This window comes from Lepidochelys kempii, chromosome 27 (assembly GCF_965140285.1).
Source record: "Lepidochelys kempii isolate rLepKem1 chromosome 27, rLepKem1.hap1, whole genome shotgun sequence".
Taxonomy (NCBI): Eukaryota; Metazoa; Chordata; order Testudines; family Cheloniidae; genus Lepidochelys; species Lepidochelys kempii.
Window position 1 is genome coordinate 11,721,706 of NC_136406.1, and position 71,898 is coordinate 11,793,603.

Consider the following 71,898-nt stretch of genomic DNA (forward strand, 5'->3'; position numbering starts at 1 on the left):
ACATCATACTGAGGTTGTGACAGCTGGATGTCAGAGATGAGATATTAAAGGTTATAAATATTTTAAAGAAAAGTGAAATCAATCTATATTAAACCTCTCATAATTAAGAAAAGGAGTAGTCTGTATTCGCAAAAAGAAAAGGAGGACTTGTGGCACCTTAGAGACTAACCAATTTATTTGAGCATAAGCTTTCATGAGCTACAGCTCACTTCATCGGATGCATACTGTGGAAACTGCAGAAGACATTACTCTGAAACCTATATACACACAGACCATGAAACAATACCTCCTCCCACCCCACTCTCCTGCTGGTAATAGCTTATCTAAAGTGATCACTCTCCTTACAATGTGTATGATAATCAAGTTGGACCCACATATCTATTCAGGGGACACCATCACAGGGCCTAATAACATCAGCCACACTATCAGAGGCTCGTTCACCTGCACATCCACCAATGTGATATATGCCATCATGTGCCAGCAATGCCCTTCTGCCATGTACATTGGTCAAACTGGACAGTCTCTATGTAAAAGAATAAATGGACACAAATCAGATGTCAAGAATTATAACATTCATAAACCAGTCGGAGAACACTTCAATCTCTCTGGTCACGCAATTACAGACATGAAGGTCGCTATCTTAAAACAAAAAAACTTCAAATCCAGACTCCAGCGAGAAACTGCTGAATTGGAATTCATTTGCAAATTGGATACTATTAATTTAGGCTTAAATAGCGACTGGGAGTGGCTAAGTCATTATGCAAGGTAGCCTATTTCCCTTTGTTTTTTCCTACCCCCTCCCCCCTGCCCGCCCAGATGTTCTGGTTAAACTTGGATTTATGCTGGAAATGGCCCAGCTTGATTATCATACACATTGTAAGGAGAGCAGTCAGTTTGGATGAGCTATTACCAGCAGGAGAGTGAGTTTGTGTGTGTGGTTTTTGGAAAAAAAAGGGGGGGGGGTGAGAAAACCTGGATTTGTGCTGGAAATGGCCCACCTTGATTATCATACACATTGTAAAGAGAGTGGTCACTTTGGATGGGCTATTACCAGCAGGAGAGTGAGTTTGTGTGTGTGTGGGGGGGGGGGGGGGGGGGAGAAAACCTGGATTTGTGCTGGAAATGGCCCAAGTTGATTATCATACACATTGTAAGGAGAGTGATCACTTTAGATAAGCTATTACCAGCAGGAGAGTGGGGTGGGAGAAGTTATTGTTTCATGGTCTCTCTGTGTATATAATGTCTTCTGCAGTTTCCACAGTATGCATCCGATGAAGTGAGCTGTAGCTCACGAAAGCTTATGCTCAAATAAATTGGTTAGTCTCTAAGGTGCCACAAGTCCTCCTTTTCTTTTTGCGAATACAGACTAACACGGCTGTTACTCTGAAACCTGTCATAATTAAGAAACATCCTTTTCCTGTTTTCTCCACAATGTCCTGTGGTGTTTGTGTCTTCACTTTAAGAGTACACCTGCATGTATGCAACCCTTTAGTCTTTTTATTTTTCTCATTCTATTTTAGGTATTTATACATTAATAATGTGTTTCCATAGAAATTTGCCAGGCATCGTACTTGGTTCAGAGTGGTCATTTAAAAAACAAACTCAGAGTGTGTTTTCCACATACAGTGTAAATAAATATACATAATTTAATATCAACTCACCTTTACCAGCAAAAAGGTAGAAGATATTCTGCTGGGGAAAACATATATATTATTATTTCTTACTTGTTTTCCCTTAGTGCCTAGGAGTCTTAGTCATAGACCAGAACCCAATTGTGCTAAGCACTGTACAAAACAGTGTCTCACATTAGATACATCACAGGGACAGTTCTGCCAGTATGATAATAATGAGCTCTATCCCACCACATCTTAGTGGGAGGAATTCCATCACTGCAGAGTGGTGACTAGAGAAATGTGTTGGTTAGCCAAAGGGGCAAGGTCTGTGAAGATAAGGTGAGAGAAGATTTCGATATGTGTACTGATGAGTTTATATAAACAGTCACAGTAAAAAGTTTTGGGGACGACAAAGGTTTTTGTCTGGAGACAAGGTGTCCTCATAGAATGTGAAGTCTTCCTAGAAACCCCAACTGCAACCATCATTTTGTGTTTTCTCCTTTAAACCATCCCCATGGAGGAGCAGGACTCTCGGATGGAGGCTTGCTTCAGCCTTGGAGTAGGGGCCAAACTGTGGCAGCATCAGTTGACAGCAGAAAGCAATCCTATGAAGGACTAACTTCCATCAAAGTTAGCCATTTGGCAGCAATGCACTTCTGCTTTCTCCTCTCATCTGCACTCCCAATAGCTGAGTTCATTACCTCCACCTACTATTCCAGAAATGGGAAAGACAGAATGGGAATTGAACTTGTATGATTTTACAGGCTTATCACCTAATCCTAATCTGCTAAGAATTTTTAAAGCTTTTCTTAAATCTCTACTGAAGACAATGTATTGCTTCCCAGGTAATGCCCTGTCTTCCTTGCTTCTTATTAGCTGTGAGGATTTCTGCAACTTGTTGCCATTTTAAAAAGAATCTGCTGGTTCCTGCTCAGGTTGATAGTGACTGGTGCTGTTTAATTGCTCTTTGACAGCCTATGTGAATCGAGTTGTCAAGTTTCTCTTCAGTTGCTAGTGGACAAATAGCCACATATACAAGGATCCTAATAGGCTGTAAGCTCTCATTTACTGAATGTATTATAAGCTGTCATTTACTGTATATTTGTACAGTGCCTGCTACAATAGGGCTCAACCCTGGTTGAGGCCTCTAGGTTCTACCACAAAATAAATGTAAAATAATAATTGGCACTAATTAACCCTTCCTGTCCATCTCAGAAGAATTATTATCCCGAGAGGCTGTCTCCTTAGGACAGGAATGAAACATATAGGCAGGGCATTATGGGCATCCTTGCACTATTGCCTTCTCAGCTGAACCTGCTTAGAGGGTTTTATTCTCAAAGACTATCACGAGGTAAATCTTACATGCCAACCAGAGACTGCATGGGCCATCCCTGTAGAGCAACTGAACATGCTTCATCCTGGGCCTGCAGGGTCTGAGCGAGACTTTCCTTGCAATTGCATCTTCCAATGGCTGAGGGCCCACTGCAGTGCCAAACACTGGAATTGACAGCCATGCTCCTGTTCTCTGTGTTCTCCTGTGCTGGTAACCAGGACGTGTGGAGGAGGTGGTGACAACTACCCTGGAATGCAGAGAAGCAAGGAAGGAGGGAAGAGGTGGAATGCCACAGTATGGGTAGAAGGACAGGGGGAGGAAGGAGAAGCCAGTGGGGGCTGGAGTTTGGCTAGGAGCAGAGAGAGACACGTTGCACAAGAGCTTTTAATCACTAAAGCATGCTTCCCCTACAGAACCTGGAATTGAGCATGGGGGTCCTTAGTCTCTACATTCCTCTGCTGTCAGCAAATACTGCAAAGCCCACTGGCAAAGTATCTGTCTCATCTTCTTCTAATGACTATTCCATCTGATCTGGGAGATAAAAAAGAAGCTTACAAGAAGTGGAAGGTTGGACATATGACCAGGGAGGAGTATAAAAATATTGCTCGGGCATGTAGGAATGAAATTAGGAGGGCCAAATCGCACCTGGAGCTGCAGCTAGCAAGAGATGTTAAGAGTAACAAGAAGGGTTTCTTCAGGTATGTTGGCAACAAGAAGAAACCCAAGGAAAGTGTGGGCCCCTTAATGAATGAGGGAGGCAACCTAGTGACAGAGGATGTGGAAAAAGCTAATGTACTCAATGCTTTTTTTGCCTCTGTCTTCACGAACAAGGTCAGCTCCCAGACTGCTGCGCTGGGCATCACAACATGGGGAATAGATGGCCAGCCCTCTGTGGAGAAAGAGGTGGTTAGGGACTATTTAGAAAAGCTGGACGTGCACAAGTCCATGGGGCCGGACGAGTTGCATCCGAGAGTGCTAAAGGAACTGGTGGCTGTGATTGCAGAGCCATTGGCCATTATCTTTGAAAACTCGTGGCGAACGGGGGAAGTCCCGGATGACTGGAAAAAGGCTAATGTAGTGCCAATCTTTAAAAAAGGGAAGGAGGAGGATCCTCGGAACTACAGGCCAGTCAGTCTCACCTCAGTCCCCGGAAAAATCATGGAGCAGGTCCTCAAAGAATCAATCCTGAAGCACTTACATGAGAGGAAAGTGATCAGGAACAGTCAGCATGGATTCACCAAGGGAAGGTCATGCCTGACTAATCTAATTGCCTTCTATGATGAGATTACTGGTTCTGTGGATGAAGGGAAAGCAGTGGATGTATTGTATCTTGACTTTAGCAAAGCTTTTGACACTGTCTCCCACAGTATTCTTGTCAGCAAATTAAAGAAGTACGGGCTGGGTGAATGCACTATAAGGTGGGTAGAAAGTTGGCTAGATTGTCGGGCTCAACGGGTAGTGATCAATGGCTCCATGTCTAGTTGGCAGCCGGTGTCAAGTGGAGAGCCCCAGATGTCGGTCCTGGGGCTGGTTTTGTTCAATATCTTCATAAATGATCTGGAGGATGGTGTGGATTGCACTCTCAGCAAATTTGCGGATGATACTAAACTGGGAGGAGTGGTAGATACGCTGGAGGGGAGGGATAGGATACAGAGGGACCTAGACAAATTGGAGGATTGGGCCAAAAGAAATCTGATGAGGTTCAATAAGGATAAGTGCAGGGTCCTGCACTTAGGACGGAAGAACCCAATGCACAGCTACAGACTAGGGACCGAATGGCTCGGCAGCAGTTCTGCGGAAAAGGACCTAGGGGTGACAGTGGACGAGAAGCTGGATATGAGTCAGCAGTGTGCCCTTGTTGCCAAGAAGGCCAATGGCATTTTGGGATGTATAAGTAGGGGCATAGCGAGCAAATCGAGGGACGTGATCGTTCCCCTCTATTCGACATTGGTGAGGCCTCATCTGGAGTACTGTGTCCAGTTTTGGGCCCCACACTACAAGAAGGATGTGGATAAATTGGAAAGAGTCCAGCGAAGGGCAACAAAAATGATTAGGGGTCTGGAACACATGACTTATGAGGAGAGGCTGAGGGAACTGGGGATGTTTAGTCTGCGGAAGAGAAGAATGAGGGGGGATTTGATAGCTGCTTTCAACTACCTGAGAGGTGGTTCCAGAGAGGATGGTTCTAGACTATTCTCAGTGGTAGAAGAGGACAGGACAAGGAGTAATGGTCTCAAGTTGCAGTGGGGGAGGTTTAGGTTGGATATTAGGAAAAACTTTTTCACTAGGAGGGTGGTGAAACACTGGAATGCGTTGCCTAGGGAGGTGGTGGAATCTCCTTCCTTAGAAGTTTTTAAGGTCAGGCTTGACAAAGCCCTGGCTGGGATGATTTAATTGGGGATGGGTCCTGCTTTTGAGCAGGGGGTTGGACTAGATGACCTCCTGAGGTCCCTTCCAACCCTGATATTCTATGATTACAGCCTAATACAGCTACCATTTAGTCCATGAGCACAAACAGCAGAAGTCCGAGCTGTGAATCTAAAGGTCCAAACCCTACTGATGACCCAAGCTGGTGAATATAGTTTCACGTGATGGAATTTCTGTTATTGGGTTTTTTCAGTTTGTTTGGTTTTTTAAATTAGGAAACTACATTAGAAACAGAACATTAAAAGAACATTAAGGTTGTGAAGTCATCTGCTCAAATGTTATGAAATTTCAGAAATAAGGTTCCCTGTGAAAACTTAATTCAGCCTCCTGATATATAATATATATATGTGCATGATGATAATCTTTAATTACATGACTCCCTACTACTTTTTCCATAAGACCCCTTCCTCATTTAGTTCACAGGATGGAAGTTCATCTCAGCATGAATCAGGATTGTGTAGTCAGTGAGGCTGTTGTATGCATAAGGCAGGGAAGAGAGAGAGGACAGTCTCATAGTTAAGGAACTCAAATGTCACCCTAGAGTACTGTATTCTATCCCTGCCTGTGCCAGTGTTCCTATGAGATGCTGGGCAAATCACTTAAACCAAAATTTTCACAGGTGACCACTAACTGTATGTCCTTCATTTTACGGGTGCTCAATGTGAGACCCCTGGTCTAGAGTTGCAAAAAATTCTGAATGCTCACAACTGCAACTGGAATCAACTGGAGCCATGTTTTGAACAAAAAGTACTATGGAAATATTATGTACTCTGGAAAATAAGGCCCTAGGTGTTTCAGGCTGGCTACCCAAAATTCATGTACACGTTTAACGGTTTTTGACTTTAATCTCTCTCTGTGCTTCAGTTTCCCAGCAGTCAATTGGGAATAGTACTATTACCTAATCTCACACAGGTACTGTGAAGATAAACTCATTAATGTTTGTGAAGCACTCAGCTGATATGGCCTGAGCACCAAACAAAGGCCCATGAAGAAATTATTAATTTTTTATTCCGTTAAAAAAGCATGCATGATGTGTGTTAAATAAATTCTGAGGATACACACTCAATGTGGAGGATAAAAAGAAATATTAAATAGCTGCCCATTCACTGAAAGAAACAGGAGAAAAAAATATATGTGATCATGTAATTAAAGATCATCATTCAAAGTGTATATGTGCACAGAGGCCAAATTGAAGTTGCCTGGAGAAATTTAATTCTGGCATTTCCAATCTTTAGAGTGCTTGACTTTGCAACCTTAACATTCTTTTAACATAATTATTTCGGATGTCATAGCATGTCATTTAACCTCTCAAGTTCTCTATTAATGAACTGCATTCTGTCGTGCACAGAGGTATTCTTTCCTTAAGCTACGTTTGATAAAGGTGATGAACCGTAACTAAACATCTGAATGTTATATTGCCGCCTTTTGATTGCAACAACCCAATGCCATTCCAGATCTATTGTAAAACATTGTTCTTGAGGAAGCAGAAATAAGCAAAAGCAACTGACCAGTTGAACACGGGGAAAAAAAATCATATAGAGTCCTCTTAAAATGCTTTAAGATGGATGCTGCAATTCATAATGCTCATTATAATTTGTACAAGAACAAATAAGTGGAAATTGATTGTTAATATGAAGTTTCATTGTTTTATTCTCAGTTTAAAGGGTGTACATTTGCATACATGAAGCTTTTTCCATTAGTGAAAAAAAGTGGAACCAAGTGTGCTCCTTGCATAGCTTCACACTATCACTTTAGGAGTTTAAAATGAAACTGAGTAGGTTGCGGAAACCCTGCCTTCTTTCCATCCTGTTGTCCTTTATCCCTTTTTTGGTCCTGTTCCCTTTCCCTGCAAGGTGACTAGTCAGATTTCATCTTTCTCTTCCTTTAGTTCTCTCCACTGTCTCCTCCTTCTCAACCTAGATGAAATTTTAAATAATTATTACTCCTCTCCTAGATCCTCTCTCTTCATTGTCCCCTACTCCCTTCTCATCTCATTCTTCATTGTTTCTTCTCTTTAAGCCATTAAGGATTAAAAAAGGACAAGCTACAGAAGAGGGTTTCTGTTTAAGCCCCCTTTCTCATTTTGTTCATTCAGGTCTTCCTGTCTCTTGTTATACTGGCTAAATCATTCTCTATTTCCAAGTCCTTTGTCCAATTATCCTTCTGTACCTGCAGAGGGGGAAAGAGCAGTGATAAAAACCCTTTAGATTCTTCTCCACCCAGTTCCACTTTTCCCCTAAAATCGACTCCTTTTCTTTTTGCAAATACAGACTAACATGGCTGTTACTCTGAAACCTGTGATAACATTGAAGATTAATTTTTGTTTGTGGAGAGAAGCAGGTTTGAATAAATTGGAGGACTTTTGACAATATTTTGAGCTCCTCTGCTCTGTAGGTGCTGGCAGAGTTAACAGCATCTTAGAGAAAGAGAAATAGTTTTACAGACCATTAGGGCTGGTGGGAAGCAGCAGGATCAGGTTTTAATGAATACAGGATCAAAAGCATCTTAAAGAAAACCAGCCGTTGAAAACAAGAGCGAGGCTCATCAGGGAAGACAGGAGACACTTCTAACAAGAAACAAAGCATGACTCAAAGACATTAGGGAATCATTTCCTCATAATGGCACATTTTAAAGTATGATTTCCTCCACTAAGAAATTAACTTTGATATTTTTCCAATAGGTGTAAAAATAGAACCATAAACTGACTGCCTGCAATTAAAATCTCAAAATCAGATTTTTCTCTAAAGGAGACTAGCGCTAACAAGATTAGCCCTCTCACAAATAAGGCTGCCAGTTCAAAACATAACACTTGTGCACTGGTTTGGGTATCCTGTGGTGTTCTGCAGCTAGGAAGGTGAATCCTTACAAGCAGTAGTGCACTCACATCTGGGTGTGTGATTTGGTACAGGGATCCTACTATTATATTCTGACCTAAGAGAATAGTGTGTGTCTCATATCAGACTCAGACTACAAATCCTTTTGGTTTGTATTTTAAATGTATCTTTTGCACCAAGACATAAGCAGTTCTGTTTATTGCAAAGTAAGCTGCTGCAGCCCACCACATACTGTAATATTTTGTCATTATACAATGCCTTTAATCAGATAATTTCAAAGCACTTTAGAATCTGTTAATAAATCACAATCTTGTGAGATAGCTAATAATCCCATATTAGAGATAGGTAAATTGAAACGAGAGGTTACATGACTTGCTCAAAATAACAGAGCAAGTTGGTAGAAGACCTGAGAATAAATAAACCCTAGGAATTGTGGCTCCTGGTCTCATGCTCAAACATTAAAATAATGCAAAAAGAAAAGGAGAACTTGTGGCACCTTAGAGACTAACCAATTTATTTGAGCATAAACTTTCGTGAGCCACAAGTACTCCTTTTCTTTTTGCGAATACAGACTAACACGGCTGCTACTCTGAAACCTGTCATTAAAATAATAGAGTACTTGTGGCACCTTAGAGACTAACCAATTTATTTGAGCATAAGCTTTCGTGAGCTACAGCATCCGATGAAGTGAGCTGTAGCTCACAAAAGCTTATGCTCAAATAAATTGGTTAGTCTCTAAGGTGCCACAAGTACTCCTTTTCTTTTTGCGAATACAGACTAACATGGCTGCTACTCTGAAACCAACCATTAACATAATGCTGACCATCTCTTCACACATATAAAACCTCAGAACCTCTTCTTTCTACATCTAGAGTCCCAGATGAATGTCACCCATAAAATGCAATCTAGTGGTCTGTGCACAGGACTAAGTGCCAGAAAATCCTAAATGCTAAAGAAATCCTGAATCTGCTAATGACTTGCTGAGAGACCTGAGTAAGTTTCTGAATCGCTCAGTGGTTCAACTTTAAAAGGATAATAATATTTAACTTCCTGCCTCATGGGATACTGAGGATTAGTTAATATTTATACAGCATTCTGAAAATACAAGTGCTAATTACTATTCAGCTTCCCATGAAGGAAATGTTGGAATACAGGAGCCCTTCTATCTCACTATCAACTATTCTCTTATGAATTTAATTTAGGGGAAGGAGGGCTGCGGAAGAAAGAGTCCACCAGTTTCCTTTCCTTTGAAAATCTAGTCTATAAAAGCTACAGGCTTGCTTGGGACAACCAGAATCTCAGCAGCTCTTTGTTATATCACAGATTGTGCAGACACTTGCCACATCTTGGTGCATTCAACCAGTTCATTAAAGCTAATTACTTATCTTGCCCAAAATTGTATGATGTGAGCTTTGTCTAGGGGTAAGGAAGGATCCTACATTTCCAGAAGGATGGAGTGGACACCCTAATGGATGTTAGATTAAAAAAAGATCTATGAGTCTATGTTACTATTACCAAAATTTCATTGTGAAACCACACAACACCAGTAATATCAAGATTCATTTTTAAAATCTTTACTTTAAAAAACAATAACTGTATGCTCAGAGCAAGGAATAAGCCCATCACTGCTCATGAATACACTGAAGCATTCCTTTGGGATTACATTTGGAAAATGAGTTGTGCAGATTTCCCCCGGCATAAGGAGAAGTGAATGAAATAACTTCCATTGTGTGTTTGACTGCTGCATAGATAAAAGCCTCATTAAGTCTCTCCAGTGATTGGAGATAGGTTTTGTTTGGAATGGTTTTGTTTGGTTTTGTAACAAAGATAGCAAATAGAGGAAATAATTAAATAACTGTTTTCATACCCTCCTGATCATCAGGAGCCTATATGAGTTTTTAATTAGTACTGCATTTTCAATCAGTTTGTATCTGTATGTGTTACCGATTATTTCCTGGATAACATGGAGATAATGATAAGAATCCAGTTTTTCAGTCTCACAAAAGATATATTTAATCATGATGTAGAAACACTGGCAGCTTTCCCTGAGCCCAGCCTCCCTCTAATTACATTTCTACATTTTAGTAAATTGAAAGGGAAAAATATAGGAACACAATAATTAAAACCAAAGAGGAAGTGAATATTAAAAAGCAGAGCTGTTTAAGATTCTTACACACAACTGTTTCAAGGACATCAGTTTTATCAGCTTCATATCAAACCAAACATCTATGTACACAAAGGCTATAGAAACAGCACCTCCAAAGCCATTTCTACATTAGCATTTGCTGCATCTTTTCATGCAGAAAAAACAATCTGTTTCATATCATTCAGATGATCACTGGGAATTTATACTCCACACTTGTGCACTGGAGGGTTCAGTACTCCCACATGCACACTAGTGTCAAAACTCACATCAGTGCACCACTTTTCAAATTCTCAAGCTCTGAGCAGTTACAACATCTCGGAAATGTCCAGCACTCTCACTACAGTGTCCTCTTTTGAATATGTGCATATTTACTTCCACATGCACAGCCACAGCAGAGGGCAGGACTTACCTAAGATAACATTTCATATGAAGGATAGAGGGAATTCCATCTTTTTCATTATTCAATTGGATTTAAATTCCCAATTATAAAAAACTGATATTTCAGACTTGTTTGACCACATGAAGAATCCATGTTTCCCAACATTTCCTAAGCTATATAAAAAGGAATACCTATCTAAATGACATGGATAATCCTGAAAGTGTGAGAAATCCATGTCTGCTTGATCTAACCAGAAACCCTTGGATCCAAATATAGTTGCTCAATCAGGTGATTGAGAGGAACATCTCCATTAGCTTCCACTATAAAGTGAAAGAGGCAAGCTTTTGAGCTTACACGGAGCTCTTCTTTAGCTCTGTGTAAGCTTGTCTCTTTCACCGTCAGAAGTTGGTCTAATAAAAGATGTTACCTCATCCATCTTGTGTCTCTAATATCTTGAGACCAGCATGGCTATAACAACACTGCAAGCAATTCACTAGTAGTATTTTAGTCTTTCAGCACTCCCACTACAAGAAATTGAGATCATCACTGGAGACTCAGCATTTCTAGACATATTTGGAACAAAAGTCAGGTATCGGTCCATTGCAAGATGGAGATGATAAAACTGTATTCACTGCTAGTGTTATTCAAGCTACCTAGCTAAAAGTTAGCTCTGTTCTACACATGCTGCAGTCACACTTTTGATGGAAGTGTAGACATACCCTATAATTAAATCTCATGCATCAGCCAGTCAGCAGGAATCAGAAAGGAACTCTTCTGCCCCCTCTCATCCCCCACCCCCGGCCTACTCTCTTGGCCAAATGTATTCTGGGTTTCCCCCCACCCTCCTTCTTCTGAAGGATCTGATATTGACCACAGCTGGGGACAAGACACCAGATGAGGTGGACCAGTGCTCTTTAGTGATACAGAAAATCCTTTTTCTTAGATGCTTGACAGAGGTGTCTTGGTCATATACTCAGGGTTATAATGATTGCCAGATGTAGGGCTTATAAGGAATCTTCCCCCAGAGAAAACTGACAGGGACTCTGAGGGAGGGGGTTCGCCTTCCTCAGCAACCTGGGCTATTGTTTACCTGCTAGGATCATCTGAACACATCTCACTTAATTCCGCACCTCTGCAGAGGCCTCGGGCACTGGTGGTAGTTTGGTCTCTCCTGTTCTTTGCATGGGGCACAGAACAATTTAGTCTCTTGAGAACTGAAAAGCTTTGGTCTAATTAAAGTAATCAGGCTCAATATAGGGGAACTTGGATGATATTTAATGACCTATGATATGCAAGAAGTCAAATTAGATGATCTAATGGTTCCTTCTGGTCTTAAACTCTAAGAAACCCATCAGTCTTTACTGGGCATGTAGAAGGTGGGGCAAAGGGAAGGATTATAGTTATAAGAAAATAGTTCTTGGGGAAAAAGTAAGTGTGTCCTTTCCACAAGTTCTGAATGCTAATTGCAATCCCATGCCATTCAGAATGCAGTTTTATGGCCATTTCTTCATAACAAGCAGCATGACCTGCTGCTTTGTCACCTTGTTATGAAAACAAAAAACAAACAGGGTCCAAGAACTGATAATTACTTGGATGAGACCCCTGCAAAGAAAGGAAAGCCCAGCAGGAAATGATAACTCAGAGTGTCGTCTATTGTAATACTGGACAAGTGTCCTAGTATGGGGCACTGTGTTGTTGATAGAAAGAAAAAGGAGGACTTGTGGCACCTTAGAGACTAACCAATTTATTTGAGCATAAGCTTTCGGGAGATACAGCTCACATCATCGGATGCATTCAGTGGAAAATAGTGAAATCCACTGAATGCATCCGATAAAGTGAGCTGTAGCTCACGAAAGCTTATGCTCAAATAAATTGGTTAGTCTCTAAGGTGCCACAAGTCCTCCTTTTCTTTTTGCGAATACAGACTAACACGGGCGCTACTCTGAAACCTGTGTTGTTGATGATACCATCCTTCAACTAAGATAAAATGCCAGTGCTCTGATAATTTCCGTTTAATACAGAGCTGAAGTACTTTTAACAATGACAGGCACATTAGCTATGCAACCTGTTTTGCGGAATTACCTAATTATGCTTACAATTTTAATTAGAAACAGAATTCCTTATTTATTGTTGCTTACAATCCATTTAATCTCTGATAAGCACCTGCTGTGTTCCAATGCAGAAGTACCTGCATTTCAGTGATAGAATAAACAATCCCTATTTAGAATAATCAAAAATGATAACTTACAACATTGTAGACTCTGTCTTAGCTGGCCTTCAGCTTTCATCTAGCCATTCTCTCCATTCACTGAGAAGTGGAATTTTTAAAATAGTCAGATAAGGAACTACATATTTCAGAGAATTAGAAACAGGATACAAAAGTGTATCCATCTGTAGGATTCCAGTTCAAATCGAGCCTGGGTTGGTAACTGGAAGCCTTCCTTCTCCTTGCACAAGGTCTTCCATCAAAAGCTTCCCTGCTTCCTTCCCTCAGGTGACGCCACAACAGATTTCGAGCTGCATTGTAACAACTTATGAATACTCTACATTGGGGTTGTTTTCCATATGACTGTATTAGTTTACAATAACAGGAGATTGTCTTAAAAAAAAATCACACACGCAGGAAGGAAAAGAATGGCTCAAGATAAGCTACTTCTCTGCAAACGCTTGAGTTGCTAAGGGACAATGACAGGACTATCAGCTTTGTTGGTTCTGCTGCCTCTCTAACTAAACTACAACACTAGTGTGGACCAACTCAGGAAAAGGCAAAAGACCTAAAGTCCTGGGGCAGGTTTATAAAGGATCATCGTCTGAAGAGGAGGGTGGTAGTCGTCCGGAGGGAGACACACGGACCCGCTGGGGGTGGCTAAAGAAGTCGGGCCTGCCTGCGTTACCGGCAGCAGACAGGGACGCCTTTAGGGAAGGGCGATACGCAGGTAAGAGGGTGGTTTTTAGAACCCCTCTCTCTCGAGGTCTTGTTCCTGCCGCTCCAGCGAACCCGGCGTGGCCGTCGGGCAGCCCGCAGCCCGCTGGGCAGACTCCTGCAGGGAAGAACCGCGGGCGCCCGAAGTTGCTAGGTAAGGCAGGTCGATACGTGGGGGACTGTAGCCCAGGGCCCGGTCGAAGGCTGCGAAAATCGGGGAACTCCCCCTAGCTTAGCTGGACGCCCAGGAGGGGACGCCGGTGCCCCCTGCCCTGTAAGCATGCCAGGCACCTCCCCAAAATGGAGCCCAGCAGCCTCCCTTCTCCTCAAGGGCCGCACCCCCAAACAGCAGCTTCCCCACACGATGCCCCCTCACCCCAGCCACCCTGCTCCCCCGACGCGCCCCCCCACAGCGGCCTCCCCCGCGCGCGCACGCGCGCCGCGTTCTCCCCGCTCGCCCTCACCTCCGCGCGCGGGCCTCGGCCGCCACGCTCCCGCTTTGCTCGACGCTTTTCCCGCCGCCCGGCAGGGTGCGCATGCTCAGTGCGTCCCTCTCCACACACACCCCCACCCCTCCCCCTCTCCGTCTCCCCGAGCGTGGCGTCGCGGCGCTGAGGGACGGCGTCGCGGCGAGGCCCGGATGTGTCGGTTTGGGGCAGCATGAGGAGACCACAAGGGGACAGCAACAACCAGCGGCGCAACCTCAGGTGAGGTGGGAGGGGGAGACCGGATGGCGGAGTGGGGCGAGACCCGAGGATCTCCCCAGGGAGGTGTTGGTGGCACCACACCCCCTCCGGGAGTCGCATGTAGGGCAGCCCCAAGCCGGGACTGACCAGCTGGCTGGGAGTGAGAGAGCCGCTCCGGACTGCCCCTCTTTCCATAGTGGCTCTTCAGATGGCACTGCGACAACGGCAGCCCGCTGCTAAATAGTGAGCTCTCCGTGTGGAGGGGAACAGAAGGAGAACAGCGCATGCGCCGCAGCGCTGCCAAAGTGTGAGCCGCTGAGAGCCGAAACAGCGGGGAGGCGCGGACGCATTTGTTGGGAGGAGGGCGCGCGCGCGGAACTCCAGTCGGTGTTGGGAAGGCGCGTGCGCAGCACCAGGAGGCATCCGCCAGAGTCCGAGATGAGGCTGTGTGCGCGCGCAGCCTCGATCGGGGTGCCGGAGGAGGGACCGTCAAGATACCACGCACGCGCACCTTGAAGGGAAGAGCCAGGAGCAGCAACATCCTGCTGCTTCGTGTGCTCAGCGCCTGCGCAGAACGTCGCTGCAGGGACCTGCGGAATAATGATCCTCTGCACCTGCGCGGGGAGCATTGGAGAAGGGAGACATGCTGCCAAATAGTGAGCTTTGGCTGCTTGTATTCTCACAGGGGGCTGGCTGCAGAAAGTGTGGGTAGGAGGCCTGGGGGAGGGGCTTTATCCTTAGCCACTGCACCTGTCTGGGCCTGGGCCAGGGCCCCTTTGACTCGTTACTGTGCTGTAGAACAAAGCTGCCTACAGCAGTAGGGGTAATTCACTGAAGCCAGGAGGTAAGAGTCTTGGGGAAGGGGACCAGTAGTTAAACCAGTGAGGATAATGGCGAAGGGGGAACAAGCTGTTGAATCAGCAAGGAGCAAAGTGAGGGAGAGAGGTAACCACCCACTTAAGGATTGGGTGACAAGACCAGTAGTTAGGAGGGAAATAGTTCAGTCAATGAATTCGAGTTGGGAGAAGGGGGACAAGGATTGGCATAAGGAAAGTGAGATGACCAGCAGCTAAACAAACAAAGAGAGTATGTTGTTGGGGGTGAGGGGGTGGAAATGACCAGTATTAGCTAAGCTAATGAGAATTGTGAAGAAAACAGCTAAACCAGCAGGGAATGTTAGTTTTTATATCTGCTTAGTACTGCATCGTATAGGTATTGATATTTCTCTTAGCAGAATGTCCCAGGCCTCAGACTGTATTAGTGCATCATCACAGTTGATGAAGAGGCAACAGAGTTCCTTTTGCTCATGTTAAATATGTTTATAATTCAAGCTGATTGCTAGATGTGTTGGTATTTGTTACTGGAATACCTTGATTAGTGACGTACCCTATTACAAGTGTAAAATAATTATCTGCATGGCTGTGGTCTGTGAGAAGGAAGGTATTTTTGTAAAAGGAAAATTTCCTTTTTAAAATGTGTGTCACTTGATCGTGTCTTCATATTTCTGTTACCAGAGGGTGTTAGATGTGATGTGATTTTGTGATGTCAGGACATTATCATGGCTTATGAAAAGGAATGACTTTTTTTGTAAACTAATGTTTGCTGGTTTCTGTGTGTTGTCAGTCTGAGATGGCTTGCTGTAAGCAGTGTGACAAATTATCGTTAGCGCTGCAGATTTGTCATAGCATTTTTTTAAAATAAAAAAATCGTACTGCAGTCATGGTAAATCTAGTACATGTTATGGGTTTAGGAGGAAATGGTGTATAAAGTCACAGTGTGGGGAGGTCAGGTCCTGTCTCTGGGTTGGGAGGTCATTGGGGGTTAGGGAGGGGGGAAGAGAGGTGGTTTTCAGAATGAGTGCCCTGCTCTCAGCCCTCAGCAATGGCTCTTGTCCTGCAGGACTGACCCAGCTCTCTGCTCCAGCCCTTTGGTTCTCGCCACATTGTGCAGGCGGGGCACTCCCCCTAGAACATGTTGCCCCCACCCTTCCTGGCCATGGTGCTGCCAGATCACTTGCCCCACGCTATGGTAGTAAACATGATCAGGCTGTGTCCCAGAGTTAATCAAAGACACAAAGAAAAGTCACAGACAAACAGAAAAATCACAGTATCTGTGACAAACCTGCAGCCGTAATTATCAATATTCATGGTCATATGCTTTATGAAAATGAATAGTTTCCTCTGGAAAATTCAAGTACAATGTGCGGGAGCCTTGATTCTGTGTGTGTGTGTGTGTATGGTAGAAAATATGTATAACACCAAGTGATAGGCCTGAAAATGGCTTGGTTTGATGATGTCACTTGCATCATTGTAGTTTATGGAGTGAAGATATGTGGCTATGGGTGGTTTGTTTGTTTGTTTTATCACTGGTGTATCTAGAGGCCTCAAACTTAAGGCAGTATCAGTGCATCACTGGCAGTCTGTAAAGTGCCACAAGTACTCCTTTTCTTTTTGCGAATACAGACTAACACGGCTGTTACTCTGAAAACTGGCAGCCTGTTACTAAATCAGAAATGGTCAGTAATAAAAAAACAGACACACAGTATAAGCCTCAGTAACTACTGTAAAATCTGATGTATGGACTTCAGGAACGCTTATTCCTTATTCTGATAAAATTGATATTGAAAAATCAACTTTTATAAACCACGTATTTTACTCTTTGGTATTTCTATTATCAAGATGGTGATATACTTTTTAAAGGCATAATAGAAAGTTCCAAGATGGTTTTGGCACCTTTTTTTAACATTACAATTATAGTAAATTTCTTAGGAACATGCCCGATCATTTTATATGTGGTCCGTGTAGTCAGCAGTACCCCTCTTCTGTAGCTGGAGCTATATGTGTGATGTCATTGTACTTTATATAATGGAACTTCATCTTCAAATTGTGGTGGGAACTGTAGTTGGGACACTTTTTTTTTGGAAACAGTTTCTACGAGTGGTACCATTGCTGATCCTCATGTTAAGGTTGTGCAGTGTCAACAATGAGAACACTTACAAAAAATTCCCACTAGTTCAGTTGAATGGATGTTAGAACTGGTCCATGATCTAATGTATATAAGGCTCTAGCCACGAGCCTTTTTTTCACTACTGTGTCAGTTAGACCTGCTGAAAAGTAAAAACAGTTCCAGCTACCAGAACCATCCCTAGATTAGTGTTCAACTGAACCAGTGTTGGTGCTAGTGGAATTTTTTGGGGGGTGGGGATGGGAATGTACATTTCTGTAGCATAGCCCAGGCTTTAGATGTACAATGTTAGATTTGTTGTGGGCTGTGTGTCTATCCTCTGTGAATTTTCTAGATCCAAATACAGTATACAATTGGAGGGACTTAGTAGCTTTATTCTTGGTATTCACCCTACTGTTTAGTATTTGGCTCATGTGACTTGCCATTCCACTGCCTCACACGTATTCTCAACCTGTACACTTCAAACTATCGGGTTCAGTTCTTCTTGGGTGTTTTATTTCTGTAAAAGTTTGACCCAGAGATGGCAAAAGGTATATTTATTGAATAAGAAGCAGTGTTGATCTTTGCTTGAAAGAGTGATAGAAGGCTCAAAATGACTAGGTTCAAATTGGTGTGTTTGGAAACATGTGTTGATGAAGATCTGCACAGGTTTCTCTCCTCTCCCCCCCCCCCCCCCCGGCCCCAACCTTTTGGCTTAGTTCTCTGCACAACTGAAGTATTACATAAGATCCTGCTGTAATGCTCCAGCCTCTGATTACTGCTGCTTGCTGTTCAGCATGAAAAGGGAATCAAACAGAAATTTATTTATGATAGAAATGATTTATGTACTCAGTTTCTGATGCATTGCTTGCTGCCTCACTTCTAATTCAGAATCTAGCAGGATGCTACTGGGTTCTAGCAGGAACAGTGAACTCAAGAGACTTATTAATGCATCATGTATCCCAAGTTCTAAAGACACATGACAGTGCAGAAGGATAACATAAGATTAAAAATACTCTAGTCTGGGTTTAACATATGTCCTTTGTTGATCAGGCAATTTTAGTCTTCTATTTCAGAAACTCCTCTCCAGAGATTTAGCAGAGGGTGTCTCCACTTCTTGGTTTCACATTCTTACTGTTGGCCCTGTACTAAACTCTGTTGGGATTGGGGGTGGAAGAAAGAGTGTTCTGTAAACCTATCTTTCTGTGCTTGTGATATGATGACAAATCAAGAAAATACATAGCAGACACTGAATGTGCTGTTTACTGAATTTATTTTTCCATATGTCTAGGACAGAAAAGATGCAGACCCACTGACTGTGCAGCAAATGCCCAGGAAAGACTTGGGAGTTCATTTTTACACTGTGAGTAAATTCTGTTGCTGATTACAGGAGTTGCATAGCTGCATTATGTGTGGCAGAGCTGGTCTTACAGCTTTGGGAGTGTTGGATTAATAAAGAAGCTAGCAGCACAGAAGGAATTAGACATTCAAACAATAACCCTTAACTGGACATATTGTTCTAGCTACTGCTTTGGAAGAGGCTAACAAAATATTGCTAACTGCAGTGGTGTCTACCATTGTAGGAGCAAGTATTAGAATTTCTATACTCTTCTGTAGACATTAGTGTTATTACTTCTTAGACTGTAATGTGTATCATATTCTGTCCATTACACAGTACGGTTATAGTCGCTTCAAATTGCATTAGTAATAGACCCAGTGTGTACATTGTTGGTGTTGACTATCATTTTTTGGTACTGAAAAGGTTGAATTAATTTGACCTTCTGTATTTCACATGGTCCATCTAAAGCAATTTCCTGTGCTCTTTTGACAAAGCTTCCGCTTTCTCTAATAACGTCTACATAAAGGGATTTTTTGTTATGTATGCAGACATTGGGAGAATGGACTACAAAATAAAGCAGAATATTTACACTTAAAAATAGCAGGTGAACATGCTCACTAGTTACTACTACAACCATTTTAAATATTTTGGAATCTCATTATTCATTAAATTGCACTTTTTCTGAAATATGGTAGAATCTGAAAAAGACTGAATTCTTGCAACTGTCACACTTTCAGGAGCCTCATAACTCAAATGTCATCAGAGGTATAAATTTATTTAAATTATGACAAGGACTTCGAAATTATGGTATACTTAAAAAAGACACTGGGTTTGGGTCACTCTGACCCCATCACATGTTCTTCTCTGTTGGGATTGGTGCAATTAAAATTGACAGTTGTACTGGTAGAGGGTCAGACCTCTCTGAAAATCCACAATAGATGTCTGCTATCAAATCTGAAACAACCCCCCACTGGCAACATCTACACCAGTGGTTCTCAATCTGCGAGCCACTTGTGATCCAGTCAGCACACCGCTACGGCCCATGTGACATCCTTAGGGCCATACGGGGGGGGCGGGCGTGTGTGTGTGTGTATATATATATATATATAATATATATATATTTATTTATATTTTTAATTTTTATGAGTTCGGCCCACGTAACACACAGAGAGCTGGATATGCTGCCCACAGTGGTGGGCTGAGAGCCACTGATCTACACAAATAAACAGGCTCTTACAGATAAGTGAGGTAGTAATTGAGACAGGTGAACTGTGATGTAATGGTCTTTAGCACTAACACTTGTCATTTAAACATTGAAAAACCATTTTATCTTCCAGCAGAGTCAGAGAGATATAGAAGAGTTATACCATCTTAGAAACAAAGAATAATAACAAGTTAACTGTAAACCAATGCATTTTGAGCTGACACCCCTTTCCTCCTTTTGAGTTACAAGTTTTGGTTGCACCCTCCCCCCACATCCCAGCCAAAAATAGACAGATGTAAGGCTGGGTGGCCCACTGAGGTGAGTTAGAGGGTGGAGGTGGTGCTTCCTCCCCGAGCCGCCCTAGGGGACACGCCCCACAGTTTGGAAACCTTTGCCTAAGTCAAACCCAAGAAGAGAACCACTTGTGGGTTAAATATTGCTACTCTAGTGTCCTGTCTCTTCAGTTTCAGGATTGCATTACATGACACAATAGCCTTTGTGTTTTCACCACCTAAGCTTACACTGTGTATAAAGTGTCAGACCTCAAGCAGTAGTGCATAATAATTGAATCAGTATCAACCAGTCAGGTAAAGAGATTTTTAGAATCCATTGTGGAGCATTTACAAACATCTGAAAACTGTATTGCAGTTTTTAGTTTGAATTTGCCTGCCATTTTTCACAGTAGCTATTAAGTGTCTGTCATTACATTCTGAAATATCTTTCACTGGGCAGAGAATCTTGTCTACCTTTTCTAGGTATGAGGAGCATATTTAATCAGTACAAGTGTTTGGAAGTCCAAAAGTTTGGTTGGAGTCTTGCTGGTACGGTTATGTAACTGCCTTATAGATATTTGCTCTCCTTCAGGCAAGATTGCAGTGCATTTGTATGCAAATTAAATTTCCAACTCAGAATGAAATGACATCCATTCAATTTATGCTACGTTTAGAATTAAGCAAGAAAATTAAAGTAAGTTCTAACCTGACCTCCTGAATAAAAGCATTTTAAAGTAACCTTAATTTTAGTGACTCCTCCTTTAAAAGGCAAATGGAACGTTCAAAGTATTTTGAGACGGTTTATGATGGACTTGCCCACTATTGTCAAGAGAGCAGAAAGAGAGTTACAAGTCCTACCGCAACTGATAGCGAATGGAAACTTTTCTTTTAACCTATGTTTAACCTGATGTTCACAAAAAGAAAAGGAGTACTTGTGGTACCTTAGAGACTAACCAATTTATTTGAGCATAAGCTTTCGTGAGCTACAGCTCACTTCATCGGAGCTCTAGCTCACGAAAGCTTATGCTCAAATAAATTGGTTAGTCTCTAAGGTGCCACAAGTACTCCTTTTCTTTTTGCGAATACAGACTAACACGGCTGCTACTCTGAAACCTGATGTTCACAGTTGTAATATCTAGTCTCTATGTTGCATGTATGTGGTTAGCAGACATCTGGTGTCTATAGTTCTATATAACATGCAACATGGCTATATAACATTGGGACTTAGTGGGGTGTGAAAGAGAAGTAGGAAGAAGACATACAAAAGTAAAAGTAAAAATTCATTCTGCTTTCTGTTTGAGAATGATGGAGAAATGGACTTTGAAGCCTTCTTTTAAAAAAAGAGCAAGCTGGATTGGTATGGGGCAGTCTTTGAGGCTAGACGTAAGAAAAAAGGAGGAAAGCTTAAGTGTCACCCTTTCCCCCTTCCCCACACAAAAAGAATCTGACTAAAAGAATATCACAATGATCTCCATGCTGTCCTTTTTGCTTTAGAAAGGTGAACTGAATTCTTTGTGCAGGCAAAAACTTAAATATATTTTAAAATAAAAATAGCTGGAAAATCAATTCCCCATAATTTAAATCTTGGCAGGTAAGGAAAGTCCCTTATGGTTTTCTATCCCTTCTACGAGTGATAATATCATTAATGCCAAATGCAGTATACAGATTGCAGCACCAAACTCTGCTTTAAGTGTTAATGATATAAACAGTTGCAGGAAAAATACAATAGTTTCTCTTGTGCAGTGTCTTTTGTGAAACTATCTAAAAATGCATTAAAGTAATACACACACAGCATGTACTTCCTGAAGTCAGTTCTTACCTTTGTCAAGCCAGCTGGACACAACGTTGCTTGATTAGTATCTGCAAACTTGGATCTATGTGAATGCCACAATTTTGTGTCAGTTGCAGGGTTCTTAGTTCAGTTCTGAAATGTGATCATACATATAAATGTGTGGACTGGGCATTATACCCTAGAGTCTCGTTAGAAAAATACAGGTTTTTTTAGCGAACATGGGCATACTTAAGATCCTTTGTGTAAGGAAAGCAAGACTACTGATTTGAAGTAAATTCAGGAAGTTTTGAAGTGGAAAGTACTAGCCAATTTGATATTTTTCTATCTTGTGACTGATAAGGTCACATAAAAAAAAAAAGTACATGCAACCTGGGAGGGTGCTGCCCTCCCACTCCCCGGAAGGAACTCTTATGTCCTATAAAGCAGAAGGGCCAACAAAGTGCTAGCTGATAGCAAATTGCAGAACTCTGACAAGCTTAATTTCCAGTCCCTGAAAAGCTCTGAATGCTTTTGATTAACGTGACATTGAGGGGTTTTCAGTGGCAGGAGTTTGTTGGGCATCTTGAAGGCTGATGTGTGGCTGAAGGTGGTGATCTTGCAAGAGTAGAAAGTTTTGGAACAATATACTGGAACCAGAGGAAGAGGCTGCTGCTACCAGTATGTTTCCAGGTTGAGAGGCCTCCCTACCACCTTGGGGAATATTGTGGTAGAAATGTGCTCTGGGGGAAACGAGTATCCTGGGCAATTTATGGACAAGATTTATTAACAAGATTTTTGTTATAAGCTTATATGTAACATCTCAAATTGGCAACATCAAGTAATGAATGTGTGTACTCTGCCCACACTTGATAATTAACAGCTAATGTCTTAAAACTTAATTAGAAACCATAGTAGCATTTTGTAGATACATTCGCTCACACATTTAACAGTAACACAGAAAATAGCACAGCCCAACCCAAACTCTTTATTCTTTTTTGAAAGATCCAGTCTCCTGTTAAACAGGATTCTCATTTTTAATTGACTGCCCTTTTAAGAGGTGGATTGATATGTTGCTTAACAAGAGAAGAGAAACAGTCTGAGAATAGTTTGTGCCTGTGCAAGAGGAAGAGAATGTAACTAGAGAGTGTCAAATAGGAGACAAAAGTGAAATTGTCTCTCTTTAAAAGCCCTTACGTTCTGATCTCAGAAATTATGAGGAAGACTAAATTGTGAGAGGGAAACAGTTTTGAGAAGACTTTAGGAGAAGGAGGCATTTTCCTGAGAGTGTTAAAAAGATTCAAGTGGATGAGCGTAAGAAAAAGGCAAATACCTGGTAAAAACAAAATAGTGAGTTAGCCACGGAAATTCTTTAATGTTAGTTTTGAAACTTTCTTTTAACTTTTCACCATTCTTTAGGTTTTGGTTTCTTTTTACTTATTTATTTGTGAGAGTAATGATTATGGTTTTTACTTCCTACTATGGTTTAGCCCAACAAAGCAAATATCTTCTAAGTTAACATTTCATCCTTCACTTTGCCTTCTTGTTCTTAGGTCTAGAAGAGAAGCTCGCAAGATTAGTGATGATACATACCATATGAAATTTACCTTTTCACCATTAAGAGCCTGATTATTAAAAACATTATGTTCTGGTCAGAACTTCCTCCATTCTGGTTTATACCTAGAATGCCTAAATTTTACATTAATAATGTTCTTTGTATGTTTTCACTGGCTTTGGGCATTGCAATTTTGCTATATGTTCGCTCTTATTGGTGGTTAAAGGCTTTTGTGTTTTATGTGGGGTGTTTTCTTGTGGCTTGGATTCCAAATATGATTTCTACTTCTTTCTGCTTGATCTCAGTTAAGGGTATATGTCACCTCCCCAAGAGAAGGACTCAGTATTTTAATTCAGGTTTACTGGAATTCTTCTGGGAGCTAGATGTCATTCACTGTTAATTTTAGAAGAATGTTTCTCCAGTTTTTTAATGTGGTTTTTCATTTTATAATAGTGCTACTGTTTGATAATATTAACTTCCTTCTCCTTACTATATAAAATGAGACTGTTGCTTCTCCACTTCCATCTGAAGGAGCCATTGACCCTATGATTTTCCTGGGCTTGGTTGTCCTGTGTTGTAGTATAAAATGCTTCTAAGAGATGCATTGGACATGGGTTACTTAAAAATATGAACACATTCTTTACTGGACTAATACGTAATCAAATCATGAAATGCTTTGGGCCAGTGAGTCATTCCTGTGTTAGGTTTCAGAGTGGTAGCCATGTTAGTCTGTATCCGCAAAAACAAGGAGGAGTCCTTGTGGCACCTTAGAAACTAACAAATTTATTTGGGTATAAGCTTTTGTGGGCTAAAACCCACTTCATCAAATGCATGGAGTGAAAAATACAGTAAGCAGTATATGTATTACAGCACATGAAAATATGGGAGTTGCCTTACCAAGTGGGAGCCAACGAGGCCAATTCAATTAAGGTGGACATTGCCCATTCCCAACAGTTGACAAGAAGGGCTGAGTATCAACAGAGGGAAAATTACTTTTTGAAGTGACCTGTCCACGCAGAGTCTTTATTCAGACCTAATTTGATGGTGTCCAGTTTGCAAATTAATTCCAGTTCTATAGTTTCTCGTTGAAGTCTGTTTTTGAAGTTTTTTTGTTGAAGAATTGCCACTTCTAAGTCTGTTGTTGAGTGTCCAGGGAGATTGAAGTGCTCTTCTGCTGGTTTTTGAATGTTACAATTCTTGACGTCTGATCTGTGTCCATTTATTCTTTTGCGTAGAGACTGTCCAGTTTGGCCAATGTACATGGCAGAGGGGCATTGCTGGCACATGATGGCATATATCACATTGGTAGATGTGCAGGTGAACGAGCCCCTGATGGTATGGCTGATGTGGTTAGGTCCTATGATGGTGTCCCTTGAATAGATATGCGGACAGAGTTGGCAACGGGATTTGTTGCAGGCATTGGATACTGCGTTAGTGTTTTTTGTTGTGTGGATCTACAACCTATCCTGAAGGACGATCCCTCACTCTCACAGACCTTGGAAGACAGGCCGGTCCTCACTTACAGACAGCCCCCCAACCTGAAGCAAATACTCACCAGCAACCACACACCACACAACAAAAACACACAGCAGCTCTGGTCCTTCCTCTTAAAGGAAAAATGATGCCTTCTGTTCTGTTTCCCTGCTCCTTTCTGGCCCTTCTACAAAAGAGGAGCAGTTCCTGCAACCCTGATTTCTGCCTCCTTTCTGAAAAATAGCACGTGGCTCAAGTGCCATTCTGCTCCCTTCTTCCTCCCATCTTTCAAGGGCGTTGATGGCTTCTCTAGTCCAACTCTGCCCACTCACCTGGGTTTTTCAAACTCTTGGTTAGCTAGGATTTACCCAATCCTCAATCTAGTTATTGAAAAGCACTCAAACAATATAATCCAGATCCCACATCATTACTGTAAAATGGATATTCATTTTATTTTGAACAAATGTGATGAAGAAACCACAATTTTTTTTTTTTTTTTTTGTTGTTCCACGACTGATCACACATTCTAGTTCCAGATTTAAAAGCTGTGATACAATTGGTTTTGTGGACAGTTCTGTTTTTCTACCACTTCTATCTTGTTTGTTGCTTGTTTGAGAGAAGACTTGAGCTCTTGCAGATAGTTTTGCAGACACTTGCAGGGATATTTCTTTAGTTTGTACTCCGATAATATTTGTTTTGTTAGATGTTGATCAGCTCTGCCTGAAACTCGCTTAAATAGAAGATCTGTTGGAAACTAATAGAAGGAAACCAGCAGCAATACCTCAGTTTACTAGTTAGGTTTTGTTTGTTTGTTTTCCTAAATATTATTATAGACTTATTCTGTCTAATATCAATAGGCTTCTGAAAACTCCTTTGTTAGTAGAGTTCAGTAGATCCCGAAGTTATGACATTGCGGGTGAAACAAGTGGCTTTAAAATTACCCGTCTCTTTGCAAAATTATCGTTCACAGAAAGTTTATAACTGAATTATTAGCTTCTAAAAGAGGCTGCCATGGAAACATTGATGTAGTCTTAAGATCTGACTCTTTTGTGTTCAGATCCAACCTGGGAGAAAGGTGGGAGAGCCTCTTTTTTTCTGTACTACATATAAGACTTACCACAGAATTTTAGGGAGTGGTAGAACAGTGCAGTAGCAGAAGGTAAACATCAAATTCTCTTAATATGTAGCTTTAGTTTGACTTGATTGTATCTGAGCACCTCCCAAGCATTTCAAAAGAGAAATAATCTGTCTTCCTATTCTGTGGGGGAAATAGTTCAGTTAGTTTATATGACTTTCTATTTTGTGTGGGGAAAAATTCAAAGAAAAGCCACATCAATGAAATTAGTTTTAAGTTTAGTTCTAAAAATGGTCATGTTCCTGGTCATTCTTGTGCTGGAGTAAGTTCATGTAGCTCAGCCCCTGTAAATTCTGTCTCCAACACTCGCAAGCCTCCACCCTGTTGTTGTGAAATGTAGCTGTTGGGAGAGGTGATTTATTGGGTAACAGAAGCCAGTCCCAGGGAGGAGTTTGAATATTGGGACAGAGACCTTGAACTGGACTCTTAACTGGAATCCCATGCAGAAGACAGAGCTGTGGGGAGATCTCATTTTGGACCACTGGATTTTTTTTTATAGTGTTTTGCTTCATTCCTATATATCACTTTTAGTATTCAGAGTAACAGCCGTGTTAGTCTGTATTCGCAAAAAGTAAAGGAGTACTTGTGGCACCTTAGAGACTAACCAATTTATTTGAGCATAAGCTTTCGTGAGCTACAGCTCACTTCATCGTGCATGCATCCGATGAAGTGAGCTGTAGCTCACAAAAGCTTATGCTCAAATAAATTGGTTAGTCTCTAAGGTGCCACAAGTACTCCTTTACTTTTAGAATTGTATTCCAAAGATCTTGAATGCATGCTGCATCATTGCCAGGTCTGTGTGCAATTGGAAGTGATGCACTTTTCTAGCCCTCTGCAACCAGTAGCATAAAGGAAACCAGAAAAAGCCCAAGGCTGTGGCTTAATTTAACAACTTGAGAAAAAAGCCCTTGCTGGCAGGATTGTTATAAGGAGGCAGGTTCCTTCTTCATACTATCGATCTCCTCAGTCTTGCCTTAGTTTAGCTTTAGTCATCTGCTGTTCGCCCAGTTTTGATTTTAGTTAAACCCCAAGGAAACGAAGCTGTGGTGCTATTTCCTTTGATGTAAAAGAGATATGGAATTTGGTCTTGTCTGCATACTCTTGTCTGCACACTCCAACCTATGGTGCCTCCCCAGTTCTAACGAATTCATGTGACTTTTGAGAATTGAGCCTTCTGGGACTCTACAGATGGGTGCTTTGAAGGAAGAGGAGCAGTTAATAGAAAAGCTTGAAAACTTTTTAAAAAAGGTTTTCTGACATTCTTAAACTAAGTTTTTAAAGGTGGAAAACTAGCAAATGAAATTATAATGGACTGCCAGTCTTTAGGACTGTCCAAGGAAACCCACATTTTTGGGTTCTGTCTTGATGATATTCTGGTAAATTGATCCTCTTTCCCTTCCTATGCTCTCTCAATAAAAAAAATAATTCTGTGTGTCCAGACTAGGTGGTGGCAAGAATTTAATGCAATGTATTTAACCAAATTACATGTGCTTGTTGCAGATTTTATTTTATGCATCTTAAAGTCACGCAGCTTCCAGACTCTCCTATTACCTCAGTAACTCAGCTGACTAGTTAATAGAGGAGGGAAGCGTCTATCGCACACTACGCCAGGGACTGTTATAGAAATGAATTGGCATGGAGTTACTTTAAATAAATTAAAATAACAACAGGATGTCTATCCAATGCTCTTAAAGCACCGTTAACAATACAGAATAGCATGTATGGGCAGTTGTGATTTAAGGGCGCACCTTCAACTTAATCACATCTCTGAATATTTTGGACCTGGATAACTGTAACTGAAAGAAACTAGCACAAAAACAAACTGTGTAGTTTGTTCACTCTTCCTCCTGTATACTCAGTTTCTCCGTTGATGAAAAATCCTGATGTTTGTAGGGTCATTAAGTGTGTAAAGAGGAATATCATTAGCAAATGGTTCTGTTTCGCTTATACATTCAGAGAGACTATTGGACTGAGACTGGCAGCCAGTTCACTGGAACGTAGAGTGACATGCAGAAGTTTTTGGTCTCTGAGAGAGCATTCATGTTTTGATTAATGCAAATAATCAACTGAATTTATTTTACATCCCAAATAGGGAGTAGTGCAATGCATCAAGGTGGAATGAATTTTTCAAAGGACACTTCTCTCCTTACTATGATGATATCACTTTTCTAATCTCTTCTTCTGCCTGTGAACATCACTATTGCCAACCTCCAAAGATTAAAAATCGAGAGATTGACCACAAATTTGTTTGTGTGTGTGTTGTCTTTTGATTATTTTTTTTTAACTCCCCCTGCCAGTCCTGTGTGTGTGTAACAATTAGTGTTGCCTTCTCTTCCAAATTTATTGGGTAGGTGATTTTTGACTGTCACTGCAGGAGCTTTCACCACCTCATCCGCCTGTCCTTTGCCAAGAATTAATTTCCCCCCCCCCCCCCACCAGCCTCCAAATCAGTCCTGTCCCCACCATCAGTTCAGCCCCCAGCCTCACTGCAGCACCTCCTGAGGTTCTTCATCCCCCATCTCCCAGGTCTGAAGGGTGCTGCAGCAGGGTCCCTCTCCTCTTCTAGGTTTGGGGGGCAGCAGTTCCAGGGACTCTTCAGCCCCTTCTGCCTCTTTCCGTGCTTGGTGTTGCAGGGAGAGAGTGAGGATGAGCAGAGGAGCCATGCTGACAGGAGGGTGGGGGAGGGAATAGATAGATGTACCTTGAATGCTTTTTCTCCTGCTGACTCCTCTTCTGTGAGAGAATGGCTTCAGGTTGCTGTGAGGATGGGGAGAGGGAGAGGAGGAGAGTTCTTCCTACATCAGTCCTGATTGATGGCTCTGTTCCAGCGGGTGAGAAGTTGGGGAAGGCAGCCAACCGGAGGATGTTTTTCCACCTCCCAGGCTGGGCTCAGATTCATGTTAGGGCCAGAGTTGCTTACTTAGTGATGAAGTGGACTCTAGCTCCAGACAGAATCCCAACACTGGTGGAAAAAATCACGAGAGTTGCCAGTACTGGATCACATTGGATGCAAACTCTGTATCTGTTTGCCTTTTGATTCCCAATAATTCTTCCTTGGTACTTAGTTAAGAAGAAGAGGTCTGTAAGGTCTTCAGTGTTTGATTGTTACAGAATGCGAAGGAGGCTGAAGTGCAAAACAAAAAAAATTAAACTGGATTATCCAGCTCCTGTTTGACATAAATGGATCCCTCCCTCTACCTTAGAAAAGGAGAACCCTAGCTGACATGGAAAGAGTTAAATTTCTGCACATCCCAGTTCCTTTATTTCTCCATAATTGGCATGTTTACTTCATAGAATTTTGTGCATTACTGTATTTCAGTTTTCCAGAAGGAAAAGTCTTTGGTTGTTAAAGGATGTTTTTACCTTTCTGAGATGTAGCTTTATATTAGAAGGAATAATCTGTCTAATGTGGCAAGTGCTTTAAGGTGAAAAACTATCCATTTTATTAATTCAAAATGCTCGCTTCCCACAATTTCTCTGCATACCACCGTTACAAATGTTTACATGTCATGAACTCTAAAAATTACACAGCTAGAGGCTTACTACAAACTATTTATTCAAATCTGCCTTTTCTTTGCAGCAAGATTAGCCTTCCTATCTGGTAGGAGAGGTTATAATAATAATCGGCAGCAGCAGTATCACTTGAACAGTCATTAGCAAAGACCGTATGAAAGCTTTGCTGCTTAATCCATGGTTGCTTTCTTCTGTGTGCACTCCAAGTGGAGAAAAGCTGACATTGTTTCAGCAATGTTTAAGAGCTACATTTAATTCTGAAAGTTCCTTCTCTCATTAGATAATATTGCATCCCACTTTCAGTCTATTACTTGGCTTCTTGTTTTTCTATGGCACCAAGTTCAAGCTCTTCCTCCTTATTTTCAAGTCTGTGCATAATCTTGCTCACAATTATGTGTCTTTTCATTTGCTCCTACTTCTTCCAATCCTCTTGTCCTGTTGCTCCTGTTTTCTCCCATTCCTTCCTCTTCACATTGTCATTCTTGGAACATCCTTCCTCTTCCTGTCCACCAAGCATTCCCCCTCTAATTAAATCCTTGAGTTAATGGTAACTGTCCATATCCTCCCTTTTGGGTCATTGTTTTTATATATAAAAACATTATATATAATATATGGAGGGGATTGGATTGGAATCTTCTCTGGGCTGCGAATGTAACTGTTTGTAAACACCTTGTAAATGTATAGTGCCATAGAAGTGATTATCAGTGATAATTGGTGTCTAAAGAAATACAAACTGATAAACTGTTACTTGAAAAACAACCCCGTAGAGACTTTTGGTAGCCTTTCCTGGAATGATTGACTCATTTTGTTTGGGTTTTGTTCTCTCCCCCAGTTCAAACTTCCACTGTTCACAAAGTTAGTTTTTCTGCATGCTCCTCAGTAAATGGGTATGAGCTGCTGGGGTTTCTAGACACAGCCACTGGGTCAGGAGATAATCAATAGGTCAGGATGGCAAGGGAACACTTTTTCATGCTTTGAAGGAGATCAGTTTACAATTGCCTGTGAAAATTTTTGCATCTAAAAGCAGTTGTGTACAAAGTGAGATCTATTCTGTATCTTAACCTTTGCACTGATTGTACTCTACTAAACTGCAGAGGCAAGTGTTGCTTGCTGTCCTTCTATATCCAAGAAAGGAGGATACTGACAGATTGCAAACAGGCAGCTCACAGGGGTCTGTAAGGCAGCATGAGCATTCTGCTTCTAACTCCTACGACTTGCCATTTGTTTGTGCGCCCTCCTTGTCTATCCCCTCTCTTGCCTGCCAGGGAAAGATCTGATGTCCAAACTGTTTATGAAATGTCTTCCTAAAATTTCTGTGTAAGCAGAAGCTGGTCCAGGCTTCATGGTGTATTCACAGCGCAAGAGACACCAGCATTGTAACTTAAGCAATAGTGTTACATATTGGTGAGTATTTGTATAGAAATAAGCGCAATGAATATTCTAAATGTTTAAAGATTTTGTATACTAAGTATATTTAGAACATGTAGTTATAGCTCTTTTAAAAACTAGTTTAATATCTGGCTATGTCAGAAAACTGTTTACCATTGAATTTAAAGAGCTTGTTCCACCAACTGAAATAGGTGGACTTAAGGACATGTTTGGGTATCTTTGTGTGTTTTGTAAGCAAGAACAGTGGCAAGATTTTCCTACCTTTTTAACATCTGTTACTCAATTGTGTGGAGATTGTACCTGGTTTTGTTTTTTTCTTTTCTTTATGGTTTGCTACAGAGTCGATAAGTATGGGTATGGTGGGTTGACCTAGGGGTGAAGTGCACTGACCCTGGGAGACTGGCTGTCTTTAAACCATTTAATTGGCATGCAGAGTGTCTTTAGAAAGATTCATATTCACAAATACCAGACTAAAACTGTTTCTGAAATAAAGAGAAATCTAGATCCTTCTCCCCCACTGGGCCGTTTTAAAAGTATTGCAGTCTAGTAGAAGGGTTCTCAAGATGGGGTCGTGACCTCTCAGGGGGTCATGAGGTTATTACGTGGCGGGTCGTGAGGTGTCAGCCTCCACCCCCAAACCCCGCTTCACCTCCAGCATTCAGAATAGTGTTAAATATTTAAAAATGTGTTTTTAATTTGTAAGGGGGGGTCATACTCAGAGGCTTGCTGTGTGAAGGGGGTCACCAATACAGAAGTATGAGAACCACTGATCTAGTAGGCCATTTGTTACAACTCATAAGAACACAAGAATGGCCATACTGGGTCAGACCAAAGGTCCATCTAATGCAGTACCATCTTCCGACAGTGGCCAATGCCAGGTGCCCCAGAGGGAATGAACAAAACACATAGTCATCAAGTGATCCATCCCCTGTCGCCCCTTCCCAGCTTCTGGCAAACAGAGGCTAGGGACACCATCCCTGCCCATCCTGGCTAATAGCCATTGATGGACCTATCCTCCATGAATTTATGTAGTTCTTTTTTGAACTCTGTTATAGTCTTGGCCTTCACAACATCCTCTGGCAATGAGTTCCACAGGTTGACTGTGTGTTGTGGGAAGAAATACTTTCTTTTGTTTGTTTTTAAACCTGCTGCCTATTAATTTAATTTGGTGACCCCTGGTTCTTGTGTTATGAGAAGGAGTAAATAACACTTCCTTATTTACTTTTTCCAAACCAGTCACGATTTTATAGACCTCAATCATATCCACCCCCCTTAGTCGTCTCTTTGCCAAGCTGCGAAGTCCCAATCTTCTTAATCTCTCCTCATATGAAAGCTGTTCCATACCCCTAATCATTTTTGTTGCCCTTTTCTGAACCTTTCCCAATTCCAATAGATCTTTTTTGAGATGGGGTGACCACATCTGCACTCTATTAGCATCTTGTCATAACTTTATTACCCTGCTTGTCTAAGCTTTATGGGGGGAAATTATATCGTGTAAAATTAGCAGGTAGGTATGTAGGGCTATTTCACTTATATTTAGGTTCATGTGTTTGATGCTTAGTTTCGCGCTCTCTCATATAAAGGCTACTAGATCTGATAAAAAATAAACAATTTTCTGTAATAGGAGTGTACAAATAGTGTGTGTAATAGCAAAATCTGGTAGCTTAGAGAACAACCAAGATGGAACTTACTCCTCTCAAAGGGAGACGGTGTAGTCTATACTTTGAGAAGGGGATTGGGAGTAAGGATTCCTGAGTTTTATTACTCGCTCAGCCACAGAATTGCTTATGTTTTTGAGCAAGTTGCTGATCCTTTCCCTATTGGTGAAGTGGGGATGATTCCTAAAATGAATTTAAGCAGTTTCATTTTGAGATACACAGATGGAAGATAGCTATATACGTTCTTGGTGGTGGTGGTGGTGTCTTATATCTTTGCCCCTCAAATGGCTGATGCTTCAAAATGTAACTCTGCTTTTGGTGTTCATTACCTGGAGACTGTGAAACAAATATGAACTTGAGCAGAAGAGCTTTAAAAAGTATTTCTGTGGAAACTGTATAACCTTAGAGGGGACCTCTACCATTTCTGGTGGACTTTACTAGCCATTCAGTTTTTTTGATCACATGAAAAGCCAAATCAGATCTATAACCCGCTAAACCTCTTTTTTAATCTGGAAGGCCTTGCACTGAATAATACTCAATACAACAGGCAAATAAACAATGTTTCAAACTTAGATGCCTTACGACTATCAGAGATTCAGTAGCCTGCTAGTTGTAAAAGAGCTGTACCTGCCTTCTGTGTTTAATTATGGAGAAACTTACCAACCCCTTTCCCAAAAATGGCATATTGACGTTTACGTAGCTTTATGGCACATTTCATTTTAAACTAGCTCTCTGGTCTGTAGCCTACGTTTTTCAAAATGACTAGTGATATTTAGGTGCCCAAATTTCTGGGTGTCCAATTTAAGTCACCTTTAAAGGAATCTGATTTTTCAGAAAGTGTTGGGCACCTAAAATCACTTGCCACTTTTGAAAATTTAGGACCACTGACTATAGTATCTAGAGGTTAATGTGAGCTGTTCGCAAACTAAGAGGGCAAATAAATCAGTTCACCACCTAAACTTTCCATTCCTTTTAACTTTGTTAAGAAAACACTTCTCCTTGTATCTAACAAGTGTAACTAATATATTCATAATGTATATAGCTAGATGTATTCTGCATGATACTCTCACATACAATTTTATCATGTTGTATCCACACTGTTTTCTTCTTTAAGAAAGCAATAAAATCTATAGATAAAAAATTACTGTAACCAATGCTTTTCTCCACAGTGCAGATCTGTCAAAAGCACTCTCCATATTTAGTGTAACAGAGTTGAAAATAATTTTTTGACCTCTAGGGCCTCATTTCTGTCCTCTCCACTGTAGTTGGGATTCATGCTGACATGTTGCTTTTCATGTTGGCATCATCTTAGATGATGATTTTCTTAACGTCCTACAAGGCTAGCAGCACCATGGCCTTGTAATGTCACTGGAAAGCATTCTGTAGAGATACTTGTGTGGAGATTTCTGTTAACCTACAAGTTAATGTCTTTACACTGGCTTCAGCAGTTGTGCTGTGAAGGTATATACAGAATACTATAAACTGCTTCTGAAGTCCCTTTGTAGAGAGGGGGAGCTATCTAGAGGCAGTAAAATGGATCGTTCTGGATTGAAGTTTGATGCTTAGCACTGAAATGTGAAATCCTGATTTGAAGAGGGATGTGGAGATGTTCTTGGTGTCAATATTTAATATCGGTATCTGCTGCATTCCACAAAGTTATGATCTCTGTTTAAAAGGAAAACTAAACTGATTCTTTTTTCTCTTACTGTTTCAGAAGTGTGTTGGTCTTGTCTCAGCATGCCTTGAGCCTGTAGTGCATTTTTTATAATGATTGTTAACTTACAGGTTTCAGAGTAACAGCCGTGTTAGTCTGTATTCGCAAAAAGAAAAGGAGGACTTGTGGCACCTTAGAGACTAACCAATTTATTTGAGCATGAGCTTTCGTGAGCTACAGCTCACTTCAACTTACAGTATTTCTCACACTGAGTTAGGAGGAAACCTACCCTTTTAAAAAAATTTCCTGCATGCAACTTCTGACAGAGGCTACTAAGGAATTAAAGTACTGTCAGTCTCTGTAGAAGCACTTTACCAATGGTGTCCAATACAAGTGAAATTAATTAGTGTGACTGTAGTCATCTTCTCCTCACTGAAGGCAAAGTGTTTGTTTCAGTCTAGTGAAGCATGCTTGTTTCACCAACTTCTGGCCTGAACATGAAAGAAGCGAGAGGATGAAGTCTTAAATTACTTAGCTGTGTTATTTAATAGCATCTTAAACTCTTGAAACTGAAGCGATTTTAAAAATCTAATTCTAATCACCTTTTTTATGTTGCTCTGTTTACCTTTTTCCCTTTCTTCTGATTGTATTATGAAATTAGACTGGTCTGTTAGTTTCATTTCCCATTTCTCATACATTAGAAGAATGGTACAGAACTTGGGTTGCAAACATACTCTAGAGGAGTGCTTAAAAGTGGGAGGGAAAAATTTGGAACTCTCCCTGCCCTGCGCCTCCCTCTCCCCCACCCCTTTTATTCTGTATAAAGAAGGCATGAGAGGTTGCTGCTTTTCCAGAAAAGAATGGACAGGGTGTTTCTTGTTGTTACATTGGAATTCAAGGTTTTATCTATCCTCAAACTCAATGGTGACTGGAGATAAGTGGTGCCATTACCAGAGTCACGTGAAAGTTGAGCAATTGAGCAAGGAAGGGCTGTTTAGCTACACTATTCAAAAATTATTTTTGGTTGTTAACATGTTTAATTTCAGTGACTGACCAACATTTTGGAGATATCCTTAATAAAGACTCAATCCCAGTAACCCTTTAATTAAGATGTGAGAGCACACAGTATACATCTTCTGAGACATTGGGGAAGTCAATAGTATGCAAGTCTTTAGGACAAATTCTGAAAGAACGAATGAAGAAAGACATGGATGTAAATGAGATAAAATGCAATATGGGTTTACCAAAGTTGGGTCACATTAGACTAAACTGATTTTTTGATAACTGATTCCTTAGACAAGGAAAATGTGGTAGACTTAATCTATCTTGACTTCCATAAAGCAGTCATATAGTAACACATGGGTAATTATTATTTAAGATGAAGAAAATAGGCATTAGTACAAGTGAGGAAGTAGCTAAAGGGGGAGGTAACAGTGGGTTGTGCTAAAAGGAGAATCATCAGCTGGAGAGACATTACTGCTTCTTCCCCCCATCCCCTTTTTTTTTTTCAATGCTGCACTACACAGTGATCCCTTCCAACCACAACCATGGCACATTTGGGAAGGTGTGGTTGTGTGACCCAGATTTCACCAAACGGGGCAGATTACTTGTTGAATTGTTTGCGGTTTAAGGGCCAGCATTGAAAACTTCCCCTATTTCCCCTAGGTGACCCTGTGCGATATCACTCTCCTGGGGGTAACAGACACAGCAAGAGAGCAGATGCTGCAAGTGTCTGGGTACAGACCTGGTCCTTATGCTGAAATGCTGTGTGCTGCAATGATGCCAGCAGATGTAATACTGGAGTGGTGCCGGAAAGTGTCCTATTGTGGTGGAGAAAGTAAGGCAGCCCTTCCCAGAGACCTTCTGCAAAGGATTGCAGAGTACCTCCATGAAAGCTTCCTAGAGATCTCCATGGAGGATTCCCGGGCCATCCACTACACCTACTTTTTTGTTCAGATTAATATTAAAAAATAATAACATGTAACCCCTACAGTTTACTCACCAGAGCTGCCTTCCCCAGCATCACGCTCCGCTGCCAACTGGTTCTATGAAGGGATGGGCTCCAGGGTTAAAAACAGTTCTTGGCTGTCTGGGAGAATGGATCCTCTGCTTGCCTGCCTCACATTCTTCTTCTCCTCCTCCTCTTCCTCGGCAACAATGTCCTCATTGTTGCTCAAGATCGCCCGGGGCTCCTGGGAGGTATCAACGGAGCCTGTCAGGGTTGTGATTGGGTTTTTTAATGATATAATCAGACTGATTTTTGTCATACTTTGGGTGTCATATATGGCAGACACTGCTACTGAATGAAAGTAATGTTGAAGAGCTGCTGGAAGCCTGGAACAGGGACTTAAATTATTATGTTGGTTGTCTTTGATTATAGCAGTGATAGTCAATGTGTCTCACTTGAGGCTCATCAAACATATCCATATTTTGTTGTTCTGCTTTAGTAAACAATTTTGTTATGGCGCATTTGATCTTGAATAAGCTGACTTCCTGCACTTCTTAAAATGAGCAAGAGTCCCTTTTTAAGCTTGTTACTTAACACTTGACAATGTTTACATTTTACATTGCAAGAATTTTTTTTTGACTACAGTAGAATCCACTTATTAGCAACCTGTTGGTTCCCAGCAAAAAAGCTGATGATCTATCTAAAGGTTTCCAGTAAGAGGAAGATAGATTTGCATGGCTGCAGCTAGTGAAGGAAGCGCTAGGGTGTGCTTTCCCTGGCTGCAGCCCTGCAGACTTACCTGCAGCTGGAAGGGAAGACTGTGAGCAGGGCAGCAGCGAGGTCTGTGGGGCTGCATCAAGAAGGGCACATAGATTCATAGATATTAAGGTCAGAAGGTTTCATAGAATATCAGGGTTGGAAGGGACCTCAGGAGGTCATCTAGTCCAACCCCCTGCTCAAAGCAGGGCCAATCCCCAATTTTTGCCCCAATCCCTAAATGGCCCCCTCAAGGATTGAACTCACAACCCTGGGTTTAGCAGGCCAATGCTCAAACCACTGGGACCATTATGATCATCTAGTCTGACCTCCTGCACAACGCAGGCCACAGAATCTCACCCACCCGCTCCTACGAAAAACCTCTCACCTATGTCTGAGCTATTGAAGTCCTCAAATCGTGGCTTAAAGACTTCAAGGAGCAGAGAATCCTCCAGCAAGTGAGCCATGCCGCAGAGGAAGATGGAAAAACCTCCAGGGCCTCTTCCAATCTGCCTGGAGGAAAATTCCTTCCCGACCCCAAATATGGTGATCAGCTAAACCCTGAGCATATGGGCAAGATTCACCAGCCAGATACCCAGGAAGGAAGTGCTGGGATTTGCCAAACCCAGGGCCCAATTGCAAGAGCAGGATGCAGCACAGAGAGGTACTGTGTAGCCCTCTGGATCCCCAGCATCTGCTCCCCACGGAAGGCCCCATCATCTGGGTTTCAGTCCCCCTTCCTACTGCTGCCCGGCCTGCAGCCTCAGGCAGGTTTGTAGGGCTGCAGCCAAGGAAGGCGCATCAAAAAGTTGTCAGTTGGATGTACTGGTGACAGGCATGTGACTTAAGTCCCATTAACATTAGAGTCAATGGGAAGGGATTGGTTCCCAGCACAATGTTGCTCTTAATCAGTTGTTAATAATAGGATTATTATTAAGCACTATCCACTATATAATCAGTTGTTTTTGTTTTACCGCTTCCTTCAACTTCAGAGACGTTAAGTCAGATACATTCATACACTGTTTAGTAATCACTATACACTAATCTTCTATTCACTCGGTTGACCAGCAGCTTCCATGTTTACTGCAATTAGAATGAGAAACAACTGCATAGTGAATTCAGCCATATGAAAACTGAAAAATAAAGCCAGCTTTAAAGAGAACTATGGTTTCAAGTGCCCTGACCACCTTTCGGAAGCTTATCGATCCTTGCAAAGCAAGTCCTTGTAACATTTCCCACTCCTCTCTTGTGAACATTCAGTAACAGTTGAGTCCACAAACTGGCCACGCCCCTTCTCCAATCACTAGTACCTCCATCCCTTTTCTCTAAATTTCTTGTTAGTTGTATAACTTTCTCATTGTTTTTAATAAGCATAAGAACCACCCATATGTCATTACCACTTCTCTCTCAACTTTTCAGAATAATTTCAATCTGTGAATGAAAGCTAGATCCTATTGTTTCTAGTATTAAAAATAAAAAAATGAAATACATGCGTTAATGCAAATGTTTATGAAGTAAAGTTTGGGTGCATTTTTTTTTAAATGAATCCTACCAACTGCCTAGGGTCCCCTCCCCGCCACACAAAAAAAGAGAAAATCCTAATTAAAATCTAGGGGGTGCAGAACAAGTGGGTTGTTCATTTACAGAACAATTCTGGGTTTTTTCATAACCTGTACAGCAGCAGAGTAAATTCTGCTGACTCATCATGGTGGTTGTGGGTTGTGAACTTCACCAGCATATAAAGGTGTGTGTGTGTGGGGGGGTGTCCCTCTAAGCAAAGCTTTGAGAAAAAGCTTAGGCTGAAGTTTTTTGTGGTGTTGGTGCTTCAACCACCAATAAAGCCAAACCCCACAATTGGAATAAGTTTGGACTATGTACTAACTTTTGTATGTTCTACTCAGATCAGGAACACCATTTCTCTCACAGCCGTGTATCAGTTTGGGACTGTGCCAGAAGAAAAATGAGGAGTAAATGTCAGGGACCTTAACTGATAGTCTAGGAGAATCATAGAATATTAGGGTTTGAAGAGACCTCAGGAGGTCATCTAGTCCATATGAATAACAGTAAATCCAGGTCAAGCAGGGAGTGCCATGCCCTAGTCTAGGAGTAGGGTCCATATTCTGGGTTTGTTCCTATCGAGAGTTCATATATTGAAAGCACGAGTGAATATGGTCTTTGTCTCAGATTTCTCTCTCTAAGTGTATGTCTACACTTCACTCAGAGGTTTAATTGCAGCTTGGGTAGACATACCTGTGCCAGCTTTTTCCATATCTATACTGCTAAAAATAGCAGTGTAAATATGCTAGCATGGGCTTCAACATGAGCTATACAAGCACGCCAAGGACCCTGGGTATGTACTTCCATTGCTAGTCCACGCTGAAGCTCATGCCACTGCATCTACGCTGCTATTTTTAATAGTGCTGATATGTCTACTCAAGCTGCACTGACACCTTGGATGCTACGTAGACATCCTAACCATGCTTCTGTCTAAAGATGTTGAAAGGAGGGGGTGAGTGTGACTTCTTGTTTTGTTTATACAAATGTCCGGCAAGTTCTAATGGATCGGCAAGTTCTAATGGAATTGTCCTTTTCTTCTTTTGTGGGGCCAGGTAGGGTGAAGACAGCATAGCTATTTCTTTCACTGAATTGTGAAATCCTGTTTAATCTTCAAACTGGCGATGTCAAGGGTGCCGAGTCCTCCTCCTCCGGCAGAAATGTCGAGTGGACCTGTAGCAGAAAGCTGGTGCTACACTCAGGTAAATTCACAGTATGCTCAGATGGTCAGTTTACTAAGATTACACCATACAAAAAGAAGATTGGTGATCTAAACAAATTTAGAGCCCAGGTTTTCAGAGGTGAAAGTCTAATTACCAACTAACTAAACCAATGCAACTAGGACTACATCAGATTTTAGATACAAATATTTAGACTGCTCCATCTCTAAACTCACTGTTTTTTCTTGTGGATCTGCCTATGAATGGAAGCAGCATGGGCTGAGTCAAGTCAGAGGGAGACTAATGTGTCTCTATCTCCTTCCTTCTTTCCTGTCTCACTTTTATGGAACTTCCTGAGGTAGACTGAAAAAGTTGTGATGGTCCATTTTGGACATGCAGCTATTATAGAATTAGATTAGTTTTTGCTTCCCTTGGGTTACTTTTCACACACACACAAGAGGAAGTCAAGTGCCTTGTCAGAACCCACCATAGGTTGCTATGCAGTGCAGTCATGGGTGTGGGCAGATCTTAATGATGTCCTTGGATTAGTAATATAATGATGTGGTTATTTCAGTTCTTCCCCTATACCTGTTCATTGTGCATAAGCATGATCCTGAATTGCTTCCTTGTTTTGAATCTTCAGATTAAGGTGGTAAAGTTTTCATACATGTGGACCATAAACAATTTCAGCTTCTGCCGGGAGGAAATGGGTGAGGTCATCAAAAGTTCAACCTTTTCATCAGGAGCCAATGATAAACTGAAATGGTAAGAAACATAGCAGAAGATACTCATCACCCAGCATATACAGACCGGAGAGATATGTTAATGCCCTTAGTAGACTGGGAAACATCAAGCTTATCTAAACTGCAGAGGGGTCCCGGTTCCCTTGGGCACACACAACATACACTCAGGAAAAAGAGAGTGTTGCCTTGGCACAGTGTTTGGGTACATACAACATGGACATCAGGATCTGTGTCTGTAGTTTATGGTCTTTATACTTTGCTAATGGAGACTGTTAATAAGTATGTAGCCCTTTCATGTTTTTGAATTGATTGTCTTGTAGACAGATTCATATTTCTGGACCTATCTAAGTGCCAATACAGGATTTGTAAATTAGAAGAAATATCACAGTGTTCTTGTTTTGTTTACCGTAGTCAATGATCAGTGTAGCAGAACTTATTTGCTGTACACTTTATTGTGTAAACTTTATAATACTCTTCAATTGAAAGCTGTGAAGGTTTTGCCGGAAAACTGTTCCGAACATCTCATGCAGATGTCTATTTCTACAGGTGTTTGCGTGTGAACCCTAAGGGCTTGGATGAAGAAAGTAAAGATTACCTGTCCCTTTACCTATTATTGGTTAGCTGTCCAAAGAGTGAAGTTCGTGCAAAGTTCAAATTCTCCATCCTCAATGCTAAAGGAGAAGAAACAAAAGCAATGGGTATGTGTAGGTCTTATCTGTTTGGGTCACTTGTGTTCATGCTAACAGCGCCAGCATTTGTTTGAATCAACATATCTGTCTTTCAGAGAGCCAGCGAGCATATCGATTTGTACAGGGCAAGGACTGGGGATTCAAGAAGTTCATTAGAAGAGACTTTCTCTTGGATGAGGCCAATGGACTTCTTCCAGATGACAAACTCACTCTCTTCTGTGAGGCAAGTCTCTTTGTTCAGCTGAAATACTAGCAATTCTATTGGCTTCAGATACTTACAACTGTCTTTCGGGATTGGTTTTTAAGGCGTCACAGGTGGACCCCCTGTGGGGGAGGAGTGTTGGCTATGTTTACAGTGCTGTATGGGATTATTTTTTTTTATTTTTATTAATTTATGACTGACCACAATATTGCCCCTTCATTTATTTTTGGTTGCTGTGTTTCTGAGGTTACCTGCAGAGGTAAAGGACAACAGCCAAACACATTCAGATGCTCCTTGTCATTCCAGCTCTGGTTCTATATCAACAACACATGATTTGACACTCACTGGAACAGTAATCAACTCAGGGGTTTTTTGGTCCCAAATACTTGATAATATAAGTGAGTCCATGAATAAATTTGGTGATGGAGCAGATGTAATGTGAAGATTCCTAAACTTACCCACCATACATCACTCTTACAGTAGGAAACATTTCTTTATAGCAGTGTGTAGTTTTTGATTGTTAAATATATACCTTGCTTGGGTCCCTAAGAACTTAGTCTCCTCTGCAAAGGCTGTCATAGAGTAAAACCTCTGATACCTGTCTGAGTCGAAGGGAGAACTTCAGCTAATGACTGATTGTTGCCCAGTTCTGTGGGAAAATGTTTCAACTGGTAACTACGCAGGAATAATATTCTGAAGGTCTGTCACTATGAAGACGAATCCAGTGTTCAAACTGAGCAGGGACTCCCCTTGTGAGTTAGAGTGCATTTGAATTAAAAACTGCAACTGTTTGGGACTGTAGCGGAGCAAGAACTGCACACAAATATCTTGAAACTGAAAGATATTGATATCCCTTTTGGAGTTCAAGAACAAGCCACATGAATAGTATGTTCCTTTGAAGAGGACACAGCAGTGGTAATTTATGTAAACCGTCAAGGACGCATTGAACAGCTCTTAGACTGATCATGAATGGCTTGAAATTTTGCTTTATGTGCAAAAGGACATACTCTTCCAGAGCCTATGCTTGCAACACCAAACAACTAATCTTTTGCTGTTGACCTGGCTCGTGAGAAATAATTTTTGGAGAAATGAAAGATTTCCAAGAGTGTTATGAAGACCCCTCTCAAAAGAGTATATTTAGGGAGGGTCTCTTTAAAAGTGCTCAGTGTTGTCCTAGTTCCAAACATTTTACCATTAACGTCAGCTGGAGCATTAATTTAAATGGGAGCAGACTTTAGGTTAATACTGAGAGTGTTAGAAAATCCTACTTCTAGTATATTACATGATCTGTATTGTATTTGCTTAGTGAGATTTTCAAAAGTGCCTCACTGATTTAGGAACACAAGTTTTGTGGACTTTCATTGAAACTTCTGCTTTTAAGTCACCCAGGTGCTTCTGAAAATCCCAGTCTCCATGTTGTGCATCCAAGAGTATCTCTGATAAGAAATGGGCATTCCAACTATTCACTAGTGAGATTTAGAAAAGGGCTTCTCCTTTTAGTTTTCTATGTTTTCTGAGTGTGTTCTAGCCTCCCTGAGGAAAAGAGTGGGGAATTTTCAATGTTCTCTGTCCTCTAGTTTTCTGTGGGCAGTCTCTTATCTACAGCTATTTGGAGGCCTCCAAAGCACTGTAGAGCCATAAACCAAAATTAGGAGCCTAAATACAGTTATATAGTTTTATATGACATCCAGGCCTGAAAATGTTGGTCTTTAATCTAGTTCTTAAAGTGTCTCTCTTTGAGCCCCAGCATTCTGTTTTTCTTCATCCTTTACTGGAAATTAGTGTTCCTGGTACCTATGGGCCTTTGCCAGAAGGCAGGGACAGCTGGACCCCTTTTCCTATGTATCATGGACATGATTTTTCATGAGGGTAAAGTCTTTGCTTTTGCTGCAGGAGCCTCCTGAACCAAAAAAGGAAAGACTTCAATTACAGTTGTACAGGGTGGCTATATTCCAACATTATAGACTGTATCTATTTGCCTCAGCAGACACCTCGTTTAAGAGACTTATTCAATCAGTTATGTGCTAACTGTTGAGCCATTAGTGTCATGGTTGGGATCCATGCTTTAATTTTTGTAGTAGTGTTTTTATGGTTGGGGAAAATATTTTGGATGAGGCCTGTGTAGCTTTAGCAATTTTTGTTTCTCTTTCCTTTTATTATTATTATGAATGACTATGAATTGCCATGAATGACAATGAATAGTCAGTGGGCCAGGGGAAGAGAATGAGTGTGACTTTATAGCCTGGTAGTTAGGGCACTCGCCAAGGATGTGGGAGATCTGACTTCAAGTTCCTGCTTCAGTTGCTGTGTAATTACTTCTAAAAAGTGGAACAGCTTCAAGAGACAAGATGGAGAAAGACCCACACCAGAAAATCCCATAGCTGGTGTTTGGGGCATTGTCCTGCAATGTGGGAGACCCAATTTCAAATCCCTTCTCCATTAGGCAGAGGGAGGAATTGAACCCAGGTTTCCCATCTCCCAGGAGAGTGCCCTAATCACTGGGCTAAAAGTTATAAGGAGGGTACCAGCAGCTCCTCCTCCTCCTCTTCCTGTTCTGTGAATCATAGGGTTAGAAGGGACCACAAGAGTCATTTAGTCTAACCCCCTGCCAAGATGTAGGATTTGTTATGTCTAAACCATTCAAGACCAATGGCAATCCAGCCTCCCTTTGAAAACTTCCAGGGAAGAAGCTTCTACAACCTCCCTAGGCAGTCTGTTCCATTGTCCTACTGTTCTTACAGTTAGGAAGTTTTTCCTGAGATTTAATCTAAATCTGCTATGCTATAGTTTGAACCCATTGTCTCTTGTCATGCCTTCTGTGGCAAAAGAGAACAACTTTTCTCCATCTTTTTTTATGGCAGCCTTTCAAATATCTGAAGACGGCTAGCTTATCCCCCCCTTAATCTCCTCTTTTCCAAACCGAACATACCCAGTTCCTTCAGCCTTTGCTCACATGGCTTGCATTCAGTCCCTTTGATCATCTTTGTTGCTTGCCTCTGGATCCTTACCAGTTTCTCTATACCCTTTCTATACATTGGTGACCAAAACTTGTTTTCCTTTGACATGAACTGAAACTTTTTTCAATTTTTTTGAATGGCCACCGAACCAAAGAAATCATTATTTGCCCAGCTGTCATTCCGTATCGTTAAGGCAAGTGTCTGCATTTCCTCCAGAGAAAAAGAGAATTTGTTCCTGGTCTCACATGGCAACCTTTTTTCCTGTTGTCTGTTCCATGGTTTGTTCTGTCTGTCTGTCTATATTCATTGTGCAGGAGGAGAAGCTTAAGTTTATAGGTTGCTGATGTTGGAGGGAAAGGGAATGTAATTTGTAAGCTTAAAGTTGTTGAGAGGGAACTTTTGTTGGCTTTTGCTGATGCTGTAAGTTTCTTACCACATAAACAGGTGTGCCATATGCTCTTCTAACACTTCTCTGCTGGCCACAGGTGCTGAGTGCTACTCTTTGCATCTGTGCTTTCGTTCAGCAAGAATGTTACCCACTCAGAAGCTCTCTAAGGAATTGGGAACACTTGGTGTTGAGAGACTATTGTGTGGGGGTTGTCAGTGGTATGTTGGGTTTTGGGGTTGTTGGGGTTTTTTTGGAGGGGGGAGGTTAAAGGTCAGTTCTGTATAGACCAGAAGATTGTTTAATTGTCTGTCTCTCAGCTGCACTTTCTCTGTATTGTTAGCTTTTCTAAAAAGTCCCCACTCCTTTGTTTATCTCTAAGGCTGACCCCTGATATCAACTTATTGAGAATGCCATTGGGGAGGAGAATAATGGTCCTTGTCTAGCATTTTCAATTCACATCCCACTTGCTCATCAGTTTGGAGATTCTCTGGACTGTCTGTGCAAGTGGTGTTTTACTCTCCAAGACTGCATTACCTTTTGCTGTTAAATCGCTCTCTAATTCCAGGAAAGTAACTGGCTACAGAGGATTGATACTTGCAGCCTGGAGAGAATGGATGGTTTAGTCTTTCCTTGATGAGTCCTTTGGTTATTCTTTCCAGATAATTTATTTTCTTCATTCCAGGAAGGAATTCACTATGCAGATATCTGGAAAATCTTATTTGGCTGATTCAAAGTCAAAATTCTGGACCCTGAGTATTCATTGCTGAGCTCAGATTTGGAATTCCTCTTACATGAGTCTGAGAAGGGCCTCAGTCATAGCTCTTTGAGTTCAAGTCACTGTTCTTGAAGACCTCTTTTTAACAGGTCAAGAAGACGTTATAGTTTATGTACTTAGGTGTCTGCTACTTCCTGAAAGCTGTCAAGAAACTGAGTCCAGCCATCAGATCCTGTAGCCAGTTGGCCCTTAATTTGGACCTAATGCATTGATGAAACCTTCCTTTTGAGTTATCAGGGAAGATCTCCCTCTATTTCCTTAAAGCTGGTTCCTTGAGTCTATAATGCTTGTCAGGAGGATACAAGAATTGAGGGTCTTCTTTTACAGAACCTTGTCAAGGAAAGACTGGAAAAAGGTTTATTAAGGCGACATTCTCTGACATTCACTCCAAAAGCTTAATCTCCCTTTCTTCTTTACTCAAGAAGCTTCCCTTCCTTGAGGTCCATCTTCACTTGTCAGATATTGTTAGGGTTCTGAAATTTACCTTGGACAGGACAGAACAAAACAAGTACAGCTGCAGCCATCCAAGTTTCACTTGTGCTGCTCCTATCAGTGTTCCTCAATTTTGTAGTGCTATGGGGTGAAAGTAATTTAATCTCCATGGTCCATTCAGTCTTTGCCCAATCTGAGTCTGCCAAAAAAGGTGTCATTTGTCATCTTGCAGTATGGATTCCTATCCACTAGAAATAGAAAAGATATCACTAAGGTTCACATTTTGTCACGATTATTTTTAGTAAAAGGCACAGACAGGTCATGGGCTTCTGTGAATTTTTGTTTATTGCCCGTGACCTGTCTGTGCCTTTTACTAAAAACTGGGGGATGGGGGGGTGCAGCTAACAGCACCATAGCCCCCGCAGCTGCTGCTGGGAGCTCCGGGGCACCCGTTGCCCAAGGGCATAGAGCTGAAGTAGAAAATGTCACTGAGGTCTTTGAAAGTCACAGAATCCGTGGTCGCTCTGACAAAATCATATCCTTAGACATTACTAACTCATTTCACATAGGTTTCCACAGCCATCACATGGTAGCTACTTTTGGTTCCTACCTAACTTGGCTGAGATTAGAGCTAGTGACCAGGGATCCTCTCCAAATCCCCTGAGTTCTCCAATCCTCTCACTAGTTGTAACTATTTTTCTTACCCAAGATAGAAATTCATTGCTTGTAGATATGTATCATTGTAAAAGAAGTGGGGGTGCTGAACTTCGCAAGAGGAATACTGGAGCTGAACCAGAGACGGCAATGGTGGAAAAATCTGTAGAGTAGACAACTCATTAGGTGCACAGAATATGTCTTACGTTGGTCAGACTCTTCTTTTGTTATGAGCTCTGTGGATCAAGTGCTAGATTATAGAAGACATTTGTACATCTGTGACTTTTCCTGTGTATCACTGTCTCTGACAGCTGCTTGTAGCATTGTCTGTGAAAAAGCTTCTCTATGGGGTAGACTCCAAAAAGTTGATCTAGAGAAAGAACTAGGTCAGGAGTGGTGTCCAGAAGATGGGGACTGTTTTCCAGCCCTATTGAGGGTGTTGCCAAATTGGATGGAGGTGGCTTTAGTTTGGGATCTAGCAGGGGAGGACTTAGATGGAGACTGTCTCTGATATAGATGGCTCTTCAATTGTGCCTATATCTAGTTCCACTGTGTTTCATTTGGGCAATGAGGGTCTGATCTCTGTCTCCCTTCACATGTCCTGGAAAGTGAAGCCTGTTGTAGACAAATTAACACTCTGCTTCTTTTCAGGTGAGTGTGGTACAGGACTCAGTCAATATCTCTGGCCAGAACACCATGAACATGGTGAAGGTACCTGAGTGCCGCTTGGCGGATGAGTTAGGAGGACTCTGGGAGAATTCTCGCTTCACGGACTGCTGTCTGTGTGTTGCAGGCCAGGAGTTCCAGGCTCACAAAGCCATACTGGCAGGTCGGTATTGACTTGTGCAGGTCTTAGCAGGATGGGAGACAGCAGCATCATGGCAGATGGAGTGCTCTCATAAGAAGTCTTTGAGATACTTCTGCTTTTAGGAAAATGCTCCAGGAAATAGCAGCAAAAGGTGCCTCAGATCCCTGCCAACTATAGTTCTATAGTGAAAGATCCTGCTTTGAATATGGCAGCTAATTTACTGCCATAATGTTGCTGCGGTGGGGGTTCTCTTCCTCTTTAATGGAATTGCCTGCTTCCTCACTAGATGAGAATGGTGGGGAGGGATGTTTGTGACTGACACTGTAATGTGTCCCCCAGAGCAGCTGTGGAGGGAGGTTACCAGCTTTTTCTGAAGCATCTTTGTTCAGTGCCATGAAATATATTTGACTGCATTAGATCTCTGCATTTGCTCTTCAGCCTTGTCTGAAGGGCCACAGGAAACCCTGACTTACACATTTGGAAGTTACATTGGCACTGGGTAACCAAAGAAGTTTATAGGTGTAATAGTATTTTGAGTTTTTGACTGCTGCTATCTTGTAATATTTCCTGTCTTAATACCAGGGAAATTGGGGAGGGAAAGCTATTGGTTATTACACCTTCTCCCCCAGAGGAGCTGAAGGTTATATCTCTAGTATTTTAATTGTATTTGTTTTATTTTTTCCCCCACCCCACCCCACCCAGCACGTTCCCCAGTTTTCAGTGCCATGTTTGAACATGAGATGGAAGAAAGTAAAAAGGTAAGTGTCTAAAGAGAGAAGGAGCTTTCTCAGCTGGGTGACTAGATCTCAGGTCAATTCTTAATATCCTTGATGACTTGAGAATGTCAGGTAGCAGCTGATGTAACTCATGAGTGCAAATTTTTGAGCATTTTGGGTTTTTTTCATATTGGATACAGGACTCTGCTTTAGCTGCCCTGGAGGGAGGAAGAAAGATCAATGAGACAGTTGTGATCTTTGTTACCCTTGAGAAAGAGTGTGCGGTAGGAGAGGGACAATTAGAGGATATTAAATAAAACAGAACCTTTTTTACTCCCTCTACGCACTTTTGTGAGTAGTACATCTTGCTTAAGAGTTCTCTGTATAAATAATTTCAAAATTCAGAAAACTCTAGTGTAAAGAGATCTGTCTCTAGCATCATGTCAGGATCTTAATAATCTTCATTCTCCTGAAACAGAATCGGGTTGAAATCAATGATGTGGAACCTGAAGTTTTTAAGGAAATGATGTGCTTTATTTACACGGGGAAGGCACCAAACCTCGACAAAATGGCTGACGATCTGCTGGCAGCTGCAGACAAGGTGCAGTTGGGATTTGTGGTTGTTCGGGGGATTGGCAATGACATATGCTTCGTTTTACATGATGAGCCTTGGAGATGGCTGCATTGATGTTTTCTCAGAGATCCTTGAACTGTACTAAGGGAGTGTTGGGTGAGGTTAAATGAGCGTGTGTGTGAACGTGCTCTCATGCACATGTGTTTATTGCTGAAAAATACACCTAGGCAGTTCTGTTGAACTGCTCCTATTAGCTGGACCTGGTCTTTATACAACATAGAAAAAATTATAGAAATACAAAATGTAACTCTTAAGAGGAATTAATGCAAACCACTCTGTCCTCAGCTCAAGTAGTGAGAGGAAATAGAGCACCTCTGTTCTATTAAATTCGTGAGGATCATAAATATTTGTCCCAAGTGCTCCTTTGAAAAACTGTCCTAGAACTCAGGGTTCATCTCTGTTTGTCATAGTCTAGCGTATGAGCTGGGGATGAGGTAGGAGGCAAGTTCAGAATGGAACCAGAAATAAGTGGCCAGGGCCCCTAAATCTCAGAAGTAGCATTCTGTTTTGCCAGACAGGGATCATAGTCTTAGTCTTTGCTTTTTCCCTCTGGGCTGGCTGGTAGTGGCAGCTTCTAGCAGGGATGCCCTGAACATAAGGGAGATGGAGAATGATGTTTGCAGTTTGAGGAGAAATGGATGCACTGGAGGAAGCTTCTTGCCTTAACCCTGCTGTGACTTTGCAGGGCTAATGCAGGGAGGTATGGGGGATATTTTGGCTAGAGGGCTGGTGGTAGTCCTTGTCTGGCAAGAGCACTGCAGTGGCCTAGCCTGCCAGCCTCTGTCCACCTCCCTTTGGAGCACCAAGGACAGAAGATGCGTTGCTGGCCTATGAGTCATATTTACTGGTGGAAATTCTTAATCTATAACCAGAATTTTTATTTCCTTTCTTTTGCTTTTAAAAGTGAACTTAGTGCTGGTGAAAGGTGCCAGTTTGACAGCACTGGAGACTAAAGTCCTCTATTTATCCACCAAACAGGTTCAGCACGGGTAGCAGCAGTGCAAGATTCTCCACACTGCCCTGCCATTGTGCCTCAACTCTGACCTGGAGGGACCACCTCTAGGGGTGAGAGCGTAGTTCAGTCTCCATGCTTCTTCAGTCCTTGGATTCTCTTGTGGGTGCCAATTAGCGTGGTGGATTTTAAGATGTGGATGCATGTAACTTTGTTCCACACAAACCACCATGCAGCCATCAAATAGTAACTACTTCCTGTCGCTACTGACCAGGGCCTAATTGAAACTGGTGATGTGGAGGTGAAATGCTCCATATGGGGACTTCGTAACCCCATAACTAGAATTAAAATGGGGAATAATACAAGCAGATCCACGGGCACAGTATAACCATTGCCATGTGTTTTATTCTGTATTTAAAGAGTATTGATTGAAAGCTCATATATCATCTTTAACTGAGGCAAGAGTAAATAAAGAGCAGAAGTATATTGAGGGCAGAGAGTCAGCTTTACGTTTGAATTTCTTGGCTTTTAATATAGCTTTTCCTTTTAAACTCCTCGTGTGTCTTTTTTAAAAGCAGAAACAGAATCTTTCGTGAAAGCATATAAAACATCTAATATTTGCCCAAGAGACCTGAAACAGCTTCTTCTGAACTCTTCCAGTCTCTTGGGAGAAAACATGTAATTAGACCCAAAACAAAACAAAACATGTCTTCTAAACCCAGGAGACCCTATTTCAGTCTCTTGAGTAAGGATGCTATTAGGCAGTTCTTTCAAAAGTGTAAGAAAGAAAGAAAAAGAAACTAACTAACTAACTTTGTACCTGAGAGACCAGAATGTCTACTTTGTGTCCAATTACATAACTGGGAGCTGTTATTCGTAGTGAAAATCCATATGAAAATTGTATGGGGGGGAAAGAAATTTATTCAGTATACACAATAATTTTAAGCTTCTATTAACACAGACAGTAATATGGAATAACTGCTTGCAAAACGTCCTCCTTGACCCCTAGTTGAAACACTTTCAGTTAGAATTTACTAGATTAATTTGTATATTTCCCTTTCTCACAGAGAGGTCAAACTATTAAACAGACTTGCCATCCTCGCTTAGATTCTTTGGCAGGGGAAAACTGTCCTTGCTGTGAGTGCCATGGTTCAAACTGAAAGGACCATTATGATCAAGTTTTTTTATAAATGAAAAATGTCGTCTTCTCATATGAAGCCATTGATTTTGACCTTAACTATAATGGAATAAATTCCACCAGAATGTCTAAAAATTAGTTTTACACAATGCTTTTCATACTGTGAGCTTCAAAAATGAGGTGGACACCAGCAATGTAGTGACTGTAGGTAAACTAAGCAGCCCTTATGAGTCCAGAAGTAGTTCATACACAGTCTCTCACATATTAATGAGGATCTGCCATTAATACATCTTCTCATCCCAAAGGGTTCCAAAAAGCATTATAAACTATACACAAGGATCACTGTATCCACCACTGAAGTGTAGTTACCTCTCAGATGAAAAGCAGCATCTCTTTAACAACACTCAGTAATGATACTCATCATTTTAAGATAAGAAGTGAGGAAACCTTACCATGTTTAAGTATTAGGAGAATTTATGTAGTCTGAATGTAACTACGCAAGTTAGAATTTGGTCAGAATACTGGGATTCCTGGCCTTATACTTGTGAAGGGCATCATGAGATTCATAATGAGTTAGAACCTCCAGTTTTGTTTCATCCAAAAGACATCAACTCCAGGATCAGATCACACAGGCCAAGATTTTCAAAAGTAACTAGTGATTCTAGGTACCTTAACTTTTTGGTGCCCAACTGAAAGACTTTAAATTAAGTCTTGTTTTAAGAGGCTGGATGCTCAGCACTTTCTAAAAATCAGATTCTTTTAAGCTGTCAAGTTCAGCACTCCAGATCACTGGTTGCTTTTCAAAACCTGGATCATAGTGTCTACAGATTCTGCAGCACCTGAATCTGTACTGAAACAAAGTGGTGTATGAGATTTGATAGCTGCTCTTCTTCTTCCCTTTCAGTGTTCCCTTTCAGTTTCTTATCAGACTACTGACCTGGCCCTACTGAGACTGTTGCAACACAGGATGACTAGAAACTGTTTGAGAAACAGAAGCTAGAGTAGGGCTTTCGACCATGCTTTTCAGACGTGCTATGATACTTTCAGTTTCTACTTGGATTACCAAAAGAAACATGTAGAAAGGGCCTCTGTTTAACATCTTAATATAAAAGTAGTACTTGTGTTTGAGCAAGGTTCATCTTGACTTGCAGAGCATTAATGGCAAACAAACTGAGTGAAAGCTGCCAAAGCATTACTGGAACATAAGAACACCTATGGAGCATTTACCACAGAATAGGTTTGTCCACTGAACAAGAACCATATGTGTAGCAATGGGGTAAGAGAAGCACTAGGTTTCAGCAATACGTGGTGTGAAATATCTGAGATAATAGGAGTTTAAAATTAGAGTTCCAGGTCATCCTTAAGCATGACAACACCAGTAATGCTGTAACACAAGAAGGCCAGGATAAGAGTTATGGCTGATATGATGCCTGTCCATTCCTCTACTCAGGGTGGGCACATAATTACTCTACTCTTTTGCTGATCAGAAGCCTCTTATGAATACAGATTGCGTGTGTAACTAATAAAGTGGAGAGGTCTGTGCAGCATGATAGCATAGTCTTTGTAACTGAAGGGAGAAGCAACACAAATAAAGCTTCAGTGCAGATCAAATTAAGGCTTTCTCCATTGTAACCATAATTTGGCTTCTTTTTTACAGTATGCTCTGGAACGCTTGAAAGTGATGTGCGAGGATGCACTGTGCAGTAACCTGTCTGTGGAAAACGCAGCTGAGATTCTCATCCTGGCGGACCTACACAGTGCTGATCAGCTAAAAACTCAAGCTGTGGACTTCATTAACTAGTAAGTTTGCTCCAGTCTTACCCTTGGGGCAGGAATGAAACACATTTGGAGGAGAAAACAAACTCCTAAATTTACTCCAGTCTTCTTGTGATTAATAAACCCAGAGGATGGGGCTAGTGATCTTCTTTAACCTTATAGGTCTTTAGTACCCAAATACAAACATACATTTGTCTGGCATCCTAGAAAATGCCATTGTTTCTAAGGATGAATTAATGAGTTATCTCTGGGTCAGTTCAGGGTAGGAGTTTTCTGTAGACTGTCGAACTGTCTTGCTATTTCTGTGTTGGTGAGAACTTAAAATGTAAAATACCACTAGAGGGAAATAGAAGTCATTAATATTTGTAAATGTTAATATAGCAGATATTTTCCTAAGTAAAATTGACTATATCGATGTCAGTGCAAAGCAAAAGCTAAACCTGCAGGACCAAAACTTGTGAACATACTGTAAGTGATAACATGTGCACTAAACAAGAGAGATTCCAAAACAAGAGAGAGAGAACATCCTCAGGGCACGTGAAAAAAATCTGTTTTAATATTGTTTACCCAGCAAAATCAATAACTCCAGATTTGTAATGTTCTGTTTTCTTTCTAGTCATGCTTCTGATGTCATGGAGACCTCAGGCTGGAAGTCTATGGTGGTATCACATCCCCATTTGGTGGCTGAGGCATATCGCTCTTTGGCCTCTGCACAGTGTCCCTTCCTGGGACCACCACGTAAGCGACTGAAGCAATCATAAGGCCGTGCCTGTCACATGACCCCATGTTTTTCTGGAAGCAGCAGCAGCCATTGCTGCTCTGACCTTGACCATCAGGTAGACAGCGCAATCTGAGGAGCTTTTACTCTGTTGTGGGGGGAAAGACTGCTTCATGACACCCAGACTTTTAAAAACAGCACCAAGTAACTTGGGGAGAGGGGGGAGGGTGGGCCTGGGGCTCAGGGGCTGTTCAACCTAACGAATCCCTGTCGCTGCATCGTCTGTGTGTTCCCTTCGACTTGGCTGAGTCAAAAACTACGGGGTTCTGTATAAGCACCTGCCCACTCAGACTATCCCAGTAGTGGTACTGGCGGGAAATAACGTTTCTGTGTCTGACAGCACAGAACAAATCGTCAGACACCTGGAGCAAAGAGGACGTTTTAGTTTTGGAGAGAGTCGGAAAAGAAGAGAATTTCCAGTGAGGTTCCGAAGAGGAAATACATGGTGGGAGCTCCAGTAGTATTTATATAAAAGAATTTAAGTCCTTCCAGTTGTGCTAAAAACTGGACATTTGTGTAACTCCTTAATGCCATTCAGCAACAAGAAGATCAGTTTCTCTGTTAGTAGCACTTGTATGTTGATTGCAAAAAAAAAAAAAAAATCTTTATACTGAATGACAAGTTGAAGTGAAAAGGGACAGCAAAAGGCTGTGTGCTGAGGAGGATGTGAATAGACTAAAGGCAGCCTTTGCAAATCTACATTGGCTTTCCAGGACCGGGAAATCCTTGCTCTGAAGTGTGCTGTCTGACGAGGACAATGGTTACCTGTTTTTAGATATTGTGGGAAATGTTTTTGGCATTTTTCCCTGCTTTATTTTTTCCCCCTTTTTTTTAAAAAAAAAAAAAAAAAAGGAGAAGTTTTATTGTTCATGAATGCTGCGTCAAAGGTCCCTGTCCTGAGTTGCTAAATGATTCTTATCAACTGTTTGTACCTGACTTGCTGACTGTCTAGGAGCCAGTCCTGTTCCTTTCTATTAGTCACTCTTCTTACAGTGAAGAAGTTCCAAAATAGCTGGTAATTTTTTTCTTTTTGAAAATATAAATAATTACTATTTTGTACTGTGTGGTATCTTTTTTTTGTCTTTCTTGTTCCCTCTATTTTTAGACTCTTCCCAGTTGAAAACCAATTCCCAAAGGGTTCCGTTTCAGTCTGCTATAGGGTATAAACTGACACGCCATTCCCAGAATTCAAATGGGATTTATTAAGGGAGGTTGTGCACAGAGCTGCAATGCCAAATTACATTTTATTCCTCTTCTCAGGTATTTTGACAATATCTGCTAACGTTTTGTTTTAATACTAGCTGCATAAAGTTGATCCCTAGCCTTACCCGTGTCTGTATTTCTATATATTTATATATGGGAAGGGAGTGCAGTTGTTCAACTGATCTGGTTTATAACAGCAGTATGAAAGGCTGGATGGCTGAATGCAGGGGAGAGAGGTAATCTGTTTGGGCCATCTTTAGGCCCAGATATCCAGGGAGATTAAATTGAAGCACACTGCTTCAGGATGGTGGGAAACCGTTGTGACTTCAAGATGTCCAGACTAAGGCATGAAATATACTATAGAGAACAATTTAGCTTTGTCTGGGAAATGGATTAGATGATCCCTGAGGGGGCCATTTAGGGATTTGTGGCATAAATTGGGGATTGGTCCTGCTTTGAGCAGGGGGTTGGACTAGATGACCTCCTGAGGTCCCTTCCAATCCTGATATTCTATGATTCTATGACTTTTGTTTCTAATTTCTGATTCTATTATGATTCCCTTTCACAGCCTTTGTCCCTTGTGTGAAAGAGAGAACCTCCACTCAAATGCTCCTGTTTTTTTTGTTTTGTTCTGTTTTTTTTTTTTTTAAATCCTGATGCTGTCTATATTTTTATCAAATGGTGACTTGCAGGAAAGTGTTTCCCCCCACCCTCCCCTGTTTGCTAGGTCATTACCATACACACTGCCTTTTCCACATTTTACTTGGCTCGTAAATTCCCATAATATATCTGTTGCTTAAACTCTGACTCAACCTGTGTGGGATTTAGTATGCACTTCCTTTTTAGGTAGAGTGAAGCATGGAGCCAACTGTTCACATTCTCCCACTGCTCCAGCCTTGTAAGAGCTGCAAACTGGCATCCCCAAGTTATAACTACATTCTAACTTTAAAAGTTTGCTGCCAGCTAATTGAGAGGCATAAAGCTGTCTAATTATTCTAAGGAAGCTTTATTGTTTACTGAAAAGTTAAAACCACAAAGCTTTCAACCCTGTTGGGATAGCATGACCAACTGTTCTGGGAGTCTCTCTGGCTCAGCCTTTCCTGGGGATTCAGACATGCCTACCAGAAGGTAAATGGGTCTTGGCGTCACTTGTCCCACCCCTTCTTTGGGGAGATACTTACTGGAAAGCAAATACAGATTTGGCAGCCTCTTTCCCAGAGGGATGGAGATATACCTGCAGGAAGATAATCAGTTCTGGGACTTGTCTGTCCCAGCCTTTCCTGTAGGGCCAGATGTGTCTCCAGGGTACGCTCCGTGTCATGAAAGTTCTCTGAATTCGGATGCATGAAAGAGGCTACTTGTTCAGATTGTTCCAGTTGAATTAACACTTTATTTGTCAACTTCACTCTCTCTCTTTTTTTTTTTTTTTTAATTGTAAATGATACAGCTGAAGCCATCTGGTTATAACAACATCAGAGCTGGAGCATACTGTTCATAAACCTCCCACTGACATCCTCCCCTCCCCAGATCTGAAATGTAATTTGAGTTAACTCGCAATCTGTGGCATGTGTCGTTACTGCAGAGATGTTGGTGCCAGTGGAACAGTTGGAGATTTGAATTCCACAAGGAGAAGCATTTTTATCAAAACAATATTTCAGAGAGACGTTTTTACAGAATCTTCTCGGCCACAGTGCGGCTATGCTGAGGGCCGAATTAAGTCTTTGGTCTTGGCCCTGTGGCCCCAATTTCTTCTTCCTCCCCCCAACTTCTCCCACCTTAATACAACGTTACAGGGATATACCCAAGCTTTTGTGTAGTCACACATCTGTCTCCATCTGCGTTTTATCTCCCTGCTCATACTTCTTCCAGTTGCTTCCACACTGAGCTAGGGGCTGCTACTTTCTCAGGGGGAATGAAAAATACCTGCATGAACTTATTAGCTTCTTCAGGCAGCAGTAAGGTATACATCAGCCTAAGCCCAGAAGCAGTGTCTGCTTTTTCTGAGCATCCAAGCACCGAATAATCCGTTGCTGGCCAAAGAGATCTCTCACCGACTGCCCCTTGGGCTTTCTGTTTATTATAGCGTCAGAGTCTGCTGACAGGTTTCAGAGTAGCAGCCGTGTTAGTCTGTATTCGCAAAAAGAAAAGGAGGACTGTTAGAGACTAACAAATTTATTTGAGCATAAGCTTTCGTGAGCTTCAGCTCACTGCATCCGATGAAGTGAGCTGTAGCTCACGAAAGCTTATGCTCAAATAAATTTGTTAGTCTCTAAGGTGCCACAAGTACTCCTTTTCTTTTTAGAGTCTACTGAGGTATTTTTCTCCTTTTTGTGTAAGTGTTTGCAGACAAGCTGTTTCCTTTCATCTGGAAAAAAACAACTGAGCAGGGAGAAATGCTGTGCTTTTAAACTGTCTCTTGCTTTGTTCTGGCTTTAAAACTGCTGTTAAGGATAACATACTATCTTTGTAAAATATCTGTTATGGCTCCTTCCACTTTCCTTTGTTTCAGAAGACTTTCTCAAGTTCAGTGCCATGTTTTCTGCAAAGACTTTGCTAAAATAATTATTTTGTTTAATCAATTTGGGCCATGCAGATCTCCCCTCTCTCTCTCGTGACTTCCTTCAAACTTGTGATTCAGAATTACTTAAATTCTTTATTTCGAATGACTTTTCAGTTAATTTAATATGAAAGTATTTAATTATACAAGGTGTCTCTCCCTGCTTCCCCTCCTCCCCCAACCTCCTGCCACTTGGAGCTTTGCCTTTGATTCCAGACACATGAAGCAGCAAATTCTGACTTGGCAATTCTTGTTTGTGTTAATTATCACGAAATTAACCTTAAAAGCACCAGTGGTTCTGCTTTAGTGTGCACAGGAATGGGTGGTTTAAGCAGATTAATGCCAAGTTTGACTGTACATTAAACTAGGCCAAAGAAATTGGGAGACAGTGGAAAATGTCATGGAGTTGGAGAAATAATACACAGGGGTCTAGAGAGGCTAAAAATATAGACATGAAATAACCCAATGAGAACTGTGAATTAGACTTTTTTCCAATAGAAGTTGTCCCTTCAGGTCAGAGTTGAGATTTGTTTGGCAGAGAGTGGTTTGAAGAAGTTTGCATTACTGATTTTAGCTGCACTTATTTGGTACCTAGGATTTTAGTCTCCAGGACTCAGTCACTAAATTCACTGGAAGAAGAACTGTAATAGAAGTATTGGGAGGGGACAGAGGCAATTGTCATTCAGTCAGGGGTAATACAAGAGAATGCACCTGGGCAATAATCATTAGAAACTCGGAGATTCTTTGGAAAGAAGATAATGATAAGATAATGATGCCAAAAGAAAGCTAGGGGAGATGGTGAACAGTGTATTGGATAGGTTTCAGAGTAACAGCCCTGTTAGTCTGTATTCGCAAAAAGAAAAGGAGGACTTAGATAGCAGGTTACAATGCAGTAAGGAAACCAAGATAAAGACAACTTTGGGTTGCATGAGCAGAGGTGTTGCTTCATGGGCTGTGCCCATGGTGTTCCCTCTGCACCAGCATTGATGAGACGAAAGCTAAGAATACTATATTTACCTCAGCTACTAGAAACACATTGATTTGGACGGAATTCTGAGACGAAAACTCAAAGATTAGCTAAAATGATTGCCATTTGGCAAGGGAATGTTGGGAATATAACGGTTTACTGTTTGTACAAAGAGCAAGGAGGAGATGAATCCAGTGTTCAGACAGGCAGGGGTGTATAACTAGGACTAATGGGATGAAACTGAACAAATTAAAACCTCGTCTGACTGTCAGGAAACCTTTCCTGTTACTGAGGTTCTAGACTAGTCTCTCAGAAGCGGGGGGTATCCCATTGCTTTTAATTAATTCAAAACTAGACTAGACAAAGCACTTCAGTATACAGTGGGGAATGGATGAAGCTGGCTTGGATGGACGTAGTGACCTACCTAAAACAGTGGTCCTCCAGTGATTTTTTTCATACTGTGGAGCTCATCCTTTTATGCATCAGCCTCCTCCATTTATCTTACATCTTTTCTGTGATGGCAACAGTATTTGGTTATCTGGAAAAATACCAATAGGACAGTCGTGGGGAGACAATGTGAACATGAACTCTATTAAGATGGTTATGGCTCCTTGATTTAGGGTATTTTGTTACCTCCCCCCTCCATTTTTTACTTGTATTATTTTGTCCTTCCAGAACAGGACTGCATTTATTAGGGCTGAATCTCCTTTCATTGCCTGTGGCCCCTCCTGAACTAATCTATCCAGGCCATGTTACTTTGGTCCCGCTCCCCCACCTTTTTTCCCCCCTACCCTTCTAGTCTTGGTGTCATTGTCAAATTTCCTCATTGTTCAACTTATGCCAAGGAAACACGTGACAGACACAAACCAGCTACACAGGATCTTGAGTTAATTAACTTCTCTGAAAGAGTCCTGCACTGGGTTACAACTAGCAGGATGAATCACTCATTGAAGTTAACGGATACTTCACCACTGCAACAGATGTAACATTGCAGGCACCTGGCAGTACTTCATGGACCAGGGTTTGAAAATTATCAGCCAAATCGAATAGGTATTTTCTGCCTCTAACATCTATGAAATATATTAGGACTATGGAACTTGACAGAAGTTCTCATCTGATTTGCAAGATGAGTCTAGACGAAGCATGACACTTTAAAGTGAGAGCTTCAGCATTAGTATTTGGAAATGGTATAAAACTGTAGCGTATAGACAATAGACAAAGAGTCCAGATGACCCCAGAAATGAAGTGTGCTCCTCTGTATTAGCTAGCACGTTGGTAGTAATGACACAATGATATAGCACAACTTCTGGAGTTGGCGACTTGTCCGGCAGAGAGACCAGGGAACTGGACGTTGGGCGTTTGTATTCCCACTTCTGCTATGGTCTTACGTTGTGGGACCTTGGGCAAACTATTTTGTTTCATACCTCCTTAAGAAAAATGGGGCTAATGGTACCTTTCTAAAGCCTTTAGAGGTCTGCGGATGAAAAGTGCTGTAAGTGTTGCTGATCGTAATCCTTTCCATTCCTAGTGGTCCTGAAGTTTATTTTTCTTCGTGGCTTTCCCCCGTCTCCTGCATTGTTCTGGCTTAGGTAATGCCACCACTTATCCTGCTCTATTTAAAACAAAAGTAAAAACAAACAGACTTGCAGATCTGATCTCTAATGTGATACGGCAGATGGTAAAATCTGAAATTAGGCAGCAGCAGTCTCTTATCTGAGGCCTGTAAACAAAGCTGAACTGCAAAATTTTCTTTAATGAGCTAAATGTATTCCTGGGTGCTGAAGCCTCAAACAGTAAAGATAAAAGGGGGCATTTAGCATGCAGTGAGTTTCTAAACCAACCTTTTTATTCATTTCAGCCCCCCCAGAAATCATTCCATCCAACTCCAGGGCTGTTAGAATGCCTTAGAATGCATCATTTGGTGATGTCATAATTATCCCTGGGGCCATGCTATGGCATGGAGCCAGGCTATTTGTAACTAAGGTAAGTGGCATTTTTATTATATTGATGTGGTTTTTGAAAGATGTCATATACCCTTTGTGGTTGGAATTAATTTTGCAAAACCATCCTCTAATAAATGCCGCTTACCTGAGACCCAGCTCTGGTCTCCACGGGGGCTAGAATGGAAGTTCTGATGATCCAGAATTATGTATTCTGGAGTGTCAGCAGAGCAGGACTTGGCAGTGGGTAACATCAAGGAGATGAAAGCGTTGTGTGAGTTAAAAAAACCACAGCTGTTTGGGCTGGCACATTAGTGTTGGCTATGGCAACTGCTACTCAGAGTAGCACTCTCAGCTCATTGCAAACAGAAGAAGAAGCTGTCTCCCAAATTTTAGCTCTAAGAAAACTTGTCCTGTGAGTGAACAAGTATCAGGTATTCGTGCCATGTGATCTAGGGGTAATGTACATATGGTGTGTGTGTGTGTGTGTGTGAGAAATTGAGAGGAAGAGAAATAGATGCTAAATCAGAAAGCAGCAGGAGAGCCCAGGGAATTGGTAAGTAGAACGGGAAGGAGTACTATTATACATTTGCAAAAAGAAAAGGCGTATTTGTGGCACGTTAGAGACTAACCAATTTATTTGAGCATAAGCTTTCGTGAGCTACAGCTCACTTCATTGGATGCATTCAGTGGAATTCAGTTTTCCACTGAATGCATCTGATGAAGTGAGTTGTAGCTCACGAAAGCTTATGCTCGAATAAATTGGTTAGTCTCTAAGGTGCCACAAGTTCTCCTTTTCTTTTTGCAAATACAGACTAACATGGCTGCTACTCTGAAACCTATTATGTATTTGTATGTTACTGGTATTTGATACTCAGTTTCAGCGCCTTAGTGGCTTACCTGAAATAATTTGGGGGTCTCTGTCCTTGATAGGTCACAGAAAACTGTGGGTGCTTAATGGTCCCCTTGAAATCTCAGCAGAGAGGCCAAGTTTTGAATGGATCGTGGTGACCATTACCCACTCCTTGCAATAGATAAGGTGGGGGAAGCTTGTACTGCTACTGCCCAAAGTGCACCTGTTCCTGAAAATGGATGGTTGGGTAGATAATATTGCAAAACAAAAGTTGGCAATGTTCATTTGGCCAGTACGCTATTTCTGTAGGATTGAGTGACGCAGAGTTCTGTGCTAGCCAAATCTGAGAGCCAGAGGCTTTCAACCAGTGATGTGCATCCTTCCTCCTTCTCTTTCTATGCCTTATTTCTGGTATGAAATAAAAATTTTAAATTGAAGCATAGGGGGACAGCCCAGTGGTCCCAGCAGTAATTCTGAGTGTAGCAGAGACATCACTCCCAGCTCAAAACTTGTAACGGAGGCTGGAAGCAGAAGGCTGGTTACCAATTGTATAAGCAAATAGCTTTCCTCCCAATAGAGACTGCCAGACGTCCAGAGGACTACAGAGATCAAAAAAAGGAACACGCAAGGTAAGCAACACTTTCTTGTGGTAACAACTAGAAGAGCAGCTAGGCCTGCTCGGGTCCTGTAAACTGACATTTATTCCAGCTGAGTGCAGGCGTGCTCAGAGAGAGGCTCCTGTAGTAGAGACTAATGGAGATGGCACGGCCAGTAAATCTGTCAGACAGCAATGGGTGTATTTCCGCATTAGACCATTGTCTCAGTGGGCCAGAGTCAGATTTGAGGTGGAAAATATCAACCACTGTTTTTTGCTTTCCTCTCTCTTCAGGTAGCCTTTCTGAAAAACTCATAAACCACTAGCAAACTCTTGGGCTGGTATCAGGTGTGATAGGCTCCCAGGCTATTTTACCTTGTGCTGTCTTCACTCTCCTATTTAGAACTCAGTCCAACATCGCTTTATAGTATTTATTGAAGAGACTCCTCTGGACACCTTGTGCTCACTGTCTTTCAGATGAGAGAGAAAACTGAGAGTCGGTCTGCCTGCTGATAAAGATCTCTAACTTGATTTATGCAGTGCCTATCACTGTGGTATCTGAGCAAAACTCTCCCCAAGAGATAGTATTAACCTAGCTGTCCTGGCTAAATTCCAATATAGGTAGAATGTGATTAATCATCTAATTTCCTTCCTATAGTTTCAGTTGGATGCAGTGTTCTTTGTTTCAGATCCTAAAATGTTGTGTAATGTTTTTGTGATCTGTTAAAACAGCTGCTTTGTTACACTTCAGAGGTGGCTGCATTTCAGTAGTGTATGAAAGTTTATTCCTTAATGTGTGCAGTTCGTGCAGAGATTTGATCCTTTTTTGATGAGAGGATGTATGTAAACGATGATATAGACAGGCCCACTTAAAAGATACTGTTCCTGACTGTAGGGAAGCCCCCAGGTTGTTTTATGGTTTGTGTGAAGCTCCATTTCTGACTTGAGAAATTCAGATTTGGTAGCTAAGTATGAGCATATCTACTGTCTGGAGTTCTCCTGTTTATAGCTGTGTTGGCCAGAGGCATAAAGAGGCATGATCCCTGACTGACATAACTGTGCAAGGAGAAGCCCATAGTGTAGATGGTTGTAATGGCAAAACTGCTTTTACTAGAATAACTTGTTTCGCTCATATGGGGGGAAAAGGGAGGATGGTTTTACTCTATTGGTACCAACCACAGCTTTGACAGTATAGCTGTGTCTACAATAGCAGCGTTTTGCCAGTATAGTGTACCGGTATTCCTACACTGGTCAAGAGCTTCTAGTATAGACACAGCCTATGTATTTCCTAGGGATTTAACCCAGTGCAGTTCTCAATGTGCTACGGTATTAGTGCTTTTCCCCTCTGCTCTCCAGTTTGTCCCTGTTCTGAAGCAGAAATCTCCATCCTGTTGTCAGTTCTGGAGGGGAATCAGCCTTGGTAGAGAGGGTGGTCTCTACACTGGGGTAGGTGGTAATTGGCATCCCTTTGGCACCATTTGATCTGACCATTAAGTGGTCAGGCTTGACAAAGCCCTGGCTGGGATGATTTAGTTGGGGATTGGTCCTGCTTTGAGCATGGGGTTGGACTATATGACCTCCTGAGGTCCGTTCCAACCCTGATATTCTGTGATTCATTGAATCAGTGTCTAGTCTTCAGGAAGAACAAATTTAAGAGTATCCACCGAGGGATTTCCGGGTGGCCTGCAGAATGAAGTGTTTTCAGGAAGCAAGAAGAGGGTAAGGGTGGGATCCAAGAAGGGGATCTTTCTCTTTCAGAACAGTTGGCAAAAGGGCAGGGAAAATGGAGAACCACTGGGTAAAAAAACGTAATAAAGGAATGTGTAGAAGTTCCAGGCACATGACCTTGGAGGCAAGATACTTTGAGTAGAATGTCTTGGTCCACACTTAAATTTAAGGTTGACATACTTAGGGCACTCAGGAATGTGAAAAATCCGCAACCGTTCGTGCTGTAGCTGTGCAGACTTAATCCCCAGTGTGTAGGCACAAGCAGGCTGACAGAAGAATGCTTCTGTCAATGTAGTTACCATTGCTTGGGGACGTGGTGTTCGTAGGATGATGGAAAAAACCCTTCTGCTGCTGTAGGATGAGTCTAGACTACAGGATTATGTTGGTGTAGCTATGTTGGTGTCCCCATAGAGTAGATGCAGCCTAAAGAAGAGAATTTTTTTTAATGTATGGGACTATTTCCCAGTGAGGAAAATAGATAAAAGTGGGCATTTCTTGATGCAGTTGAAAGCAGAAACACATCTGCCCCAGATCAGATAAGCCTGGCAAGTGGAAAACACGAGTCCTCCCTACCCGATCTGCTTTATCGTATGCATGATACATCTCTACTCCCTACATGTGTAAGTCACCACACTGATGTGGACATCACATAGCTTGTCAGAGAACAGCAGTGACAACAAACCAGTCTGCTGGCATAGATCATTTTATTGACCAGATGCATTGACTCTCCCTCCCCCTTCACCCCAGTGAAAAATGTTAATCGTTTATCCAGTCTCTCATCAAAACACTGCACAAGCATCCAAATGCATCAGGAACTGGGAGAATTCCACAGCTCAAGAGCATACAAGGAAAACTGAATTATTTAGCATGTTGGGGGGTTTTTTTAGTGCAAGCAGGTGCATACTGTGAAACAGTTTTGGGTTTGGAATCCTCTGTGGAGAGGTTAGTGCCTTGTGGGATTTCAAAGAACAGGACAGGTTTTTCATCCCTGCCTTCTTGACTCCTCTTAGACAACCTTTTCTTTTGAATTCTCCTTCCCTATCTTACTCCCCACCATAGCTTCACACTCTTTGTATTTGCTTCTGATACTTCACCTGCTGAAACAACTCTTCTGAAGCTGTTGTAACGATCTGTTGAGCACTGACAGCATTCGTGATGCTTTGTACAAACATTAGAAGATGTGGTCCTTGTCCCAGGGGGCTTTGCGATCTAATGCAGACTCTGACAGTGCAGTTCAACTATACACTTGATGCTAGTTCAACTAGAAATTGAGCAGATATCAAAAGGCTTGGCAGGAGAAGTGGTGGTCTTCCCTCTCCTCCCTTAAGGAAGGATTAGAAAAAAGAGGGAGGTCATCTAGTTTTGTGAAGGGAGGAAGCACTTCCAAAGACGAGATGGCTTGGAAGAAGTGTCTTTTATTAACTGAGTGCTGGTAGGGGAGGAGTCAGGGTGTGTGTGAACACCTAGTGACATTTTATACCTTGTGGGGGAGCATCTTGGAACCCCCATATTCCTTATTTGTATATAATTGTGATCTTACCTTACAAGGCATGCTTTATATGTATCAGGGGAAAGGTTATGACCTGCTGGAAGTCATTTCTCTATCCATATACGTGTATCATTAATGCATATGAAGTTGTGAGAATTGTGTAGTATGGTGGTCACTAAAACATGCTGTAAATTGTGGAATCAGCCGGACATTAGCTCCCCAGAGGCAACAGCAAGGAAAGTCACCAGCCCCTTGGCGGGGTGTCAAACAACCCATCAACAACCATTGTCCAGCAAGGGAGCTATAATGCAATGACTCACCTGCATGAGGCCACACCAGGGGAATTGCTGGACCTTGGGTGGAGAGACTCAGCAATGCCCCCAGACATGCCTGGACTTGTGTTTTCCAAGCACATGGACTGAGGGTATAAAACAGACCGTGGACACATACTGGGCCCTTCTCCTGCCCCCACCTATGCTGCACGCAACCAGGACACTGAGAAGAAGACAAGACTCCAACAGAGGAGATTGGCCCAGGTTTAAGGAGCAAATCTGTATATTAAGGACTGCAATATCCAGTGGAGTGAGAAAAACTGCTTCATCTAGTTACTGCCCAGTCTAATAGGGTTGAGAGTTTAGACTGCGTTCTTATATTTTATTTTATTTTGGTAACTACGACTTTTTGCCTATCACTTAAAATCTATCTTTTATAGTCAATAAATTTGTTTAACTGTTTATCTTTACCAGTGAGTTGGTATGAAGTGTGGGGGCAAATCTGCTCAGGTGTGACACAGGCTGGTGTATGTCCACTTTCCATTGTTGAAGTGGTGAACCAATTAATAAATTAGACAGTATATTCCTGAGGTACAGTACTGGGAGCTGGAGGGGGATTTGGCTGGTGCCTTTTTCTGTGAGATTCATGAGTGGCTGTGGAAGCATTCATGCAATCTAGCTGAGTGTGGGGCTCCAAATGCAGTTGTGCTGAGTGATCGCAGCACCTGGAGGGGTTTGCTGCTTGTCACTAGCAAGGCATTGTGAGAGACACCCCAGGCCGGAGAGTTAAGGGGGCACAGCGGTCCCACAGTCCCAGGCTGGACCGTGGTGGGATCCCGTCACACTCCTAACCTGCTTTAAGCAGTAACTGGAATACTGAAGGCAACACACTCTTCACCCCTTGTCATGCCTATTTGTACTGGAGTACGGAGAGGAGCCCTAAAATCTGCGTGATGCAGATGCCAGTTAAACAGGATGCTGAGTGCAGCTCCACTGTGGACCCATTCTAATTGTCCAGGAGCCTTGAAGATCTGTTGGAGTTGGCTCTTGTCCAGTCCCATGGGCAGGTTTTAGCTCGTGTGTGACAGTTTTTTCTCACTTGATCTGCCCAACCCATGTCCGTTCCAAAGCTTTCATACAGTTTTGTTAAAGATAGTGTGTTACAATTTAAGGGCTGGCTGCTACCTCTGAAAGTGCTTAAATAGGGATATGTCTGTATGGAAAATCACAATAGAGGTGATTTTTACACACACACACTCTTCAACTGTTAGTTTACAATGTAAGAAAACAAGAGAACCCCATGCTACAATCCTGCTAACACCATCTGCTCAAGCCGTTATTTCTAGCATTGTTTAAGTCACAGTGCAGCTGGGGATCTGAAGGAAGAGCCAGGGAGCACGTTTCTGAGCCTCTCCTCCCTCAACCTCCTTGGGCACAAGTCACCAGGAAGAGGAGACTCTGGTACCAGATGGGTGCTCTGTGAGGTCTGGGAATCCATCACAAAAAGTGAATTCTTTCCTCCCACCAGGAGGGTTCCAAGCCTCATTTTGCAGAACAAGAAGTACAAGCTGAGCTCTCCCATGGGATTAGAATGCCCCATCCCTCTAGCACTTGGATGAGTGCCATCATGCCACCAGTGCATTAAACAGCAAACAGGCTGTTTTCTTAACTGTCAACTTCTGTCCTTTCTGCCGCAGAAATTGGCTTGGTTGGCAACACCCCAGCTTCCAGGTCAGAGTGTGGTGGTTTTGGGTGGCATGGCGGGGGATTGTTCTTTCACCCTGATCCTACCCAACAGTGGGTATGTTTTTTGCACGGGAAGAAATTCCAGTGATGGGATGATTTGTTTTCGTAATGCTACCTCCTATTTTCTTTCTCAGTGTGCAGTGTGCTCGGCTGTTAATTGGAGAGAAAACGATCAGAAACCTGCTGCTGCTGGAGTTTGTTTAAAGCATGAGGGGAAGCTTGTGTCTGTGAGATAGCAGCTGGTGCTAAGCGGTGTAGTGGAAGCAGTCCTACTTGGGGACTGTACCTCAGTATAATTGGCGAACGAAGCCATAGTCATTTCTTTAGATCAAACGCCATACTTCCAACACACAAGCACGTTTCGGGTCTGACGTGTGGAATAGCAAGCCACCGTGTTTGGAGTCTTATTAATAGAAATAATTTGTCCTTGCATTTCCCCCCTTTCCTCTGAGGATCTGTAAAATGCTTTATAAATGCTAAAGCTCACCACATCCCTGGAAAGCAGCTGAGTATTATCCCCATATAGATGGGGGCCAACTAGAAACACACAAACAGAATGACTTGATCCAAGGTCACCTAGCAAGCCAGTAACATAGTCAGGAATAGGGCCCAGGAACTGTGCTTTTTGAACTACTAGACAGCACTGACTTAATAAAATGCTGTCCTGGTTATGCCTAGGTATTGCAGCAGATGTGGTATATGAAAAGGAGGTATATTGCCTTATTAGAGACAATGCAGAGGAAGAGGGTAGGGATGACATCAAATAGCAGGGAAGACTCCAGAATGACCTGAAAGAAACTTTCACCATTTTGTCACTTCACCAAAAGTAGAGTATTTAGCCTTACAATTAGATAAATTGAGTGTGGTTCAGTGGCTGGGAATCAGGCAACATGGGTTATATTCTCAGTCCTGCCACTGACCTGCTGTGTGACTTTGGGCAAGTCACTTCTGTTTCCCCTCCTACCCTTTGTCTCTTTTGTCTGTAGGCTCTTCAAGGCAGCGACTTTCTCATTGTGCATATGTACAGTGCCTAACACAACAGGGCCTTGTTCTGGTTGGGGTTTAAAGCACTATGGTAATATTAATAATAAACAAACTTGGCCACAGCTGCTTTATGCAGAGTAATAAATGGGTAGAATAAGTTACCAGAGAAACAACTGAAGCAAGGAATATAAATTCATGGAGACACCTACAGCTTTAAAAACAAAACTAACAAAATAACCGCACAATTCATAAATACAAGCTAACAATCTCAATGAAAATACTGGGTTGTATATTTCCGACAGTTCTCATGGACTATAGATCTTCAAAGTCTGTCTTAACCATTGGATATTTCAAGAATATAAAACAGTCACATACATTGATTTGTATTGTGGTAGCACTTAGGAACCGCATTTTGAACCAGGACTGCAACATATTACATGCTGTACAAACGCAAAACAAAAAGCTCCTGTTCCAAAGAGCTTACATTGTAACAACGGCTCTCCAGCCCCAGCCTGGTCAAAATGGAAGGGGCAGCGACTACTGAGACTTGGACATTTCCCCCAAAGAAATCTTAAGTAATAAATTCAGTGAACTTTTTAACTGCTTAGAAATCTTTCAATATTTAAAATGAAATTAGCATAACTACTCCTTGCTGAGGTTCAGCGAGCTGTGTAGTTTGAAGTTGTGCTACTTGGAACGTAAGAAGGCCTACTGGGTCAGACCAAAGGTCCATCCAGCCCAGTATACTGTCGGCCAACAGTGGCCAATGCCAGGTGCCCCAGAGGGAGTGAACCTAACAGGTAATGATCAAGTGATCTCTCTCCTGCCATCCATCTCCACCCTCTGACAAACAGAGGCTAGGGACACCATTCCTTACCCATTCTGGCTAATAGCCATTAATGGACTTAACCTCCATGAATTTATCTAGTTCTCTTTTAAACCCTGTTATAGTCCTAGCCTTCACAACCTCCTCAGACAATAAGTTCCACAGGTTGACTGTGTGTTGTGTGAAGAACTTCCTTTTATTTGTTTTAAACCTGCTGCCCATTAATTTCATTTGGTGGCCTCTAGTTCTTATATTATGGGAACAAGTAAATAACTTTTCCTTATTCACTTTCTCCACACCACTCGTGATTTTATAGACCTCTATCATATTCCCCCCCCCTTAGTCTCCTCTTTTCCAAGCTGAAAAGTCCTAGCCTCTTTAATCTCTCTTCATATGGGACCCGTTCCAAACCCCTAATCATTTTAGTTGCTCTTCTCTGAATCTTTTCTAATGCCAGTATAACTTTTCTGAGATGAGGAGATCACATCTGTATGCAGTATTCAAGATGTGGGCGTACCATGGATTTATATAATAATTATATATACTTTCGGGCTTTTTTTTTTCTGCAGCCATCAGGGCTAGAAACTTTTTGGTTTTTTAATTGAAAGTTGAGATTCTTAGACAATAAAATGACTCCAGTAGCCAGAGTTGTGCCAAAAAAAACCCAAATACTGCAAGACTGATGATAAAATTACAACAACTGGCAACACATCAACTTTAGGATTATAAAAAGAAGTTGTATCCCATTAACTATGACACTTGTGGCAAAAAAGCTTTACTTACAAATTAATACTAATAATTCCTTCTCATTCAAAATCTTGGCATCTGGCTGTAATATTTGTAGAACATTTATTGAAGAGTCTTGAGGACATTATGGGCTATAATAGGAGCCTTGGTGTTTCAAGGGATTCCATATTTTCGTTAAGCTTCAAAGTCTGCCATCCTTACGTTGAAATGGGCCTTTCTTTGCGACTAGTCCCATTGTAATCAATTTGACCAGCATTTCTCAACCTTTTTGGTACTAGGGACCGGCTTGCTGCCTTCCTAAACTGTGTTGGGGACATCTCTGGGACCGGTGTTGGTCCACAGACCAGTTGTTGGGAAACACTGAATTAGACCACTCAGAGTAAGGAACTACGGTAAATATGACTTAGGGTTGCATAATCAGTCCCTTAATGTCAAGTAAATATCCCATTTAACATATCCAAAACTAGCAGTGGCAGAGCTGAGTGTGGTGACTTGAGAGGAAAGACCAAAAAAATTAAAAATGTGTCATTGATCAGATGATGGCAAGGGAAAGCTACGTCTACAAGTATGTAAAGGGTCTAAATGCCCCCCAGTAAAGGAGATGGATTTAGGGTTTGGTTTAGGCAGGTACCCTGGGATGTAATTAGGAGCAATGAGATGAGAAACTAAACAAAGGAACGTTTAGGCTGAATGTAGGGATGGGGAAGACGTACTAACTATTCAAGTGTAAAATAGTCTCGTAAGGGAAATGGTGGAAGTCCCATCATCTGAACCACTGAAAATGGACAGGATAGAACCAGAGAATTTACAGTGCACAGAAGAAGCCCTCAGTGGCAGGGGGAATAGAGAAGAAGCCCTCAGTGGCAGGGGGAATAGAGAAGAAGCCCTCAGTGGCAGGGGGAATAGAGAAAATGACAACACTATAGGTGGTCTCCATCTCCAATTCCTGTGATTCTGTAGACCCTTTTCATCAGCGAAAAGTATCATGTCGCTGTTCTGTAATAACTACATTTGATTTGTTTCTCAGTAGCTTCTGGTTTTCCTGATTCTTCTTGTCCTTGGAGCAGTGGCCAGCTGGCTTCTTTCTCCCCTGGAGTTCTGACCGTGTTGACTGTTGAAAAAATGAGTTATGTTAATAGCAGGGCAAGGGTGGTTGACTTTGGCATGGGGCAATTCATTGTGGGAGGCTGAGTTTCTGAACAAGCTAAAGCAAAGGTTGAGATGCATCTTTGAGATTCATTAAAACAATTAGAAGGATTTGGTGGGGAAGGAAGAGACTCTATTAGCCAACTGGGAATTCCATACTGGAGATGGAGGAAATCACTGCCATGTACTGTGTGGTTCTACATCTCAGCCAATAGCAGATGCAATCGAGAGCTGTTCTTTCTCCTGAGACATAGATATCAGCTTCCACTCCCATTGAGTTACTCTGCATGGTGGGAGTCTGTTTATAAACAGAGATGGATGATTAACTGCAAAAATGTTTCATAAATATTGCTATGAATTTTTTTTTAATGAACTCCCCCTGTCATGGATGCATGACTTTTGGTTTTGCTTTCCACAGTTGTTCCTGGAACTGACTTTTTATTGTTCGCATTTGCAGTAATAATAATGTCTTTCAAGTGTATGTACTCATGGGAAAATAACTTACACTTGCTTTTTGTATGCATTTGCAGCAGATACTCCATCATGAGTGCTAGACTCATCTCGTCTGGGAACAAGAACAATATTGTGTGGCCAATCTCCACTTCATAGCGCAGCTTGAAGAGTAAGCCACAGAGCAAACCAAATTAATTACAAAATAGAGCTCAATAAATTCAAGGAAATCTCCATGTATTCTCAGACATTTCCTTGAACATAAGGTGAATAAATTGTTACAAAGGGTCTCATTCGGATCTAGTTGGAACAAAGAGGGGTGAGCCACATAGTTGATAGAATGTGTATCTAGCTTGTGTGTTTTACCTTCTTTTGTTTGCCGTTTAGTTTAGTGAAATTCTCTTTTGAACATCTTGTGTTGCTTGGTTAGTTGGGAGGAGATGATTCTAATCTAGAATAATAGACGGTGCTGGTCTCCTAGTAACCACCAACTGCCCGATTGCTTTCTAAAATACTGCATCCCGTATAGCCTGGCTGTCTGTTTTTGATGCTCTGAAAATTAAAATTTTCAGAAATATCTCCAAGTGAGCAACTTTTGTGTATTTTTTGTCCTCTTATGGTGGGAGGGAAGGGGTTAACAGATTTTTCTTTATTTCTTTTCAAAGGAAGCATGAAATCTTCTGGGGATGTACCTCAGCTTGTTCCCTGAGAGATGAAAGCAATCATTTCAAAATATCAGATATTATGACTGTTTGTTTTTTGTGTTGGTTTTTACAACTGAACTTTCAAGGTATTTTGTGCTCTGGTTTGTGAAGAGTAAAAATTCTTTGGTTATTCAACTAAAGCAAATTTTTTTAATTTTTTTTTTTTTTGAGTGATGTAGTCTGGCTGGATTCTCTGTGTTACTCTGTAAATGTTCAGATACATATAATAGAGCCTCGCTGACTTTCTGTAATAACCAGAAGATCCATCGTGAATTAGCAACCAGGTAAAGAAACATTTAAAAATAAAAGCAAAACAGCACCACACTGGATAACAAAACCTACTTTAACTGTCAGTCAGTTTCAATGCATAATACAGTAGTAAATGTA

General features: G+C 41.6%; 1 protein-coding gene and 1 long non-coding RNA gene across 8 annotated transcripts; one reads left to right on the forward strand and one right to left on the reverse strand.

The window, feature by feature from the left end:
- Positions 1-7,005: 7,005 nt before the first annotated feature.
- On the reverse strand, positions 7,006-14,203 carry LOC140903776 (uncharacterized). The gene is made up of 3 exons (XR_012156339.2): positions 14,120-14,203; positions 12,981-13,040; positions 7,006-7,542 (listed from the first exon to the last, which is right to left on the reverse strand). It is a non-coding gene; the product is annotated as an uncharacterized LOC140903776 (long non-coding RNA).
- A 13-nt stretch (positions 14,204-14,216) lies between these two features.
- Positions 14,217-54,359, forward strand: SPOP (speckle type BTB/POZ protein). 7 transcript variants are annotated; one of them, XM_073325551.2, is made up of 12 exons: positions 14,217-14,362; positions 18,576-18,647; positions 35,910-36,081; positions 39,558-39,704; positions 40,306-40,427; positions 40,952-41,103; positions 41,190-41,317; positions 47,154-47,331; positions 48,013-48,068; positions 48,505-48,627; positions 52,408-52,550; positions 53,143-54,359. In XM_073325551.2, the coding sequence occupies exons 4-12, from the start codon at positions 39,627-39,629 to the stop codon at positions 53,285-53,287; spliced, it is 1,125 nt and encodes a 374-aa protein (XP_073181652.1). In that variant the 5' UTR covers positions 14,217-14,362; positions 18,576-18,647; positions 35,910-36,081; positions 39,558-39,626; the 3' UTR covers positions 53,288-54,359. The 7 variants fall into 7 exon arrangements, with proteins under 7 accessions (XP_073181652.1, XP_073181649.1, XP_073181653.1 ...); XM_073325548.2 differs by lacking the exon at positions 35,910-36,081; XM_073325552.2 differs by lacking the exon at positions 35,910-36,081 and having other exon boundaries at positions 39,562-39,704.
- Positions 54,360-71,898: the final 17,539 nt, after the last annotated feature.

Bases quoted from the DNA above. Each gene is read 5' to 3' on its own strand.
- SPOP (XM_073325551.2), top strand. From the start codon at position 39,627: ATGTCAAGGGTGCCGAGTCCTCCTCCTCCGGCAGAAATGTCGAGTGGA. The intron at 39,705-40,305 runs GTAAATTCACAG...TTGAATCTTCAG, and splicing joins AAAGCTGGTGCTACACTCAG to ATTAAGGTGGTAAAGTTTTC. The intron at 47,332-48,012 runs GTCGGTATTGAC...CACCCCACCCAG, and splicing joins TCACAAAGCCATACTGGCAG to CACGTTCCCCAGTTTTCAGT.